The sequence below is a fragment of the Mustela nigripes genome, chromosome 10 (genome assembly GCF_022355385.1).
Source record: "Mustela nigripes isolate SB6536 chromosome 10, MUSNIG.SB6536, whole genome shotgun sequence".
NCBI lineage: Eukaryota > Metazoa > Chordata > Mammalia > Carnivora > Mustelidae > Mustela > Mustela nigripes.
This window is the reverse complement of record NC_081566.1, coordinates 32,955,523-33,027,611: the sequence shown is the minus strand read 5'-3', so window position 1 is coordinate 33,027,611 and position 72,089 is coordinate 32,955,523. Positions and strand designations below refer to the sequence as shown.

Below are 72,089 nucleotides of genomic sequence, written 5' to 3'. Positions count from 1 at the left end.
GCCAGCAAGCAGCGAATCCTCTCCAGCAGTGGACTGGGAATCCAGACTGCTAGGTCTCTCTGTCAGTCTGTGTCAGAGGGAGAAAACACCTAGAGAGATTTAAAAACATTCAAGAGAAGAAAAAGCAAATGCACAGCATGAGAGAGCTCTGTCCAGCCAGCACTTTTGCTACTAATAAATCTGCTTTAAAAATGTATGAGGAAACAGAAAAACACTGGACAAATCACTTCGGTGGAAACCCATTTCTCCCATGCTCAGCCCTCTCCCTGCATCCGTTCTTCCCTCTCCCAGAGCTGCCAGCCAGGGAAGGCCAGAGTGCACACTCAACTCACCCCAAGTCCCAGCCCAGGGTTGCTGCAGGGCCCTGATGGCTCCCAGGTAGGAGGCCAGCTGGCGGTACCCATGGCTGCAGGAGACCACTGGGTTTCTGGTTTTGTGCCTACCATTGCAAGCATGCTTCCACCAAAAAAATCACAGACCTAGCCATCTCCCTATTGGGGCCCCCAGGGGTGGCTAAGGCCAACCAGATGCAGGTGTCTCATTTTCCCTGTTTCCGAGGATGGCCGTGGGTCTCTGAAGGTGAGCTCAGTCACACTGCTGGGAAATGACTGCTTCCCAATCAGGAACAGAGCCTGCTATGTACTTTCTGTGACTGGACGTGCAGAAGTCAAGTGAATCTGTTTTAAACATTTCCCTACAATTCCTTTCAGGGGTTCCTCACTTAGCTGTGCAATTATAAGCAATTTTGCTTACAAAATACAGGGGCTGTGAAACACGTTCTTGCTGCACACCTCTAAATGCAGAGCCCTGGTACTAATCTCCCAGGACCGGACAGACTCTTATGTGTCTGCTGTGCCCATTTCCCTTTGGGGTCACTTGGATAATACATTGGACCCACATGGTACTTGCACCACTTCAAAAAATCCAAGCGAGCTTCCACAGCAGGTCAGAATCCAAGCCTCTCCCCCACCACTCTCATCCCACAGGGAATAGGACGGCCACCTTCTCCAGGAGGTTCCAGCTGATTGCTTTGGAAGTTTGCTTGTCAGTGACCACACTCTGCCCTGGCCTGATCCCAAGGGCACAAAGACATAGAAACCTGGAGGGAAATGTGTGACCCCAAAGAGAGTAATTATGTCGTCGCAATAGATAAACAATCACTGGGACAATTAGTGCTTGCCCCTTTGGAACGTGCATCTCACTTTAGGACAGCCTTGCTCTCTGACCTTGTCAATACATTGATATGTTATAAATTAGTGGTTTTACTGGGGGTGAGACGCAAGCTAGCTTGAAGCTAACTGACGTGACTAAAATACACCATCCCTCACCACCCAAGGAAATGATTTGCATGTATCTGATGCAAAACGATGCTAGAATCCCAAACCTCTCCAGGGTCCCCAGCAGCACTAGGGAGCCTTGACCCAGTAATGGGTGGAGCAGTGTTCCTGTAGGTGATGCTGAGCTAGGAAAGGAAGGAGATAAGGCAAGCCATTATCTGGGAACTTGAGATGATGGGGGCAGAGGAGAACATCCAAATAGGAAAGCAAAGAAGGAGTAAGAGACAGAAAGGGTAGATGACATGGTATAGAGGAGGGCCATTCACTGCAGGAGGTGATCTCTCTGTGTGGCGCAGTTTTGTCCATTTAATTAATTCAGTACAAAAAGATTACAGGGAAGGCTCTCCAGAAATCCCCAGATATTTACTCAAAGAGGAATAGAACAGAAGATTCTCATCTCAAATTGCATATAGTTCTGTAGGGGATCAATTATAGATAAGGGAGACCAATACTATGAGTTGGACGTTGCTAAGTTTAATTTGGAGGTGTACATTGTTTCAACATACAAGATTTCAAGATTTCAATGTACAAGGTTTCAAGACAGATTCTGGGCCAGGAGTGGGAAATTGCACAGAGGAGCTAGAACCTGAGCATCATCTAAGCTACACGAATGCCCTCTTTCCTGGCACTAAGGAATTTCTCGTTTCCAGGGATTCCTGGTAAGAAGATAACCATCATAACCCCAGACACATCCACAGCCGTGCAGCTCATTCATTAACATGAGGTCTTCAACATTTCTTTTGGGCTGCTTCCCCACTGTCCTAAGCATTTCAAACATCTCCATTCCCTGTAAGAGCCCCAGTTTATGATCAGGGCTTCAACAAGATGTTCTGGGAACCTGTCAGAAGGCAGATGAGTAGGGCCTCACCTGAACTCACTGCATCAGGACCATAGTGAGTAAACCTGAATTACTGTATTTATAACAGGATCCCAGAATGAATCCAACAAATAGTCATCTCTACAAATCAAGGGCCAATGTTAATGCAGGAAGCATCTCTCCTCGACCCCTGCCATTACATTGAGAACACTAAAATTTCCTGATTAAAATATAGAAATGTGGTGACATCTCCCTTCCCAAAGCCAACACATCATGATGACAGGCCGTGTTTCACTTAGTATTTTTCATTTTTCTGAGGCTTCAGCCCTTCTTGGAGAACAACTTTGGAGCAGGAGTTAGAACTCAGGATTTGTTTGTCCAGCTTGGCTGCAAAGCTACCTCTGACCTGGGTTGGACCTCGGTTCATCAGGTCACCCAATTAGTCTGTACTGGCCGCATAAGCCCAGGGCTGACAGGTCTCAGGTGAAAGGTTCTTAAGAGGAAGTGTGAAAACATTCCTTCCCTCTGCAAGGAATTCTCCATCCCCAGGATGTTATTTCTACCCAAGCAACACAAATTAACTAGCTGCCACTAATGACCTCCAGACCAGCACAAACTCATTTCCCCTTGAAATTAACCTTCTATTCTGAATCTAAACAATGTCTAATTAGCCCCAAGCACTGGTGAGCTTACTGGAAGAGAAAGACTGTAGGAAATTAAAGCAAGGGTCTAGCATTACTGGGGGGGGGGGGGGGGGGGAACAGAGAAAGGGAAAGGAAAGGAAAAGAAGAAATAGCAAAAAAAACCATCCCCAATTATCCTCCTTCTAACCTCCACCTCTGGTTCCTTATCTCGCATCTTCATCTGTCTTCCTTTCTATAAACCTGTAAAGGAGTCTGCTTTTCAGACAAATATTTTTGCCATCTCATTTGACACTGAGAAAGCAGGAAAAATATTGCCCATCACGATAAATATCAGTATAATATTCCAATTTTCCAGCATTTGACAGCAATCAAGGGAAGAGTAATGTGTTTCCCCTGTGACTAAATCATTTAGAGACCAAGGTATTCTGTCTCATTCTCATTAGGAAAAAAAATATTCCAATAATCTCATTATCCCAGTGTGAATAACAGTAAAAAAGCACCAAGACTAATGACTTCTTCCTCGCTTGCCTCTGCAGATACCAGCCAGGCTGTGCATTTAGGGGACATGCCATGGTAATGGGGTCTTCTTTAGCAGTGATCTGGCAGCATCTCCTGTCGTGGAAGTCTGGTCTCACAAGCCCTGCTTGGTCTGCAGCCAGGCTTCCACACATCCCGGACTCCAAAGACTCTTTATGTACTTAAAAAAAAGGGGAAAAAAAAAAAAATAAAGAACTCCAATGGAAAAAGAATGTGTCATGGCATGTTAAACTTTATGGAAATTCTTCTGGAGAATAACATAATTTCACGGTGCATTACTCTGAAATGACCTAGTACTTGAACAATTAATTTTTAAGGGGTAGCATTGACTTCCCCTTGCTGTATTTAACCCGTATCTGAAAGTGTCAACAATGCCAAGGGTTGGACAATGAGTTGGGAGAAGAGCCCAAGCCTGAAAATAATTCCCCATCTACCGTGTCTGCTTTCTATCAGACATAATGCTCCCCTCTTTGGTTCAAAATGAGAAGGAGAAAAGAGCAGTTGCTCTAATTAGGACCACTTCATACGCAGCACAACCTGCCAAGAAAACGGCGCAGTCGAGGAGACATAACCTCTACTTCTACCTTAGCCACAAAGGTAATGTGTAACCTTGAACAAACTACTTCTTCTCTGTGGGCCTCGGTGGGGAAAGGGGAAAGCTTGCTTTGTACGCCTCTAGAAGGAATTCTATACAGTAAGTGAATAGATTTATAATGTGTCCTCTGACTTTCTTGGACTAAAAGCTCAGAAACTCTCCTATTTGTTGTTGTTGTCATCTTTTCTATTCCCTATTTTTTGTTCTATCTACTTGCTTTCCCTGCCTCCCTTTCTACACCCACTTCCCCTCCACAAACACACAGATAAGCAGAGAATTGGTATGCAAGAGCATCTTCTTAAGCCTCACATGAGACTATTTAAATTCATAGAAAAAAGCCAAGGTATGGTAGACTTGGAAAGAATCTTATAAAATCTCCATGAGTTCCCTCACTCTGGGAAATAAAAAGATTCAGAGAGGAGAGACTTCTTTCCCCACCAAAGTCACATAGTTGCTTATTGGTGAAGTCACCAGTTCTTAGTCCAACACTCTGCCCTCCTGACCAAGTGAGGGACACAGTTATTGTTTCTGCTCTACCAAGCCCAGAGTTCACGAAGGAAATGCTGGACTTATAGATACATACATCAGAACAAAGGATTTTAGGGTTGAAAAAACCTTCAGGTGTCATTGAGGTTGACCCTCTAGATGGGTGACCAGACATCTAGGTTTGCCTGGGACTGAGACATGGGGTTTAAAACCAGGAGAGTCCCAGGCATACTAGAATCACCTGTTCACCCTAAATAAACCCCAAATGATGCTTACTTTTATTCTCCAACCCTCAGCATCCTGACATCTCTAGCACAAGGGCACTGATGACATTGTCGTTTAGCCAATTGAATGCTGGAACTCAACGGATAACTACACACCTGTATTCTGCCCTTTGGGGTCTCACAGATCGAGAGGATGGATCTGTAGGCAGCTGCCCATGGCCATCTTCATACACATCCTCTCTCCAGGAATTTGAGAAGATATTAAGATTAAGCTAGATGGACACAGCAAAGCATTCTAAACTTTTTTTCTCTCTCTCTCTCTGCCAGGCTTTATTTGATTGAAACAATCTCACCTTTCTTTTTGGCTACTCATAGGAAACATTATTAAGTGACTATAGAACAAGGTTTTTCACTTTGCTTTGCTTCTTACTTATCTGAAATTATAATGTCCCTGATCCCATTCTGAAGCAATATTCCTTTCTGGGGCTGGCCTCAAGGTGATCAGATAGCACAAGGAGATGGATTTCTGAGGCGTTAGAACAACAGAATCCATGGCTTTTATAAAATCTTTCTGGCACCCAGATGACTTTTCTGACTATATATATCTGATAGGGCAACAAATCCCCCCCACCCCCTTGAGAATGATTTTCTCTAGTGCTCTGATCGGATGGGCGACTGCTGCAAACTCATCACTTACTATTCTCTTTGTAATTGTCTTGACCAGCTGTTAGTTCTGTTCAAGGCATTGGCGATTACCTTCTTCCCATAGGACAATGGCCATTGGGTGACTTTCCAGAGCATAAACACAAATAGCTGAGTCCACAAAAAAAATAAATTAAAAAAAAGCAAGAAAACAAAATTTTCTCTACCCTAATCTTCAACTGTTCCCTGCATGCTTCTCACTATTACAGGGAGATATCTTTCAACTGCCCTTCAGCTGTCTCCACTCTCTGATTAAGTATTTTCTTTCTCCTAAATGTCATGTGCTCCCTGTCACCACCACCACCCCAAAAAAATGTTTAATTAAAATTAAATTTAATTAAAATTAAAAAAAAAAGATTCTCTCAGTTTGTGTTTCTGCAGTTTGTCCAAAAGAAAGCAATTTAATTATCTGATTAAATAAATTCATGCTAAGGTAAGAATAGGAGATGTAACCTTCATAAAGGTTTTGTCTTAAAGGAGAAGCTCATTAACCATAAAATAAGTTTCCTCATGGATATCCATAGGTATGGGGAGCCGAGGGGCCTTTCCTGGGCCTTGCCTTCTCTGGCTAACTGCTCGCCTTTCTTTCTTATCCCACTGAAAGCTTCTTATTTACATACTGAGTTCGAATCGAAGCAAGCAACCCATTTGGCTGAGTCTTTCAAAACAAAAATCATTGTTATATACAACCTATTTATTCGTAGAATAATCTTCAGTTTGTAGCTGTTCGACATTTCTTCATAATTAAATTTTAGGTTACGTGTTTTTTGCAGGAACTCCACAGCAGTGATGCTGTGTGCTTCCCGATGACACATCTCAGAAGCATACAATGTTTACGTGTCCTATTACTGGTGATATTAACTTACATCTCTTGATTAAAATGGAGTCTGCTAGAAAAAAGTCTCTACTGTAAATTACTAAGTATTGTGTACTTACTAGTTAATAATTAACTTGTGGGAAAATGCTTTGACAGTACATAAATACCTTGTTCCTACTCAAACTTTTACCCATGAATTTTAATATCTACTGATGATTCTTGCTTAAATAATTTCATATTAGGATAGCACTGAAATGTTGATTTTTCTAATGCCTATAGTACTTCCACATTTATTAGTTGTCATGCTACCATAAGATAGAGCTTCCCCTTCTCTTCCATTAATTCATTAATTTATATTAATATGGAAACATAGATTTTTATTTTATCCAATGGATCATAACCTATTGCTATCACTGTTTATTTTGATATTCATATTCCAGATTTGGCTAGCAGGAGTTCACACAAGCATGGTCTTATATGCTTCTGTTATATCTTCCAACATTCTCTGAGTATTTTCTTGCTTTTTGATGCATGAAAAGTGACATACTTACCTTGAACTTTTCTTGACCCAGTCCAAGAAACAATGATTTTTTCAGGAAGTTCTGTTTTTTTTAGTGGATATTAGTATTTAGAAAGCAAAATCTAGGTGTGTTTATTGTTCCTTGAATATCATTGATTCTAGGTCCTCTCAATGGGCAAACCTAGAAAATTTATGTATATATCCACAAACATCTTTATTTATTTCTATTTCCATATCTCTATGTTTATCAATAGACAGATGATAGATACATAGATAGTAGATAGATAGATAGATAGATAGATAGATAGATGTAAAACCATGAGCTCACACCAATACCTCCAACCCTAAACCAACACCAGAGGGTTTAGTATGGCCTTCCCTCTTTCTATGTTTGTAACTGTAATAGTCAGAATCTCATTTTCACTATTCTTAAATTATTTGCTTATTTGCTAAATCTCCCTGCCTTTAATCAATATCAGGTTCTCTCTCTGACCTCAGCCACAGCCACAAAAACTGCCTTGATCCTTCTAGACCATACCCCATGAAACGAAATTCTTATCCCTGGTCCCACAGGATCCACCAGACAACTGGTCAATTCTTCATACTCAGCCTACATTGCTAAACTTTTTATGTTGACAGCCAATGGTCCATTAGAGAAGTTTAAAGAAAATATAAAGATCATTTATATTTATTCACAGTTTTACCCTTTGTGTTGCTCTGCATACTTTCCTGAAATACCAGACTTCTCTCTGGTATAAGAATATCCTCTCTCATTTTTGCAGTTCAGGTCTTCTGAAGAGGAATTATTTCTGCTCTTTTCTGCCTGAAAGAAAACACATATAATCTTATGGTATATGGAATTTGAGGTTGACAAATTTTTTCTGTCTTGTTTTTTCTTTCAGTACTTTAAAAAGGTACTCATTGTCTTTCTGATAAGAAGTCAACCATTAGTCTTATTATTATCCCACATCTCAGGTGTCTTATTTTATCTAGTTGCTTTTAAGACTTAATTTTTATATTTAGCATTTATCAATTTGATTATGATTTATTTAAGTGCTATTTTCTTTGTGTTTATCCTTCTTGGGGTTTGCTGAGCTTTTAGAAATTGTGAATTGATGTCTTTCATCAACTTTGAAAGCTTCCAAGCTATTTTCTATTCAAATATTTCTTCTACCCTATTCTCTCTCCCTCCTCTCCTTCTGAGATTCTGATTACATATGTTCTTGAGCTTTGGGATTGTTTCACAGGTCTCAGACACTCTGTTTGGTTTTTTCCTATTGTCTTTTTCTCTTTGATTTTTAGTTTGGATAAGTTCGTTAACCAATATACCAATCCTTGGACACCTTCTCCCACTGTACCTAGATTGCTAATGGAGCCATTGAATCAATTCTTTATCTCCAATATAAACTCCTCATGTCTGATACTTCTATGTAGGTCTTTTTTATACTTTTCATTTTTCTGTCAAAATATTGAATATATTTATAGTGATTCATTTTAAGCCCTTATCTGGGCTACCTGTGGGTCTCCTTTTGACTTTTCCTATAAGACCTCACATTTACTTGCCTCTTCTCTTGTTTTATAATTTTTATTGCTCACAGGACATCCTGTATAAAAGAGCAATAGATACTAAAGTAAATAATATTAATCCCCAGAAAAAGCCTTCTTTCTTCCTGTGCCATAGTGCCAGTTGGTGGACACAGCAATGCACTGACCTGGATCTGGACCTTTTCATAACTTTAGTTAACAACTCACCTTACTGGTTGTTTGAAATATTGTGAAGGTAGGATCAGATCTTTTGGAATCTATCTACCAGCAATGATGTGGAGATCTCCCCAGGTACTTCCTTTTCAAATTGTGGGATATTCCATTCCTTTATTGCCTGGATGTCAGATTTGTGGGTCTCTGGAGAGTTTTCTTTGCTGTCCAGTTCAGATGTTGGCTCTCTGTGCCTTGGAAGAGCTATGTGTTCTGCAGGCCCATCCCTGGCCTTTATTGAGACACTAACCTGTACTTGGTAAAGGCCCAGTGAAACTTAAAGACTTCTCTGCCACTCCCTCTACTTATGACCTGTTGGTCCCTGCCTTACCCTTAGAAAAGACCCCTCTTACCCCAGGGTAAATCTCTCTCAGTTCTTCTGTCCTACCACCTCCCCGCCCCCAGCCTTTGGCTCACTGCCCTGGTGTGCTATGGGGCTGTGGAGAAGGTCCATGGGAAAGAGTCTGTGGGTATATGAAGAATCAATCTGTAACTGGAACTCTTCAAAATTCTGGCCGGTCATGCGGGTTCATATGCAGTCGTGAAATGTTCATTAAAAGTCCAGCTTCTCATTACCTTTTCTATGGGGGTTTACGTTTTTTGCCATTACATCTCCAGCATTTAAAGCATCTGTAAGACCCTTTCTTCTTAGAAAGAGCTCATTGCCTTCTGGATTTAGTTCATTTAGGATTCTTTAAACCCTCAGATCTCAGATGGATTTATTTAAAAAGTAAAATTTTACAGTTTATCCAGATTGTCTTCATCGTTTGGATGAAAACAACTATCTTGTGCATCAGCCTTATTTTTGATAGCTTCCTCCTCCAATCTCTGGTTTCTACCACTCTAATCTTATTGACTTCTCTGGCTTTTTATTCTCTTTCTTTGTCTAAATCCTCTGTGAATCAGGCCTTAAAAAAAAAACAACTTGTAAGATCTATTCAAACTGCAAACTTATTTTGGTATTTTGCTATTTATTTATGCTTTTTCATTGGGAGATGTCTTTCCCAGGTCTCTGGATTTATTAAAAAAAAAAAAAAAAAAAAGATAGTCACTCTTGGAAAGCAAAACAAAAGAATGATTTAACTCATAGAGTCTCAATTTGGAATTTAGGCATTTCAAGTAAGTTAATTGGCATTTCAATCTTCATTCAAAGGTACATCCATCCCTTTCCCCAGCCGCACACATCCCAAATAACACAGGACTGGAAGCAGATTGACTATTTTCAAGAAAAAATGTGAGGTTCACTTTCTCTCTCTTTCTTTGTCACCTCCTCCTAATTGCTCTTTTTAAACTTCCCGAAGTTTAATTGGGGATCGTATGAAAGAAGAAGGGAAGAGGAATGAGAAGGCTCTGCCCTGACTGGTACTGTCTTAAGGAGGTTCTGTCGTCTCCAGACTTGACAGGAATGTTAATCTGACTCCCTCTCATGAGCAAATTAGTTGGTGTTTGCAGGCTCCCCTCACCAAAATCTCCAACGAGAACTCTCTCTGACATAAGGTCTCCTGGTCAAGATAATTTTTTAAATGACATCATATGAACATCTTATCATGAGGTCCAGAGGATCATGTACCTTGGACACACCATTAGAAGAAAATGCAAGCATTTCTCACTGTGCTGCTACCACGGGCCAGTCCAGCTGGCCCCTCCCTCGTGTTATAATTCCTAAGTCATGTGCTGGATGCCAAGAGATTGACCCCTTGGACTCCAAATTCGAGATTTGCATACCACGTTCTCCAAAAGCTTGTCTTTGAGGCTCTTCCCAACAGGCCTGAGTGAGAAACAATAGGAATCCCAGAATGGACTTTCCTCTAAGAAGTCCTCATTATAAAATTCTTCTGTCAATCTCTACAGATTCTTTCATATTCTCCTTGTTGACATGTGAGTGAACAAAGTGTTCTCAGACACCTACTTTTAAATTTCTGTCTGGTGATCTAATACTTGAATGTGTTGTTTCCAAACCTATTTTTACTTGTCTCAGTGAAAATGTCCAGTGTAACCTCTTGTTTCATCTTCCTTTCCTCACCCACTGGATCTCGATATTCCTCAGGTTTCTATCCTTGACTCAATCATTCCTTCACTCAATACTCCAGTCTTCTCTGAGTAGTTTCCTACGTCATGGTAACAGTTATGGATGTGCAAATTATTTCCAAATCCTTATGTCCAGTTCCATCCCCTCACCTGAGTCTCTGCATCCTAATTCCAACTGCTTACTGTACACTAACACTGTGGAGGCTCAATGGGAACTTGCCATTTAATAAGACCCATAGCAAATTTACCATCTCTTTGTTCTAACTTGCACACGGATGCCTTTAGTTCTGCTCACCAGTCTCCTTGGAGTGTCCTTGCTTCCCCCACATATTCCATTTCTTTCTATGCACTAATAAAGCTACTAAGCTTCTATCTTAGATGTCTACTTCTCATTTCCCACATCCAGAAAAATTGATGGCTTCTCTTCTGGATGCCTTAGATTTTCCTCCCCTCTTTTAATGGCATGGCCTTCTATATATTCACACGTGTACCTCTCTCTGTTTTCATACCTTGGAATTCCTCAAAGGCAAGGACCATACCACACTCATCTCTATATTCCCTATTGTCCAGGGCAGGCCTAGTACAAAGTGGGCTTTCACCAAATGTTTGCTTTTGTTTTTGTTTTTGTTTTTTAATGTATTTACTTATGAGAGAGAGAGAGAGAGAGCGTGTGTGCATGAGGACAAGCAGGAGGAGCAGCAGGCAGAGAGAAAAGCAGGCTCCCTGATGAGCAAGGAGCCCGATGCGGGACTTGATCCTACAACGCTGAGATCATGACCTGAGCCAAAGGTAGATGCTCAACTGACTAAGCCACCCAGGTGTCCCCAAATGTTTGTTTTATGTTAATTTTGTCATCCATACTTTATATTATTTGATTCTTACAACATATCAGAACAAAACAGTATCCCCAAATTCCAGATAAGAAAATTATGGTTCAAACCTGTTAAGTCACTGGAAGCAGGTTCTCACAGATAGGGAAGAGGTAGAGTCAGCACTTTAAACTACATATTTTACTCACAGCCAAGTATTCTTCTTTTCTAGGGTGTTTGTTTTCATTCCAACCTTATAGTGTCTGGCTTTTCAAGCATCACTAAGATTTTTCAATACTTAAGCTTCTACAATACATTTTTAAATAAAAGATTGATGAGGACTCTATCTCTATTCTTCTGCTCCCTCCCAATTCCTTCCAAAGGATAGGCCTAAAATACAGCAATCAATTCATTTGACTAATTGATATATCATATGCTTTCTATTTTGCTTCCTCACGATATCTATATAAGCTGTTGATAACACTAGTAGGATGCTGCCTCTATGCTTCTCTGCCTCTTTTGTTTACACAAGCAAGCCATCTACAACTTGGCCTGCAGTTAAAAGGGCTTTACAAAGCCATGTGTCTCCCCAAGAGCCTGTGGTGGGAGATGCTCCAGGCTGTTTTTTTCCCAGCCCTGGACTATGATTCATGGGTAGGTATTATAAAAAGAGATAGTGCTTTGTCCTACTGAATTTTTTGATTCTGACAAAGATTTTTTTCAGCTTTGCCAGCTTATATCATTGGCACATGTCTTAGCAGAACCTGAGGCAATGCTTGCATACAGGAAATGTATTCTGGAAAGTGAGGCAGATCAAACAAGGGAGGGATAAGAGTCAGTATGAGAGTATGTCATCAAGCTGGTCACTACTGTGGGAATCCTCTTCATTAGGACCCTGTGAGGAGCTAGTATAGAAAACACTTCAGAAACATCCACCTCAGAGAAAGAAGTGGGGAGATTTATCGCAAGCTCCCATTTCCAGCTAGTCAAAGATTGTTCCACGGAATATTAACTTTCACTCACTTTTGAGGTGTGTGTGGTGCCAATTGCTTTCTGCACCAACCCTACCATGGTGTCACATGTTCCTGAGGTAGAAGGGAAGCAAGGAGATATTTGGTGGCACCTGTGTGGAGCTGGCTGCCCTAGCAACCAACGGCCAGGGTAAAGGGAGGGCTGCAGGAATGTGAGATGGGGCACACAAAGTGTCCTGTATAAGACATGTCTAAACTGGACATCCCAGCTCCAATGACAGGCTGTACCAGAATTTCCTTTAGAAGAAAGTGGAAAGCAGGGAAGGGAGTCAGGATGCAAGTCAGGGAGTGTGAGAGCTTCTCAGAAGCCATACCATAAGGCCAGTGCCATTGACAGTCAGAGTCAAAGGGCTCTAAGAGCTGTCACAGAACTGCCAACAAAGCAGAGAGATGGCCAGGGAGCTGTGCCTTGGATTCAGCAGGTCACTTCCTCCAGGATTCTCTAAGTTCTGCTTTGTCTTCTGCTGCTGGCCTATGTGCCCGATAGGCCAGGGTCTAGACAGACATCCACACAATCCTCAAAGAAGTCAAGTGCTCCAGGGATCAGTCCCACCCGGTCACCCACTAGCTCTTCTCAGCAAAGTCAGCCCAGGAAGGCAATATTGTCCTCTATGATCTCTGCCTCCAGCTGACATTCTAGTTTAAATTCTTATCTCCCATCTGCACAGGAGACCAGTGCCTCCCGCTCCTCTCTGTCATTCCTGCCCATCACTGTGGTGTCCTCCAGTGGTCCCTTGGGTTTATCACAAGCAACACTCCAGGACTTGGCTTGTCTCTCTCCCCAACCCCTTTTATAACCTTCCTTGTGTGTTGTTTGAACAGATGATATAACAAACAATGCCCCTACCAACTGCCAGCCCCCACAAAATGTTAATGCCTTACATCCTGGAACCTGTGAATACATCCTATTACATGGCAAAGGGGACTTGGTAGATGTAATTGTTACAAACCTTGAAACAGGGAAACTATCCTGGATTATTCAGTCAGGGCCAGTCTAAGCTAAAGAAATCTCTGAAGTGAGTAAGAGATATAGCAAAGGGAAGCAAGAAAGATGAGACAGGCATGGCAGTCAGGAGATTGAACTATGCAAAGGACTTGACCCACCGTTGCAGGCTTTGATGATGATGGGGGCCACAAGCCAAGGAAGACAAACAGTCTCTAAAAGCTAAATCCAACAACCAGCAAAGAAATGAGAACTTCAGTCCTACAACCATTTGGAATTGGATTCTGCCAACAACCCAAGTGGGCCTGGAAGCAAATTCTTCCTTCCTTACAGCCTCCAATAAGGAATTCAGCCCTGCAGACATCTTGATTTTAGGCCCTGCAAGAACCATTCTGACTCCTGAGCTAAAGATAATTAATTTATGTTATACGAATCTGCTAATTTGTCATAAATCATTACATTGGCAATAGACAACTAGCACCAAGACTTCAAAAGTAACTGCCTTGTTTGTCCTTGGTAAGCTGATTGATTTTAAGGTGGTTTACATTGGCTATCTTACCCTTCACGGGAGAAGTTGCATTTTCAAACTTGGAAGCAGTATAAAAAAAAAAAAAAATAGAAGATTCTGAGACATGGATGGCCATCCCAAAGCAGGTATGTTCTCCACTATCAAACTTAAAATCTTGAGATTAACATTGTCAACACAAAGATAAAGAGCAAAAAAATCTTTTAAGGATTCCCCAGCCTGTAAAATTAACATTGTCTCAATGGACAATCTACCCTCCAACCCCTTGCTTGGGACCCTGAGAAGTATGTCAGAGGGATGTTCCAGGCATCTACACACCCTGCACCCTGACATCCTCCTGTCGCAAAGGTCTAGACTGGACAGGACTGTACTTCTTACTTCTTGACCTCCCGGTTCTCCCTTGTTCCTGCTTTCCGTCTTCTCTTCTCTCCATAATTCTCTTAGACCTTGCAAGGCATTTCCCTAATAGATGACAGGGACGGTTCAAAACTCCTTTCTGTCAGAAAAGTGGAAAAAGGAAGCTAGGGAGCAATGAGACATTCTAGAACAATCTACGTTTCCCATTGAAGGATTCCCAATACAGAAAAGGAGGCAAAGGAAGGGAATTACTCTGTGCTTCCTCTTTGGGTCATTTGGCTCATGACCCCACTAAATCTCCTCTCTGAGATTATGAAGGAGAGAGAAGAGAGGGGAAGAAACAATGAATGTGGCCAAGACCAGCAAAGCAAAAACAAGAATAATGGCAACTGGGCTCCAATTATGTGTCCCTTAATGGATATGGTAAAAAAGTCCTCCACAAATAATTATAATATCTGCTTAAGTTGACTATTTCTCTGTTATTATGGAATCTCATTTTCATTGGTGAAAATGCCCCTTTGTCAAAAGCTTTTTATAATAGTCTTCCCTAGTAAAAACCCCCATTCTGCTGGCACTCCCTACACAGTGCTTTAGGTAGCTGTAGTCACTTCTCTATTTGACGTTTCACTTTCCACCCATATCTTCAAATTGAGTAGTCTTTATCATTTTGCATGGTTTTAGCTTATGTGTTTTATCCAAGTTTTTTTCATATGACAGCCTGGTCCTAAGTCTGGATGCCATTTGCATCTGGGTTTCATTTACCACTTCTGATCCATATTCTAGTCTATATCCTACTCTGATACATCACATTTCTACATCAGTTCAAACGCATATCAACTCTCTCTTCTGATTTCAACATAAACTACCCCATACTGTCCCCTTGGTCCTTCATGCAGAATGTGAAAATTTGATACCATTTTCTCTTGCTAGAGAGGTTTGCTTTATAAAAGGTAAAATACAGATTTAGCAACAAACTGATGCTAAAATTAGGGGGCAAAAGATTATGGAGAAATGGAAAAAGTACCTCCCTCTAAATATGTATTAATTATAAAGGAAAGATTGCAGCTTTTGGGGGAGAAACCATGCAGATGACTCCTTAATCAAGTGTTCAAGATCAGCACAACCAGTTGTGAGATGCCAGCACCACATAGCCCTGATACAGTGTACTGAAGAGGCCATATCACATCCATAGTATTTTTACCAAAAACGTATGATCTCAATCAGTCATGAAAAAACATCAGACAAATCCAAACTGAAAAACATTGTGCAAAATACCTGACCAGAAGTCTTCAAAAATATCCTGGTCGAGAAAGACAAGGAAAAACAGGAACTGTCATAAACTAGAGGAGACTAAAGAGACAGAAACTAAATGGAACAAAACATTCTGGATTGGGTCCTCGGACAGAAGGAAGAAATCAGTGCAGACACTGGTGAAATCAGGATAAAATATGTAGTTTAGCTAATACTATTGTACCAACACTAACTTCATACTTTTGATCACTGGAATATGATCACATGACATATTAACAATAGGGGAATCTGGGCTAAAGGTGGAAGGAAATTCTCTGTACTATTGTCAGTTCTATAGGTCTAAACCTAACTCTGTTATGAGTTACCCATATGATCTGCAAAAATTAAACTCTTTGACTCCTGGTTTATCATCTTTGAAAAGAAAACTTTTAGATAAAATGATCCCCAAGGGTTCAAACTGAAACAAAGAGAGAAGGAACATAAGCAAACAAAAACAAGAAAATGATCAATGTCTGAAATCTGTAAGACAAATCTTTCACATGTAATATTTGTCTTCCAAACAATCATGCATGACGTGAGTAAAATTTCAGCAACATAATGAGTAAAATGGCTAGCACACATAGTAAACCTTCAAAAAATGTCATCGTTTGTGACTCAGCAAAGAGATATAGTGTGGCAAGCAGAAAGGCTTTATCTTGGATCCAGACCTTCTCGACTCCTAATGTGGTTCAAAGAGGAGTAATAAATTAGGAGATGTCTGAAAAATTAAAAAAAGAATTAGCATCTCACAAGAGACAATTCAGGTCTGAGAACAGGTAGAGAACTGGAACGTCAATAATGACCCAAGAATAGAAAGATAAAAAAAAAGAAAGGAAAAGAAAAGAATAGAAAAATCCTTAGTGGAGTAAAATCTGAGGGTAGAAGAATGATTTAGGTATGTGAAGGAGTCGTTTGAAATCCTATGCCTACAGGACCATCTGTCTAGCTGGACTAGCTATCCGAGGCCAGAGTCACAAGACTTCTCCCGCTAACCTCTGCCAGGATCAGAACCAGCCAAACGGATCAGACTGCCGGGGCTGTAGGCATGCCCCTTCCCTGTATATCTCTGAATAAACCAGTAGAGACAAAGCAGGCTCCCATTTTACTGCAAAAAATTCTGAGACTAAATGGTTTTGAAAATGAGCTTTTTGGATTGGTAGAAAAGATATATTGAAACATCTTTGAGCAAAAGTTCAAAAGAATAATCAAGGACAACTTGAAAACATAGAGGAGACATCTGCTTCTAGTAATGACACTAGGTTATTTGGACTAATATCCAGGGGAAAACAAATAAAATGCTGGATATATTTTTCTTTAGTAATTTCTTTGAAGTATCAAAGGGCTGAGAAAGTGACATCATCAAGATGGCAGAGTAGATGACCCCAGCTTCCGTGTCCCAATAGAATTGAAATTTAGATAGCTATCCTTGATTAAAAACATCCCAGGGAGAACTCAGGAGTCCAGTTAAAAAACTTCATCAATACAAAAAGGGTCGAAAGAATATTTTGCCTATATCAGTCCATCTCCCAGGCCATTACTGCTCAGCACCAAGAGGGAACTCCTCAGGTCAAAAGAGTTTCCCTCACCAGTAAAGGGAAACTGGGGTGAGCATCCACCTACCCCAACTTTTCAGGGCACTTCACAAAGGACCTACTTCCATTCCACCCCACCCAAAGACGGAGAAAGGCTGAAACATCTAGAGACATCTAGGAAGAAGACAGAAGGGCAGTTAAGTAGTGGGAGACAATGCAGTTCCCAGTCGCCTGCTCTGCACAAGAGTCTGTTGGCCTTCACTGTTGAGGACGTTAACAATTCTTGTCGAGACTGCAGGTACCCCCAGGTTTCACTGAGGACAGATCATGGGCCCCAGCTGTGCGGAGGACCCAGCAGCTTTTGCTCATGAAACCAATGGCCAGCACAGTCGTCCTGGTATCCCCACAGACTTACAGACTTCACTAATGAGGTTTTCTCCCCACATGTTGTCATGTTTCCTAAAACTTGCTGCCCAAATCTTTCCTCTCCAAGGAGCTCAGGATTCCCACAAGAGCAGTCAGCCCAGTCATCTGTGGCTATAAGCATGCAAGGCACCAGCCTAGACACTGGCCCCTGATTCCACTGCCATTTGCATGCTCCTGGCTAGCCCCGGCAGCCCCAGGAGGGCACACAGCAATCCAAGGCCCCCATAGTTGCTCCTGGGCCCAGACAGATCCAACCCTGGCTCTTGTCACTTGCCAGCACTCCTAGGCTCACTTGCACCCACAGCTATGCACCTGCACTGCCATCCTGACTCCCCATCACCAGGTTCCATCACCACATTTGCCTTTGGCGAGAAACTAAAACAACATGAGTTCATGCTGACAGCCAGGACCCCCACAGCTGGCCTGGTTCTCTACTGCCAGGTTTGGCCCTCAACACCATGTGTCTCTACAGCTGGGCCTTGCTATTTCACAAGCACCTGCAGCTAGGCCCCTGTGATGGAACACATGCACACCACCCACTCTGCCCATCACTGCTAGTCTGCATTGGTCCCCAGCCGCTGGATCTGGACATGCTGCTGAGGACACCAAAAACTCTCACAGCCACTGGAGAACCCTTGCAACTCTTGCCAAGAACCACACAGTTATTGTCGTTGTGAACCCCAGTGGCCTAAACTGATGAGAGTCTGCATCCCTCCCACCTGGAGTCACATTATGCCCCTGCCCTTAATACCCTGCACCCCTAACTTGGGGTCACAACATGCTCCAGTGTGTCCCTGCCCATCCATAGTTGTAGGTCCTTCCTCACTAAAATCAGTCCATAAAGTCTAGAAGAGAGGACTGCTTCTTCAAATGCAGAGATACCTTTGCAAGGCTACAGGGATCAAGAAAAATTGGGGCCATATAACAGCACTGAAGGAAAACAGTAAACTTCCAGCACTGACCCCAAAGAAATGGAGACACACAAATGGTATGAATTCAAAATAGCTGTTCTAAATAAAAGTATCAAAGAGCTGAAAGGAGTTATTACTGGGCTTAAAATAGAGAAAAAGTTGAGAACTCAGAGGAGTAAGTTGGAATTCCATGCTGCTTTTCCCCTGGGGATTTGACAATCAAAGGGAAATGGCTATAAAACTGGGCTAAAATTTTGATGGCTTTCCTAGGTAAAAAGGGCAAACTGAAAACCAAGGTGGGCAGTACTATAAAACAATGTCCCTTTGGCACATGCTTGTGGGCAGGCACTTGTGCGTGCACATATGCATGTGCACACATACATAACACACACACACAACCAGTATATTAAAGTCCTACCCTCTTAGGAGAGAGGCTCCTTGGAAACAAATCTCCCACATCCTGACAAAAGGTGAGGGGAGGGAAAGATAAAATGATGACCTGGGGGAGAACAACAAACCCAGCTTTTAACTAGCTGTAAACCAAGTTTTGACAATCTGGTAGCAATTGCTCAAATTGTCATGGTCAGAGTGGTCAAAAAATGTCTATTATCTTCAGATACCTAGAAACAGAAATGCAAGTTAACTCTGGAGGAAGATATCTTCATCCAGGGTCTATGAGAACCTAAACAAATAATTTTTAAGAGCCATGGGTGGCACAGCTGTGCTAGTCATAAGCTTTTCTTATGAATGATGTAAGGAAAAAAGGTAGTAGGAGAACCAACAGAAAACAAGAAATAGAAACAGATCCTTAAAAAGTTCAGATACAAAAATCATTGGAATTTATTTGAAAACCACTCTAATTACTACTTAAAGAAAAAGAAATGGAGGCGTTCAGAACAAGCATCCCTAAAATGTGTTATTTTTTGAATGTGGACTGTTTTGAGCTAAATGCAGTCAAGACCCATCAGACTCAAGAAAAACTGATTCCTCTCCCTTAAACTACCTAAAATAATTTACATAGGCCACATGGCTCAGAAAGAGAGCTATTACCAAGAGATGGTTTGTTGTTGTTGTTGTTGTTGTTGTTTTATCTGAATGACCTATCTGTATGGTAGGACAAAAGTCTAATTACCAAACATCTGCTTTTCTTATCATCCTGTGAATCACTCTTTCCCCACTGAAGTCCCAGGCCTCTAATTCTTTCCTTAACTCAAGATGGCATATAAGCCTCAATTTCCCAGCTTGTCCTTGCATCTCATTGTGTTTGAGAGGCCCCTGTATATAATTAAATTCATTTTTCTCTTGTTAAAATCTCGAACGTTAATATAATTATTAGATCAACCAAAGAACCTAGAAGGGTAAAAGAAAAAAATTTTCATCCCCACAACAAAAGTTAAAGTATCTGCCTTTTAAAATGACAGCATTAATAAAATATCTAGGAATAAATTTAGCTAAAGAGGTGAAAGACTTGTATTCTGAGAACTGTAAACCATTGCTTAAAAAAAAAAAAAAAAAAAAAAAAAACTGAAGATACAAGTAAATGGAAAGATATACCATACTCATGGATTGGAAAAACTGATATTGTTAAAATGTCCAAACTATATAAATTAATCTACAGATTCAGTGCAATCTTTATCAAAATACCAATGGCATTTTTCACAGAACTAAAAGAATCCTAAAATTTGTATGGAACCACAAAAGACTCTGAATAGCCAAAGCAGCAGCCAAAGACAGGAGAACAAAGCTGGTGGTATCATGCTCACTGATTTCAAACTATACTATGAAACTATAATAATTAAAAGAGTATGGTACTGGCATAAAAATGGACACATAAATCAATGGTATAGGTATAGAGAACCCAGAATAAATCCACTCACATATGGTCAACTAGTCTATGACAAAAAAGGCATGAATATACATTAGGAAAAGACAAAGTCTTCAATAAATGGTGCTGGGAAAACCAGCTACATGTAAAAGAATAAAACTGGACCACTATCTTACACCATATAATAAAAGTAAATTCAAAATGAATTAAACACTTGAATGTAAGACTGGAAACCATAAAGCTCCTCATAAAAGCAAGCATCAGCAATAACCACCCTGACATTAGTCTTAGCAATATTTTTTCTGGACTTATTTCCTCAGGTAAGGGCAACAAAAGCTAAAATAAACAAATGGGATTATATCAGACTAAAAAGGTTTTACATAGTGAAGGAAACCATCAATAAAATAAAAAGGCAACCTATTGAATCAGAGAATATATTTGCAAATCATTTATCCAATAAAGAGGTGATACCCAAAATATAAAGAATGGATACAATTCAAAAATAAAATTAATAAATAAAACAGAGGCACCTGGGTGGCTCAGTCAGTTAAGCCTCTGCCCTCAGCTCAGGTCATAATCCCAGGATCCTGGGGTCCATCCCTGCACTGTGGGACTCCCTGCTCAGCAGGGAGTCTGCTTCTTCCTTTGCCTCTCCCCTCCCACCCTCTGGCACCCCGTGCTTTCTGTCTTCTCTCTCTCAAATAAGTGAATAAAATCTTTATAAATCAAATAAATAAATAATAAATAAGCAAACAAACAAAGAATCCAATTTAAAAATGGGCTGCTGATTAAAATAGACATTTTTCCAAAGAAGACATATAGATGGCCAACAGGCACACGGAAAATATGCTCGAAATCACTCATCATCAGGGAAAAGCAAATCAAAACCACAATGAGATACCACCTCACACCTGTCAGATTAGCTAGTATCAGAAAGACAAAAAAAATGACAAGTGTTGGCAAGAACGTGGAGAAAGGAAACACTTCTGTTCTGTTGGTAGTAACGTAAATTGGTGCAGCCTCCATGGAAAATAGCATGGAATTTCCTCAAAGAATTAAAAAATTAAAGACCACCTGATACAGTAATTTCACTTCTGGGTATTTATCTACAAAAAATGAAACCACCAATTCAAGGACATTTATGTACCCCTGTGTTTATTGCAGCATTATTTACAAAAGTCAAGATCTGGAAGCAACCCAAGTTTTATCCATAGATGAATAGGATAAAGATGTAGTATATACAAACATTAGAATATTTCTCAGCCATAAAATGATTGAAATCTTATCAGTTTTAATAACATAGATGAACCTAGGAGGTATTATGCAAAGTGAAATAAGTCAGACAGAGCAAGACAAATACCCTATGATTTCACTTACATGTGGAATCTGAAAAAGAAAACATGCAAACAAAACAAAACAGAAATACCAATAGGTTACCCACAGTTAATAAAATAAATATTTCAGGAGATATACTGCATTGGAAATATTGTTAATAATGTTGCAATAACTCTGTATAGTGACTGTTGGTAACTAGACTTATTGTAGGGATCATTTCATAATGTACAAAAATATCAAATCACTATGATAGACACCTGGAACTAATAGGACACTGTATGTCAATTATACTTCAATTTAAGAAAATGACAGCATTTGAGGGAAAGTGTTTCAAACTCAGCATGTAAGAAGCTTCGAAGTCATGATTCCCATCATCACACACATACACACACACACACACACAGAGCTAAAGGGAGAGTCAACGACTCTCTTAAATCCATCAGAGAATTGAGGTCACAGAAGCAAACTGATGCCCCTAGAATTGGAGAGACTGAGAGGCAGATACAAAGAATCACAACTTAAAGGAACAAAAAACCGCTATAGAAACCAGTACTGGGGTAGCAGAACCGAAACTGTAATTGAAGAATTGCTAGGTGCTCAGAGCAGATGAGTCCGAGAGTTAAAAAGCCCATGGGCCTCAGTATTTGAGGGGGCACAGTGCACCAACACTTTTGTGAGTTTTACCTCCACAAACTGTACCAAGTTCTCACAGTGGGTATAGAGAAAAACCCCCTCATGCTACCAGAGAAAAAGGGGAAAAGAAACCATTTTAAAATATACCAGAGTATTATGTTCTTAACAAGACCTCCCTTTAAGAAAAACTATTTTAACAGAGCCTCAGCTACTAGATTTTTAAAAAATAATCATATACTGAGACATAGACCAAAAGGACAATTATAAAAAACTACAGAATACATTCTCTGACAACAATGCAATTGAGCTAAAAATCAATAAAAAGATACCTTGATAAATCTCTGTCAGGAAACATACTTTTAAATAGGTCAAAGAATAAGGCATAATGGAAATTTTAAAATATTTTGAACTGAAAAATCACAAAATAATGTAAGTACTGTGACCTGGAATGAAGCTAATAGAATACATAGAAATTTATGGCCATAATTATTCATATTAGAAAAATAGAAAGATTGAAAATCAATGAGCTAAGCATCCTTCAAAAGAAATTAGAATGAAAACATCAAAATAAACCCAAATAGCATAAAGGGAAAATACCAATATAACTTAAGAGCTAAAATTTAATTTCAAATAAATATAAAAGAAGAATGAAGCTCTTGATGTACTCTTTTGGAATGACATCCAAGTCATTATGTTAAGGAAGAATTAAAAATAAGTGTTGCATGCAGTCTGCTACCATTTGTGTGAAAGGGATATATTTGTATTTTGAGAATTTTCAGTGTTAATGTCTAAGTTTTAAATAATATAAAGGTACATTTTAAAAATTAAGTAAATAATCAACTGATTATTTTGGTTGGAACTCCCAAAAGAAAAGGAACTAGAAGGAAGGCAGACTGATCAATACCTTATTTGAATATAAGGAAGATGCCATTGCCTGTTTATTTGCTGATCTTAAATGACTGGTGCAAAGCTAGTGGTGATGGAAGGGAAGATGATAGGGGTAGAAGTAGTAGCAGGAGTGGTACCAGGGTGGTGGGGAAGGTGGTGGTGGAGGTGATCATCAGGGCATTGAGTATGAAAGTGGAAATGAAAGAGATGATGGAGGTGATCATCAGGGCATTGAGTATGAAAGTGGAAATGAAAGAGATGATGGAGGTGATCATCGGGGCATTGAGCATGAAGAAGGAAATGGAGGAGATGGTGGAGGTGAAGGTGATAGTGAAGTTGGAGCTGGAGGTAGTGATAGTGTTTTGGCACAGGTTGTGAGGGCAAAGCTTTTTGAGCTGTTCCAACAAGACATAGGGGTTCTATTTGATAAAATTCCTGGACTAGCCTCATTTATCAAGCCAAGCCAAAAAATAGGAGAGAATTCTACCACATCACTCCTGTTGAGATCACCTTCTTCTTCTTCCTTTGTGCTTTCTTTTGGGGAGTAAAATTCAGTCCTCTCATTAGTTCCCTACTGATGCAGAATTGATTGTCAAAGGGCTGAAGTATGATGATCCCATGGAAGCTAGCCAGATGGAGAAGAGGTGAGCTATCACTTGTGAATGCTATTTGGACCACTGAGTCAGAGAGCAGACACCAGAAGGACAGTTTCAGTTTATGCCTTGAGTAGCATCTGCTATGTATTTGTACAAGGTCATGTACCTGATGGCAGAAGGAAACTTGTGAATGAGTCTTTAGAAGTGAAGGCCAAGTCCCTGGGCGATTCTGCACGGAGGACATGTGACCAAATTGCTGTGGAGGGAAATAATTAGTAACCTCAGGAGAAAAGCCAAAAAGCTTTCATAGGCCACAGAGGTTTTACTATTCCTTTTCCCCATCAGAGGTCCAATGGCTCTAGGTCAGAGGTGAGGTGACTGAGTGAACTCTCTTTCCCAGAGAAGAGATTACCTCCTGAAGAGAAACATTATCCCTGTATCACCAGCCGGCAGCTTCAATTTCCCTCTAATCACGCCCCTTAATTGGCCCAAGCAGAGGGAGCTGATTGCTCAGACTTTAAAAATGCTGGATGAAAAGCAGAATCCTTAGAATAACATTTTATCCACATTCAACCAATCATTCTTCCCTCTATACCTCCCACAATCCCACTTAGACAACAACACAGGAGCTGTCTGATTATCTCACTGGGTTCTACTGCAGGCTCAAAAATTCCTCAAAATCAAATTGTCTTAATTTACTCTTACTTAGAAATGCAGACGTTGCCTTCTTCGTGATGGTGTTTAGGGGAGAAATAGAGCCATAAGCCCTGAAGAAACAACTGGAGGGAGGGAGGGAGGGAGGGAGGAAAGAAAGGAAGAAGGAAAGGAGGGAAAAGACACAGAGAGTTGATGTCCCAAAAGTCTGGGACTTACTGCCTTAGGAAAATACAATGGTCTCCATTTATGTATGCTTTCGCTTTTGAGGTTCTAGGTACCCCAGGTCTAAAAGCAGATGATTCCCCTTCTGACACAGTGTCAGAAAGTCAGTGGTGGACTAACAATAGTGTATCACAATGCCTATATCATTCCCCTCACTTCCTCTCATCACTAGGGATTTTATGGTCTCACATCATCATAAGAAGGGTAAGTGCAGTATATTTTGAGAGACCACATTCACAGAAATTTTATTACAGTATATTGTTAGCATTGTTCTATTTTATTATTAATTATTGTTGTTCATCTCTTACTGGACCTAATTTATAAATTAACGTGGTGCCTGGGTGGTTCAGTGGGTTAAGCCTTTGCCTTTGGCTCAGGTCATGATCCCAGGGTCCTAGGATCCAACCTTGCATGGGGTTCCTCACTTAGCAGAGAACCCGCTTCTACCCTCTCCTGCCTGCTGCTCTGCCTACTTGTGCTCTCTATCTCTGTGTCAAATAAATAAATAAAATCTTAAGAAAAGTTTTTATTTATTTAATAATTGTGTTTAATAATTAAATTAAAAAATAAATTTGAGCTTCATATGCATGTATAAACAGCAAAACACATAGTGTATATAGGGGTGGGGACGATGAGACGTTCCAGGCATCCCCTAAGGGGCTTGGAGTGTATCCCCTGTGGATAAGGGGAGATTCTGTGTTAGTCAAGAGAAACTTTTCTGCCCCTTACTAATTTGGGGGTAAAATGAGAGCTCTGTGAAAAAACAAAACTGAAGAGGTCCTACGGGGACTAAGTTCTCTCAAAGTGAAGGTGAGTGACATTTACCACTCCAAGAGCATTGTGTTATTATTAGCAGCATTATTATTATTCCAACGTATTCCAGATCCCTTCTTTAACATCACAAAATTCTCTGAAAGTGACTTCTGTCGTCTTCGATCCTTTCAGAACCTTTTCAGCTGTCTTTGCATTATAATACACAAGCTATAACAATACTATAATTTTCCCCCATTGAAATGTGCCTTCTCCCCACCCCTCAAAACAGACTAGTGTGATTATTGAGTAGGTCTGGGTACTTTGCGTTTCATCTTTTCTGACTGTCACCAGACAGCCCTTTTTCATTCTTATGATAACTAAAACATTTGAACAATCACCATCCTACAGAGGAGCTGATCTTGGACCAATTGTGCTTTGTACCACTCCATCCCCTTTGGGAGCAAGATCCTTTTTAAAATAATGACTTCTCCAGCAGTTTATTACCAGCCTGGAGTCATTTTCACACCTCAGAAGTGAAGGCTTAATGAGCAGAGAAATTAAAGAGTAAAACTCTGCCAGTGTCTTCTTAAATGGTGGCATTTTTGGCAGCTCAAGAGAAGATGTGCTTCCAAAGAGAAGCCACATCGTGTTCATCTTGTTCTCCAAGTGACCTTTAGGTAATGAATCTCACCATTTCCTCCTCCCCATCCCGCAGCTCCACCCCCTTCTTTTCCATCCGGGAGGAGATGGCTCACGGGAAGGTCAGGGTCGGACATTGGAGGGATATTGACACAATGAGTTCATTGGGCATGATGCTGAGAACAGCGATGGCTCAAGGAAATCTTCTCGACTGAGTAGAGACCACATTCTCCCAGGCCCTCCCCACCACAGCAAGTCCCCATCACAAGCTGTAAATTCTTAGGTATCTTCTAGAAACGTGCTCTAATATCACTTGTTCTCAATAACGCTGTCCGAACTCTCCCAGTTAGTCGCTCCCTCTTCAGTGCTCTTCAGGATCCTTGTGCCAATTTTTTACACACATTATTATGATTAGAGTGGTGACAGCTGTCTATTCACAGGTCAGTCTTTCCCTCTAGCCCTTGAGGTCTATAAGGACGGTGGCCAAGCGGTGTTCGTTAATACATCCCTAAAGTCCACTGCAACGCTTAACAAAGTAAGAACTTAGTAAATATTTGGTGAATGCGTATGATTGAAAGATTCCAATGATGCTTTTCAAATGAAAGATAGTAGCAGGGATCATCGTCTTCGATTCAAAAGAGATTCAATAAAGACCAGGGGGGTAGACATAAAGGTCGACCATGCTCTGTGCCTCAGTGTTGCGTTTAGGTTAAAGAAGAGAGAGGATTCTCTAGTCCACATCCAGCCCCTTGCTTAAACATTCTGCCTCAGCACTGCAATGCCTCATGCACATCTATGAGCTTTCCCACCTGGCCTGCAGGGATCAAAGATCTCATGTCTTAATGGCCTTTCCCTCATAACATCTGTAATCTTCAGAGATCCGGTGTGTGGGAGTCAGACCCAATCGCCCAGGGTATGCAAGTCAAAGTAATGAAGTAGTAGAAATCAATCCATATCAGTGGCTGCCCAACTAGTACCTGCTTGCCTAATTGCTTATTTGGCTTGGTTGGATTTGAGGCTCTGATTAAAATTTGGATTGTTTTTCTCTTTCTGCTAATGTTGGGACAGTGCTGGGACTTGATTTCCAATGCTGCCATTTCTTTTTTGTCGGTGACAGGGAAAGCCATTGCGGAAACAAGTGCAAAGGGAATGGTTAGGAGGTGGGGAGGGATATTGACTAAGGAAGGGAAACACAAGGAGAGGAGAGTCCTATCCCGGGGAGGCCTCGGAGTTTGAGATACCCTCAAGATGATCAGCCGCCCATGCTACTGATAGACACAGAAAGCCCTTCCGTCCCATCCCCGGTTCCACATGTGTTTTGTTTTGTGGGGCTTATTGTCATCAAAGGCAGGAGAGTCACCCCTCCTCTGCAGTAGATATGAGAAATGAGGCTGCTTGCGTTAGAAAAGCCAATGGAATTAAGCTGGTGTTTACGGTTTCATAAAGGAATACTGGACAAATTACCCAGCTAGACCATATTGGGTAGAATTGTTAGTTAAAAGTGACAACCAGGCCTGTAATTTACACTGCACTTTGGAAATTGAAGCTGGGAGGCTCGGAGCTCTCAATCGTGCATTGTAAAGCTTCTTTTGTACTTCTGGTTCATTTTGTGCTGGGAATCATTTAGCCATTGACTTTAACGGCTAATACAGTTCCATCAAATACCAAGTATAAATCAAAATTACTGGATCATTCAAAATCTGTCCTCAGAGTTGTTTATATATATTTTTTCCACCATTACTTCTGTATAGTTACAAGAGAAGCTGCTAAATTATGATATATTGTGCATGCCTTAGTTGCCATCTTGCTAGAGCCTCCTGCAAATAAGATGTAATCCATGACAAATTATTTTTCTAGTTATACAAAACATAAATAATGATAATAAAAAGGGAATCAAATGTGTTGAAAGATGAGGAAGAGAGCGAGGAGAGATGTTTCAAATAAATAGCTCTTCTCTGGGTCTTGGCTGCCCAACACAGGTGGGAAAGACAAAGGAGGAATTTTAAAACTAATTTACTGCACAAGAGCCTAAATTCCCATCTGTCTACTCCAGCCTACTAGCAAGTGATGGAAGACTCTCATTGGTCAGATCCATAACTTTTTGTTTGAAGCTGCATCTACTAACTCTTGGCCCTATATATAGAATCTCCACCCACCATTTGTAAAATGATTCCACCTGAAGAAATATTTGGTGTGTACAAGTCATCATGATTGATGAAGATATCCATGAAAGGGGGTCGACCTGGTGATTCCAGGTCCTCTAATATTCATACTATGTCAAGAGACCTCAGATGATAGAGATCACTGGAGTATTCAATCAGAGCAAATCTGCCCTCTTGCCCAAATCTTTGTTTTATGACTTTTTAAACTGTAGTTCAAAGGTTGGATGAATACATAAATTAGCATTAGCTTTATTCACAGTGGAGTAAGAAGTATTATGGCAGGAGGAAATTTCTAATATCCTAACATTGTCTCTCTGCCTTTCCCTACCTTTACTTCTTGAAATTTCCACCAGATGTGTCTGAAGAATAATGAAATTCAACTATAAATGTTAACATTGTCTTATTAATTGAAGACCTTACTCCCCTCTCTTACTTAAATCTCTCTTTGTGCCATAGACATATTTTGCAGATCTGTGTGATATCGGGAGGCATAAAGAAAGCAACACATCAAAAAAAATCCCATCTCATGCCATCCTGGTCATTAATCTTACATTAACACAGCAAACTAAAAGATTTGGGAGAGGACATTTATCAAATTATACTTTCCCTGTCTGGTATTACAATACAAGAGTAAAGCTGATAGGTGAGACGCTAACTGAACTCTCCAACAGCAGCACCAACAAGGACTGTTAGAATGGTAATAACAAGACATATTTTTTTCCCCGCAGATTCCAGAACTCAGGAATGTCTGTTTTTTGAAAGAGGCTTCAGAAACCGTTATGAGTCTTGGATTGGCACTGCTCTACGCCCAGGCATCGACAATCAGCTGCCATCAGAGGATGTTGCCTTTCCAGTGCCCCAGATCAAATCAGCAAAGCAGTTTAGAAATCTAAAGAGAGAGACGAGCCTTTGCAATTAAAAGTGTTCTGCCCATTTATAGAATCAAGTTTTCCAGGAACACTGCTTAGTATAAACCACGTTTCATGAACATTTCAACGTAATATAACGAACACAAGCATTTCAATGAAGCAGATCACAGAGCAATTTGTACTAGCAGATGGCTCACCCTGGGATCAGAGCAATTATCTCCTGACTCTACACACAGGGGTAGCCAAAGATTCAACAGTTGACTATTGAAAGCAACTTAGCAGTACAAGTGAATTTCTGAGATATTAAAACAAACGGGGTTTGCACCCTCCTGTTTCCACAAGCAAGTGCTGGAGAATGTTCTGAAGAATAAAAGATGATTTCTTATTTGTGTATACATGGTCACCCCCACTGAGTTGTCTCAGGATATTGGACCCAGAAGATATGAGGGATCAGACGAGAGTTCCCCATTCTGGCACTCCTGAAGACTGTAGGCTTCTTATAAGTATTGTCTAGGAAAATGACTGTTCTTCCCTCTTCCACCCCTCCACTATGTCATCCTGAGCCTATGGGCAGGTCAAATTGCCCTACTGAAAGCAAATCAACAATTACCAAAACAAAGTTTGCACTTCACATTGTAAGTGGCTAGGAGATGAATTTGTGTAGCATCTTTTGATATGTGACTATAGAGTATCTAGCCAGTGTAACCAAACCATCTTAAAAAAAAAAATGTTTACTAGGGAAAAAATGGCGAGCTACAGAAAATAGATATATAACCTATGTCTAGATCAAAATATTAGTTCAAGTCACCTGAGTTATGAATATCTCCATTGAGTGGCAGTGCAAACACCCCTAATTTTTTTTTTATATCTGCTTGACTTTGGCAAAAGTAATTATAATATAAATATAAAAATAAACATGTTATGTATGGGCTAGGGAACTTTTGTTCACCTAGGTAAAACAAAAGCTAGAAATAGAAATAAAAACAGTTGGTGCGGGGCTTCTGGGTGGCTCAGTGGGTTAAAGCCTCTCTGCCTTCGGCTCAGGTCATGACCCCAGGGTCTTGGGATCCAGCCGGGCATGGAGCTCTATGCTCAGCAGGGAGCCTTCCTCCTCTCTCTCTGCCTGCTTCTCTGCCTACTTGTGATCTCTGTCTGTCAAATAAATAAATAAAATATTAAAAAAAAAAAAACGGTTGGTAGAGGGTTAGATGTGGGGGAAAGTCATAAATCTGGCCACTATACAAATTTGAGAGCTACAGGGAGACATCCACCTGGGGAAGACCTGAAACAAAGAGATAGTCACAGAATTTATGACTTGGAAAAAAACAAAATTAACTTAAGAAGATATTTAACAATGGAAAACCAAAGCCAGGGGCTCTCCCAATGTTGAAGGCTGGCTGGATTACATGTAATTCCTGCATAATCCAGCCAGAAACCAGACATGCTAGCTGTCTCCAACCTCATGGAAATGGACAGGGGTAACCTCTGGTTTGGAGCAGAGTTAAAAGCCAAGGAAGAGTTAGGGGACAAAATGCAGAGGCTACCCTATAATCCTAAACATTGCCTTCAGCAGAGTCTTTTAAGATTCAATGACCCTTGACATCTATAAATTACTCCCAGGTATGATCTTCAGGCCTAAGATGAGTACAGTGGCTTCATATGCCCCATGAAGGACTGAGTAGGGCCCTAAGCATATTCTCTCTGTAGGAGGAAAGCATCAGAGAGATATGAAAGGGAAAATCTGTACACAGACAAAGTGGGAACTCCCTGGGCCTTAGAAACTGAGCCGATTTTATTAAATTAGATCTGGGCTAGTTTGCTGAAGCAGGGTTTTATTCTTTGTCTCCTACTCAGAACCACCTCAGACCCTCCAAGATCTTCATATCCATTCTAGTTCTGATGAGAAAAATACAAACAGTTAAGAAAAAATTTTTTAATTTTTTTTTAATTATTTTAAGGGGCACCTGCGTGGCTCATTGGGTTAAGCCTCTGCCTTTGGTCCAGGTCATGATCTCAGGGTCCTGGGATCAAGCCCCACATTGGTCTCTCTGCTCAGCAAGGAGCCTGCTTCCTCCTCTCTCTCTGCCTGCCTCTCTGCCTACTTGTGATTGCTCTCTCTCTCTGTCAAATAAATAAAATCTTTAAAAAAAATTATTTAAAAACACTTAGACATCCAGTGCCAACCCTTGTTCTAATTACTTTGAATATATTTACATTATATTCTAAGAGGTAGGTCCTTTTTTTTTTTTTTTAAGATTTTATTTATTTATTTGAGAGAGAGAGCACAAGGGTGAGGTGCAGAGGGAGAGGGAGAGAAAGAATCTCAAGCAGACTTGCATTGAGTGCAGAGGCCAATGTGGGGCTCAATCTCAGGACCCTGAGGTCATAACCTGAGCTGAAACAAAAAGTCTGGCGCTTAACCGACTGAGCCACACAGGCACCCTCGTGTGATAGGTCTTATTCATTCAGTTTTTCGTTGAAGGAAACTGAGGACGTTATTTTATTCTGTGGGTTCCCAGACTAAACTACTGATTATCCATATATTAAATATATGTTTTTGTTATTTGAGCTAAGGACCCATCTATCACTATTAGATCACACACAGAGGACTTTTACCTTGAATGATTAATTTTTATTTAAGCTATAACAATTTCAACCAAGATTATAAGGACAAGAAATCACATATTGAGGTGTACATAATGGGATGGAGATGAAGAAAGGAAAGAGGAGAGAAGAAAGTGACCCAAGCAATTATATCACCAAGTGATATAATATCAGATCATATTTAACTGATAATGTGGGTTTGTGGCCAAGAGTAGAAATTTTCTGACTCTATCTGTTTAATGACAATAATATAACACCCCTCATCAGCAACAACAAAGCATATTTATAGTAAAAGGGCTTGCTGTGTGCCATTCATTGTTCTAAGTACTCAATGTAAATCATTTAATATATTAACTCATTCACTAGAATTAATACAGCACTTTCTCAAAATTATCATTTCTCTTTTCTTTTATCTAGTTAGTCACAGCTGTGAAGAATTTCCCATACAATCAAATATCTGTAATTTATTTTTTTGAACAAACATATTAATGGTTGTAGAGATCTGAAATACAAGTTTCGAACATTTTTTTGCATTGTAATTATAGGTTTTACTTTTTCAGCCACCAGAGGAAAAAAGACTGTTTTGCTCTTTTTTTTTCCTGTTGAGCAACAGATATATGAGCCAATTTCTAATACAAGACTAGAAATCTTGAACTTCAAGCTGCCCTGTTTTTTACTTTTTTATTATTATTTTTTCTGGTTTTACATTTAAATCAATTATGTAGAGAAAGCTCTGTACTTGTTCCTTTTTTTTAAGATTTTATTTCTTTATTTTGAGAGATACGGAGGGAAGGAGGGAGGGAACAGGGGCAGGCGAGAGGGACAGAGAGGGAAAAGCAGAATCCCACTGAGCAGGGACCCCAATGCTGGGCTCAATCCCGGGACCTAGGATTATGACCTAAGCCAAAGGCTGTTGCTTAACCACCTGAGCCACTAAAGCATCCCCTCTGTACCTGTTCTCAAAGGACTCAGGTAGCCCTGGTATAAGCTGAGGAAATCCCATCTTACTTAATGATTTCAAAAGCATCAGGCAATAGGTTTTCTTGCCAACTCACTAACCCTCTTCTTCACAATGACATTGGTAGAAAGTACAACAAATGCATAACACCTGCTTCGTGAACTTCAGCATCCCCACCGTTTCTTGGCTCCACTATCAATGTTTCTGCTCAAAGACCAATTTTCATCTGTAAGCATTGTACAACTCTGAGGTTTGAAGTCTTAAATACACTACTCAGTTATTGATTTTCGAATTATAGGATTTTACACAATAGGTGGTAGATAGTTAGTCAGCATTGCCTTATTTTCCATGAGCATAACTTGCAGGTTATAGGACTTTCCCTTAATTAACTATCTCGCAAACCCTGACATTTTCCTCCCATGACCCAAGGTCAATCAATCAGGGAAAGAGAGAGGATGGTAATTAAAAGGAGACTGTTAGTAAATCAGCAGTGTGAAAAAGTTTTCAGTGAAGTGCATGGATCTCTGAGAAATAGCACTGCCAAAACCTTGCTTTCAAACATGCTTCTCTAATATTTACTATTATCTTCATTAATAGAGTTCCCAGAAGTCCTGGTAGGCTCTTTAGTACCATGGACAGGGACACACGCAGGCGGCAAACTCCTCATGCATATGGCAATATCTAATGTTGAGAGTTTTGAATGACAATTACATGCATTCATCTTAATTTGGGGGGGCCATCTGGTTTGTATGAGCTTCTGGGATTTCAAAACTCAATGAAGATCGATATTACCCAAGAGGCTGAAGCCTTCAGGCAGACCAAGGACAACTGTGCTTGTCCTGTAGGAAAAATTACTTTTTTAATCATGATGTCACCAGATTTGCTGGTGGGGAATGATAGAGCTCAGGCTGGTATCGTTGAGTCTTACATCATAAGTGGATTTGTTTTGTCTCCTTCAGTAAATTGTTCGGTGCATGATGAGGAGATATTTAGGACTGCCGTGCTGTAAACTAGAAGTAGAAATAAAGGGGCAGGAGCTGAAATGTGCCAAGTGGGCAAGTTAGAAAATAAAATGAAGAATCTTAGTCATGAAAGAACTTAGATATGCAGCTCTCAAAAGGAAATTCATATTTAGAGATGGAAAAGATATAAATATAGATATGGGTATATTGAGAAAATTATTATCTTTATGTCAAATAGAAAAACTTAATGGATACAGGATGAGTCAAGGAAACAGTGAAGAGTACACGTTCCACTTTAAGATTTTATCTCTTTATGTCTATCTATAAAATTTTGCCTCTAATCATCTTCTAATTCTGAGAAATGGATCACAATTTTATGCTTGTTGGATAGAGATAAGTGAGGTATTGTGACTTGAAGATATTTATGTGGAAATCACTGTTACTTGTCATCATAAAGTTTTAGATTTTTTTTTTTTATTCCAAATCCAAAGAACATTCATTCCAATGTTCCTTCCTGGTTCCACCAAGCAAAGCAATTTAGCTGCTTTGCTCACTGCTGAATTTCTAGCACGTGAACGAGTATCTGGCAGATATTCAATATATATTTGTCAAATGAATGAACATTTCTGCTTTTTAAATTTATATTTATTTTTGGAGGATGCATCTTCACTCCTTCTTCTAAGCTTTCTCTGTGTTTCTGGCTTGAAACAAAGTAAACTGTGTGGGTTTCTTATAACTTTTCTTGGATCCAGTCTATAAGAGATCAAGAGTATGTAACTTGAACCTGATGGACGCTCAGTGAATATTCTTTCAATGGAGTTAGTAGTTTAGCCTCAATCCTCTGCAATACCCAGATACCCCAGAAAATTCCAGGCTCATGCCCTCTCCTTGCTTCATAGCTCTCTTCTAGAAGGATCCAAGGTTCTGCCACCCACTCTTTTGCAAAATAATAATGACAATAATTGCTAACAATTACTATTGATTGAGCACTGAGCTGTTTGAATTGTATTACCAAGTTTCATCTTTGTACTAAAGACTGTTATTATCCCCATTTTACAACTGAGAAAACTGAGCCTAAGCAAAGACAAATAAAATTTGCCCCAGATCACACAGCTTATAAATACCAAACCAACAATTTACAGGGCTTGAAACCATCTCTATCTTATGGAACACAGGCAAAAAAAAAAAAAAGAAAGAAAGAAAAAAGAAATCAATATCTAACAGAAAAAATGAAATCTTTCTCCTTATATTAACAAGTTAGCATTTTATATTGTTAAGATTTTAAGCAAACGTCTTTAGATTTACTCCATTTCTAAACACATAGGTATATAAGACACTTTTAAACACATTTAGTCAATTTGACTTATTCTCAATTTGGCATGACGTCATCATGCCAAAAAAGATCTAACTCGTATATTTCTCAACTAAATGGTATTATTTGTTCTTTGTATCATTCATAGTTTTATTTATTTACACACATGCATTTCACATGAGCCAAATAATAATTTTGCCCACTGTCACATGATATTTGGAGGTTGATTTCCAATGTAAGAAAGGACTAAGGGGGAAAAAATCTTTAAGGCCTTCTGAAATGAGGTCTTTATTTACAAGCTTATGTGGCTGCATAGCTGTTACAGACAGAATTGTATTCAGTGTATTTGAAGGCTTACATGTGCTTTTCAGTCTGGCCTTTGATCCTTCTTCTAAAATGCATGCACTTATTCTCAGTTTACTTTGGGATTTCAATTCTGCCTTGCAGATACGGTCCTGATAGTCTGAGTCATTGGTCCTGTTCTCCATAAAATATAGGAGATGGATAGCTTTAGCACTTCCCTTCAGCTCCTGTAAATCTAATAAATGGTTTCATCCATATTGCCTCTTTTGGAATCCTTCACTTTGCCTGGGCTGTCTTTTGTTACAAATAAGAAAGGGGAATGCTTGCCAACCTAGGTATTGATGAGGTTGAAACAGCTACTCTCATAATTCTACATCTATACAAGTTTATTCTCATTGTTCCACCAGCCATGAGTGACATTCCCTAAGCAGAAGAACAATGTGTCCAAAGCAATAAAACGTCAGATATCGTCAGGTCATTTGGTGCCCAAATGAGGGGAGGCCAGGCAACTCTTAGGTGACCCCGAAGGCTAGAAACGAGCTCCTGGCAATTCCTGCCATCAACTGTTCTTTCCAGACACTCAGATGAGGATCTTAGACAAACTTTCTGAACTTGTCCAATTTCTTTGTTGAAAAACAGGAGAACTGTTTCATCAGAATGAACTTCCTCCGAATAATCAAATGTCTAAAATTAGGAGACACAATATGTTTCAACAGAAGAAAGAAATCACAAGAACCAGACCCTGAGCAAGAAATATTTTTCTTTGCTTTATCCCAGATCTCACTTATCTTATATTTTGGTGCAGCATATGCTTTGTAAAGCTAATTTCTTCCCCCACCCTCTACACCAGGACTCTGCAGATGCACAGATGATTTTTCAACCCATGAGACCGAGTTGGATTATTTTAGATCTAAAGTCGTTTTTTGTTTTGTTTTGTTTTTTTCTTTTAAGGCAGGTGAGAAAAACGTAAAAAGAAAAGAAAAGGAAGTTACTAGTTGTCCTGCTCCAATTGGACTATAATTGTAATGAGATATTTTACAAATTGAATCGTGTTAGAAAAAGCTATCTTGTCATGAGTCTGATAAAACTCTCAATACTGGTATGATTGCTTTCCTGATACCCTTTTTGATCATGTTCTGGGATTTCCAAAGCTTTCAAAGGGATTTTGTGTGTCTCTTGAGTTTACAAAAAATAAAATAAAATGAGACTTAAGAGGGTCTACCGGGCACACCACAAGAGAGGCCAACATCTTTGTGTTCCCCTGTATTATCAGATCACACACATCCTTTAAGGAAGCCTGGTACACTCACATTTGCCACTTGGTTTCTCACTGACAACAGTAGGGCAGGCCCAGCTGCTCCCAGCAGCTGTTCGGTATAAAACTGCCCAAGCCGAAATGCCTTCCAGCGGATGGCAGTCCCCAGAAACACGAGAGGACAATTGCCACGTCTGGGAATGGAGGCCAGCTCCAAAGGGAGGAAAACCCAACACAGAGAAGCGAGACCTCCCTCCCCCATCCTGTCTTCTGCCTCTTGTAGAGGGAAAAATAACTCTGTAAACCTGTTCATTCCCAGCCTGCCCTCCGAGGGCTTCACCTTTATAATGAGCTAGAGGAGTGGAGGAGATTCCTTTCCCTCCAAATGAATTATCATTATAATAGGCATCTGGGCTGCCTATCAAAGATCCCAGAATCAGGGTAGCAGGCAAGTGGCTAGGGTAAGAAAGAGGAAGGGGAGAAATTTACATGCAGAGATAAGCATGGACAGTCATTAAGAGAACAGGCCTTCACTTCAAAACGACATGAACCCAGCACAGGTCTCCTGCCTGTTAAATATGTACAGTGTGTGCTTATTTGATGATGAAAATCAGAAGATGGCTATTTGAATGAAAATGAATTTTAATAAGCTTTGGAGGCAGAAGAAGCAGAAACTCTCCATTTTCCCCTCTATCGCCAGGCACCTTCTTGACCATCATTACCACAAAGGAAAGAATGCTGGCATGCTAATCATCGCGCCGAGAACGCTGCTCGCCTCCTCAGTCTTTGTGGGTGTTCATTAACCTTGTGGGCTCCTCAGCCAGCAGAGTACAGCTGTTCCAGGGACATTTCCATATCCCTGAAGAATAGCGGGATGGCGGGTTAGCCTCAGGGATCCTGCCTATAGAAAAAAGGGGGAGAAATCTCCCTTAGGAGTGAAAGCAAAGGACTATTAGTGGTTAGCACTTACATGGCACGATTGAAAAATTTGCAAAATTTTGCACTTACTTTGCACTTTTATAAAATTAAGTATAATATGGCTATTTATTACTCGTTTTTTATTCTGACAGAGAGACAAAAGAATTGTCCTAGTATTATAAATCCTAATCCCTACCTCTGCACCGAAATGAACACTAAAACAAATACCCTTGGGTCATTTATCCTTATTGGTATTTAAGCATAGTCTGGGAGCATAGAAATATTCTGGTGACTTTAAGAGGTTATGAAATCTATCCCCTTACTCCAAGCAAAACCACATAAAAACCATCCTGGTAACGACAACAGAATAAATAAAAATACTTTCAAAGAAGTTTCGTTTGAAAACAGCAAAGTTTGTTTGGGAGATGTCCCGGTAACTATTCTTTCCGGACCTTCTCCACACTAAATCATAAGGTTATTGCTTGTTCCCCACCCCTCTGTGGGCAAAAGTCCCAAGTCTATCAGGTCACTGACCCTAAATTAGTCCAAGCTCATCACGCCCGACCTTAAAGCCACCATCATCTCACTTAAACCTTTTGGCAAAAACCCTAAAACAGATTTTACCTCCCCAATGTCCTCTCTAAAATCAGTAAGGTCCTTCTGGCTTATTTTATACTAAACCTGATAAACTGCATTTTTAGGATGGAAAAAAGAAAATATTCCTATTGCCTGGTAATGGACTATCTAATAACTTTGATATCTAGAAGTAAGCATCTCATCAGCAAGAGCTATGGCTTTTCTACAGTCTAGCCACGATGATGTTAGAGATAGTACCATTGACGCTGCTCTCCACCCAAGCAGAGGAAGACAAGAGGATGGTAGATCTTCCAGCAAGCCCTCCCCTCTCTGAATCCTTGCTCCATATAAAGCAAGTATTGTATGATGAAGTTCTAGAACCTAGGTGAGGTTTGGTGGGCTGAGGTCCGGAGCCGATGACCAAGAAAGAATTCTTGAGACATCTTTGGTGCAAAATGGTGGTTTATTAAAGCACGGGGACAGGGCCCGTGGGCAGGCAGAGATGCGGCCGCCCCGGGTTGTGAGGAGTGGTTGGTTATATACACAGGAGTTGGGTAGGTGAGGACAAAGGGGTGTTCAGAAGGGCTATTGGGGCAAAGAATACTATCAGGATATTGAAGGCTTAGTTGCTATCAAGTAAAGACAATTGGAAGTCTGGTGGAATGTTACATTCCTGCTATCAAGCATCCTTGTTAATGAGATTTAGGTTTAGAAGAAATTTAACTTTATTTACTTTTCCTTCTACCTCCACCTCCTTTGGTTTTTTATGGAGGGGAGGGTGACATTAGGCTTGAGAAACTGAGTTCTGTGTCTTTGGAAATTGGGCTATTGATAAGGTAACTTCTTTGTTGTAATCTCAAGGACATTTGCAAACCAAGGGAGACTCCTGTCTTGCAGGATTGTGATCTCAGCAAGTTAACTATTTATCATTTTATGGCAGTCAGGGGTGCTTGAGGAATGCTACACATATGGAGGGGAGCGGATGAAGGGGGGGTGCAAGGCGCCAGCTCTTGCTTTGTCCTCAGCCAGCCTCCTGCTCCCTCATCATTGTATTCTTAAAAACATTTGCAAATAATGTTTATTGGCAGGTGCGTCTCATAGGGAAAAACTGTACTCCAAAATGGCTGACCAAACCAGCCAGGGAATTCCTGTCCCTGTCTCAAAGCCCTTCTGGATTCTTCTTTCCTACCCTGTTTCCTACGCATGCCCAAAGTACCAAGTATGTGGAACTAGAAGGGTATAAATCCCCCTCCCTGCTTGTGCTCGGGCTCAGAGCTTTGGAGAACAACCTCCTCTGATCCCACTGGTGTTAAATAAACCTCCCATCCCCCTAATCTCCGAGTGCCACTTGGTTCTTCCGCCAGGATCCAGTCCATGTTCCGCAACACGTCAACCATATAGTTCATAGTTGAGGATTTGTTTTATGAGGATTAAGATTTAATCCCTGAGATTCTATCATGTCGTCTTTAACATCTTTTTTTTTTTAATTTTATTTTAAACTAAAGCTCAGTATTGAATGAAGCAGGAGAGAACAAGCCCAAAAAGATTCCCATAAAAAAATGAAACCCTCACACTCCAAGAAAACTGAAATTAAACTCTACATTCTTTTTTTTTGCTAGAAAGGTGCTTTTAACAATTATCACGATGTGTTTCATGAAGAACACCTTCATTTTCTCTTGAGCTACTCTTAGCAGCCACAGGCCTGGGGTCCTGGCGTGGGTGGGGTAGGATAGGAAGAAACGGAGGCTGGGAGGGAAAAGGTCTCAAGCCATTTCTTCCCCATTATCACCCGGTTAAGCTGCTCCAACTCTGACAGCCTAACAAGGTGCTAATGGGCCATACGTTCTAGCCCAGTTCACAGCAGGTTGTTTCAAATGGGTTGAGAAGGTTGATTTGCATTCGAAATCTTCTCTCTCTCACTTGCTTTTTTTGTCTGGCCCCTTGATTTCTACTCCCCAGACACTCTTTCGGAGGTTGACTCAGAATGGAACAAAATCACATCAGTTCAGAATTTGAATTGCCTGACTTTGGATTTTAAATGTGCCCCATTATTTCATCAAGTTGGGGTGGGGAGGGGGAGAGGTGAAGGGAAAGAAAAGAGAGCACAGAGATTTTAAAATGAAAGGGAGAGATGATGACAGATGGATGCAAATGTTCCTTTTAAGTGGAGAGGAGCAGCTGATGTTGAGGCATGAAATTAAATTAGTACATCTGTGGCTGGATGCGTGTCATTCAGCTTCCTGTTTCCCACTCCGGAGGAGTTTGGTTACCTCATGACTAACCGGCTTCCTTTCACAGCGCCATGAATGCTTCCCCGCACACGAGATGGACGCCCTCTCCTGAAAGGGGGCTGCTTGCCAAAAACCCACCACACAGGGCTGGCCCTCCATCCTCATGGTGTCCTACCGACCCTAGAAGGAGGAGTTGGCTCAGTTGAAACTCCAGTTCCTCAAGTCAAAGGGAGACGCAGGGAAATGAAATCAAAGTCAGCAGATTTTCCAAGGAGGCAGTGTTTATGAGTGGCCTGCGGTGTGCTGGGCAAGGGAACAATCTGCTTTTGAAAACCCAGCCAGCTGCGTGCGGGAAGTGCTCAGGATTCGTAAATGTTTACAGCCCTTTCTACGGAGAAACAGGACAGGGCTGTTTCTTCCAGACCAGCTCCGGGGGTGCTCCCCATCAATAATGGCGCTCAAGCGTCCAGGTCCCCTCTGTCTGCAGAGCCGTGGTGAAGCTTCAGGGCCGCTGCCAGGAAGGTTTATGGCTCAGCTCAGCTCCTAGCTCTCCAGCTCTCTCCCTTCAGCTTGCATCTCAATTTCCAGTCTCTCACCCAAAAGCTAAAGATCTAAGCCAGTCGTTCCTCACCTGCACTGCTGAGGTCACACACCTAACTGACGTTGTATCCAAAGGAGCAGGGGAGCCATGTTACTTAGAATCGGGTACATGAACCTGGTTAAAAAAAAAAGAAAAAAAATTTTTAAACCAAAAGTTAATTCCTGCGTATTGGCAGCAGATTCAGGAATCACCCTTGACCACTGACCATGGCGGTCTTCTCATAATGGTCCACTTGAATCTATTAAAAAACAAGAAAAACAACTTAAAAATATTATTATGATAGTGGTTCCTTATCCAATCAAAAGAGCCCCCACACTCTCTGTTCACCTGCCAAACTGTTCAGTGGATTTAAAAATTAAGTTAAAAGCCTTCACTATCTTACTGTTCTTTCAGAAATGACAGGATTCAGGGAAAGGGAAAAAAAAAAAAAAACACCCTGCCCCCAAATATAGTGCCTTTGTGTCTGGAACATTTTAGGCTGAAGGAATTTAAGAAAGGGTTCTTGCAGGGAGGAATTCCTGACCTTCCCTTGAAGCTGGTCTTAAGACCCTTGTGGGAAGCACCTTCCCTATGCCTGAAAGAGGCATCCTAGCTCCAAGACTGAGTGATTCCAAGAAGAGTCCAAATAAATGAGCGTTGTAGAGCATCTCCTTGTTTGCTACACTTAGCTCATATCCCTGTTTGCCAGAGGGAAGATGGGTGGGGGGTGGGCGAGATAGGGGAAGGGCATGAAGAGTATACTTTGACTGATAATGAGCCCTGAGGAATTTTTGAATGAATGAATGACAAAAAACAAACAAACAAAAAAAAACACTAAAATTTCATTGCCTTTGATCTTTTTTTCTTTTTAAAGATTTTGTTTTTAAGTAATCTGTACACTCAGTGTGGGTCTTGAACTCACAACCCTGAGATCAGGAGTTGCATGTTCTATGGACTGAGTCAACCAGGCTCCCCTCAATCTTTATTTCCTTATGAAAGCTCTTTTATCTTGTAAAACTTATATTAAATAAATGGGTATGCTTCTCTCTAGTTAGTCTTTTTTTTTTTTAACAGAGCTCCAGCTGAGAACTTCAAAGGCTAAGAAGAAAATATTTGTTTACTCCTCTACAGCAAGCAAAAAAGAAATAAGGAAAAAGCTATGCCCCTTCTATGGTCAGGGAGCAAGAATATCCTGACCGCTTCAAGAACCTTCTAGCTGGACTAAGAATCAAATTGACCTGAGACAGATTAACAGGGGAAAAAATCAAATTTAATAGTGGACGTACAGGGAATCCACCCAGACATGGAAATTCTAGAGACAGATGAAATGAGAGATAGTTGTCATCCTGAACTAAGAAGAAGGGAGTAGGGGTCTGGGACTTCAAAGGAAAAGAGTGCTATCTTCAGGGAGAATGAGAAAGGGTAAGTGAGAAATGTTTGCTGCGCTACACTGAAACAACGGGACAAAAAGAGGACTCTGCTAGGTTCCTCCCTGTCCACCATGCACAGTTCATACCAAAACGTAGTTATCCGTGGTGATAACTCTCTTTCTGGAGCAGGTCCTCTATCTAAATTCTTTGGGGGCAGTTGTGTGGGAAGTAAAGAGCTTTTCCTGAATCTGCTGGGTTTTGATTGCCTTTTTAAGTCCACGTCATCTTCATACTAAAGTGTCCCACCTTGGGGTGCCCCGCTCTTGGCCCCCAACACTACACACACTCCAGCATTTTGCACAAAAGACTTTCTCCAAATGGTGTCCACCTATCAAGGTGCATGAAATTGAAAGACGGCTTGGGTGTTGCATTCATGTCATCTGCTTAGGTTAGCACACACCAAGTGGTCTTGCTTCAGGCAATTTTCAAGTTGACTTCTCAGATTTCTTACATTACAAACGCACACACCACAAAGAAGAGAAACGTGTAACACACCAGGGGGAGAGAAAGAAGAGAGGGAGGGTCCCCTGTAAATCCATGAGTGCGAGCTACTCTTCCTGTAGTCTTTGACCTTACATTGACTTCGATTAAGCCTTACAGCCCAGGCAAACTCCCTGTAGTATTCCCCACAAGAGCACAGCCTTGCGGCTTGGCTCCCCAGAGGTGATTAGCCAGCCAGTCCATAGTTAGCTCCTGTTGTTATTCCTTTCCTAGCCAACTCCGTCATTCCCTGAAGCACTTCTGATGTGGTTCTTGGAACTGTCTTCAGTGTGTTAGCACTGAACTGCCCCTAGCAAAGTGCTTGGCCCATCTGTGCCAGGAAGATGTTTGCATTGTTGCCCATCAATCTTTATCTCTCCAAAGAAATTGGAGAAGAAAGCATGTCTTATTCCACCGTTGCCAGTGTGCCACACCAAGAATCCTTTGGGGTTGTTCTTATTAAAGGAAAATCAAGCCTGAGTTAGAAAACTCCTATTGCGTTGGTTCAGCAGCCAAACCCAGATGGGTGTAAGATGGTGATGGTTATGAAGTGTATCTTGAGTTCTTTCTCCTCCCACCCCCACCCAGAGCAGAGCATCCCCAGGTCCTAGCACTGTCCCTGCAGAGGCCCACAAGCAACTTTTACCTTTTTTTACTGTCTCTGACCCTAAGACTTTTTTTTTTCCTTGCTTCCTCCCCCATCAAAATTGAACTTGGTCTATTCAATATCTGTTTTTCTGACTTATGCTAATGTAATTCACAATATTGCATTGTCCCAACTGATGTGTCAAAGAATTCGAGTCCAAAAGGATGACTCAGATAATTTGGAAGTCCCTGTAGGCCATTCCTGAGGTATTTTTTTGCAAGAGCAACTAGACAGGCTCATCTCCTCTCAGCACAGAAAGGGATGCCAACTCTCCTGTTCAATAGGGATTAAAAAACTATTTGCTGATTTCATTTTATGAATATGGGATAAACCCTTTCATGCTGATTCTCACTATCTAAGGTTGAACCGTACCTAAGGAGACCATGATTCATGTGAAACTGAAACAACTCCAGAGCAAGCAACTGGCCACGTTTTTAGATCGCTCTCAGACTTGACTGTGCATGGGAGTCACCTCTGACGCTTGCCAAAATACAGTTGTGTTGTCTACATCTGGGGAGGGGGTCTGAGCTCCTGCCCTGAGGTAATGCCTCTGGTACTCTCTGGGCCTGCACCTTAATTAGTAACTTTCTATAGGGTGAAGGAGGAACTGGAATTAGAGGAAGAGATGGGGCGATGGAGGTAGGAGGGGCACTGACTCAAACATAGAGTGTGGGAGGCTATGGAGATTCTCAGCAGAAAGGCCGGTTCCATTGGTTTCTTCTTGCATTCATCTACCCTTCATTCCACGTATATTTGTAATTCACCTATTTATTCAACAGAGATCCACCATACTCTTCTGCCATGGACGGTGTAAGTCATTAAGGAAGAAAACAGTGGTCAAGGTTAACATTATTCTCACAAGCACAGAGCTGAGAAAATACAGAAAATAGCTACACGGGGGAGAATAAGTGTTGTATTGACATCTAACAACCAGAAGTATATAAAACAGCCATCAAATTAAATACACTCCAAAAAAAACTCCTGATTTCTAAATTCAAGTTGGTTTTTTTCACCTCTCAAACCAGTCTTTGTGATCACAAGATAGGATTTCATCATTAGTGTTTGCAGAAGACCTGCTACGTGGGGTATATTTGCTTCTCCAGAGTCTCACCTCACAACCTCCCATAGTTCAGAAGTATAGAAGAGGTCCCTCCACGGAAGCAGAGTTTGTTTTAAAATCCATTCCTGAATGACTGGATTAATTCATTTAAAAATTGCTGGTCGCATGCCTACCATACACCAGACTGGGTTCAGTACTTGGGCCTGGAGATGACATTATATAGTTACAGTGCTCAAACACTGTACCTTCATACCTCCAAACAAGTGGAGGTATCTTAACTTGAACTCAATCTAGCTGTTGAAGTCAGGTCATTTTCCTATTTTTTTTTTAAAGAGTTTATTTATTTATTTGACAGAGATCACAAGTAGGCAGAGAGGCAGGCAGAGAGAGAGGAGGAAGCAGGCTCCCCACTGAGCAGAGAGCCCAACCCGGGGCTTGATCCCAGGACCCTGGGATCATGACCTGAGCCAAAGGCGAGGCTTTAACCCACTGAGGCACCCAGGCACCCAGGTCATTTTCCTATTTAACAACAGGGTCAAACTAATGGCTTCAATAACCTTACAAAGCATTTCTTATCCAATTGAGCTTGGAGCCCATGATTTGGGGAGACCTGAGGCATAACATAAGGATTATACAACATGACCAAATGGGATTTATTCCAGAAATGCAAAGTAAGTTCAAGTTATGAAAATCAATCAATATAATACACTATATTGGTAGAATTAAGGCGGGGAGAATCCTGATCATCACAATAATTGCAGAAAAGGCATTTGACAAAATCCAACACCCTTTCATGATAAAAACACTCAACCATCTTAGAAGAGAATTTCCTCAACCTGATAATGTGCCTCTAAGAAAACCTCACAAGTAATATCACAATGTCAATAGACTGAATGCTTTCTCTCTAAGATCAGAAACAAAACAAGGTTGTCTGCTCTTATGATGTCTGTTTGACATTGTACTGGAGGTTCTAACCAAAAGAAATTAGGTTATAAAAAGGAATAAAAGTTACTTAGACTGTATATAGAAAATATTTAAAAATACACACATATAACTAGTTCTTATAAACAACTTCAGCAAGGTTACAGGACACAAGATCAATATACAAAAATCATACAATCTACCCACTTACAATGAACTATCCAGAAATGAAATTAAGATGATTATTTTTATACTACCGTTAAAAAGAATAAAATACTTAGGAATAAATTTTATAAAAGAAATGCTTGTTTCGGGATGGCTGAGTGGCTTAGTCAGATAAGCATCTGCCTTTGGCTCAGGTCATGATCTCAGGGTCCTGAGATCAAGTCCCTCATCAGTCTCCCTGCTCAGCAGGAAGCCTGCCTCTTGCTTGGCCGGCTTCTCCTTCTACCGGCTGCTCCCCCTACTTATGTTCTATCTCTCTGACAAATAAATAAATCTTAAAAAAAAAAAGAAAAGAAATGCAAGTTTCATTCAATGGAAACTACAAAACATTATTAAAGAAAACATTATTTCAAATTACCTATGTAATTTGAAAGATAGTCAATGTTCATGGATTGAAGACTTAATATTGCAAACACAGTAATCCTCCCCTAGTTGATCTACAAATTCAGTGTAATCCCTACCAAAATCCTGCCTGGATTTTTCGAAGAAATGGACAAACAGGTCCCAGAATTTTTCAAGAGACTCAGAATAAGCAGAACAGTCTTGGAAAAGAGAAAGAAAGGTGGGGGACTCACACTTTCTGGTTTTAAAACTACAGAACAAAGCAAAGTTAAAATAACCAAGACAAATATGGTATTGGTATAAATGTCACATATAGATCAATGGACTAAAATTGGCAGTTCAGAAACAAAACCTTAAATTTATGGTAAACAGACTTTTGACAAGGTTGCTCAGATGATTGAGTAAGAAAAAAATATTCTTTTTAACAAATGATGCCGAGACAACTGGATATTCACATGCAAAAGTTAGACTACCTTTACATGAATGAAGTAAGAACTTAACCTCATACCACAGAGAAGAATTAATTTAAAATGGATCAAAAACCCAAAGTTAAGAGCTAATTATAAATAAATTATAAAACTCTTAAAGAAAAACATAGGCATAATCTTTCATAACCTTAGATTAAGCAGTGGTTTCTGAAATAAGACACCAAAATATCAACAACACAATTTTAAAAATAGGTATATTGGATGGTGTTAAAATTTCAAACGTTTGTATTTCAAAAACAATCAAGAAAATGAAAAGACATCCCACAAATTGAAAGGAAGTATTTCCAAATCATGTATCTAGGATTTGTATCCAGAAAATAGAGAGAAACCATACCACTCAACAGCAAAAGGTAAATAATCCAATATTAAAACTGGCAAAGGATCTAAATGGGCATTTCTCCACAGATACACAAATGACCAATATGCATTTAAAAATGCTCCACACCATGTGGTGCGGCTGGGTGGCTCAGTGGGTTATGCATCAGACTTTTTTTTTTTTTTAAAGATTTTTATTTATTTGACAGAGAGAGACACAGCGAGAGAAGGAACACAAGCAGTGGGAGAGGGAGAGGGAGAAGCAGGCTCCGTCAGGAGCAGGGAGCCCGATGTGGGGCTTGATCCCTGAACCCTGGGATCATGACCTGAACCGAAGGCAGACCCTTAACGACTGAGCCATCCACGCGCCCCAAGGGTCAGACTTTTGATTTTGGCTCAGGTCATGGTCTCAGTCAGGGTCCTGAGGAGGAGCTTCACATAGGGCTCGGCACTGGGTGTGGAACCTGCTTAGGAATCTCTCACTCCCTCTCCCTCTGCCTCGACCCTGCCCCTGCTCACACATGTGCGGACTCTCTCTCTTAAAACCAAAACAAAAAACAAAACAAAAACAACATGTCCAACGCCATGATTCACTGGGAAAATAGAATCAAGACTACAAAGGGAGGGAGTGACATCAGCAAAACAGCAGCAGCGTAGAACTTCTAAAGCTTATTCTTCTCCCAGAAACATCCATATGAACACCTATCTGCACAGGAAAACACCTTCACAAGATTCACAGTTTCTGTGAAGCACAGGAGTAAAGAAGTAAAGGACACTTGGAGGGAGAAGGAAAGAGAAATTTACATGACCCCCACCCCTTCTCCCAAGCCCAGGTAGCCCATTGCAGGGCAACACCTGCTGCATGAAAGCAGGGTGAAGTGAGTGCCTGACTTCATGCAGAACCCCCGAGTCAGCTTGCCCCAGGCTGACTCCCCCAGCCCTGGATGTTCCCTAGGGGCTCGCATAGCTTCAGCCCCCCCCCCCCCCGCTCACCCTGGAACCTGAGGAAGGGAGAATGGGAAGTGACTGCTGATGGGTACAGCTTTCTTTTTGGAGTGATGAACATGTCCTGGAATCAGTGGTGATCGCTGTAAAACTTACTGAATCATGTATCTTAAAGGGGTACATTTATGGCGTGTGAATTTTGTCTTTGTCTTTTAAAAAAGTAGCACAGGGGTGCCTGGGTGGCTCAGTGGGTTAAAGCCTCTGCCTTCAGCTCAGGTCATGATCTCAGGGTCCTGGGATCCAGCCCCGCGTTGGGCTCTCTGCTCAGCGGGGAGCCTGTTTCCCCTCTCTGCCTGCTGCTCTGCCTACTTGTGATCTCTCTCTCTCTCTGTCAAATAAATAAATAAAATCTTGAAAAAAAAAGCACAAAAATCATTTTTTAAGATAAGCAAATTGCTATAAGATGAAGAAATTCTGGGGATCTAACGGACAGTTAACAGTACTGTATTATAGACTACTTGAAAGTTGTTAAGAGAGCAGATCTTAAATGTTCTTACTACAAAACAAAACATGGTAATTATGCGAGGTGGTGAAAGTGTTAACTAAACTTACTGCAGTTAATAATTTTTCAGTATATACGTGTATCAAATCCTCACCTTGTACGCTTAAAATTACACAATGTTACATGTAAATTACATCTCAATAAAACTGGAAGACAGGTAGATAGATAGAAACATAGATAGATGATAGATAGATAATTGATAGATAGATATAAAGATAAATAGATTTTTAAAAGTAGCTCCATCTTGACAGGTTAGCCTTAACCAGACCCAGAGATAAAGAAGAAAGTGCAGATGGACCTGCGCTGGTAATTCTACTATCCCAAATGCACTCAAGAGCATAAAGCTGAACCGGGTGCTAATCCTTCGATGCTCCTCTGTGGGGCTTCTCATAATAGGCTTGCGGTGGGAGAGGTTTGGGGAGCTGCCATTACAAACAAAAGTCAACAGCCCTGGGCTCTCTGGTCCCCAGTCTCACAATCCCACCCATACCCTTTGATAGGCAGTAAAATTCAGTCAGTTTGACCATTATTTAAAAAAAAAAAAAAAGAACCTTTTATTTAAAAAAAATTAAAAACACCTTTTCTGCTTTCGTTTCTCATTAAAATGCCACTTTTGAGTCATTTGGAAAGGGTCAGGCTGGATGTTGGCTTTAAAACCTTTGACAGCTACTATAATTGCCTAGAGGTCCAATAACAGTGATGGCTCTCACAAGTTTAATTTTGAAGTTTCTGCCAAGCCATTAGCATGTAGCTGGGCTACAGAAATCACAGGAAATTAGAGGTGAGGAGAAAAACTAATCTCATCTACCTCTGGACTGTCACCTCTTCCCTGGGCCGGGACAAGTTCTCTTCTAAGCGGCTATTTTCTGGTGTAGTGAGAGGAGTCCTGGGATCTGATTTGGAGTTCTGCTACTAACTAACCACATGGTCGCAGGCAAGTTATTAAACATTACAGTATTTTCTTTCTTTCTTCTTCTTTTTTTTTTTTAAAATATGAAATGCTTCATGAATTTATGTGTTAAACTGGGGCTGGGCTAGTGTTCCCTGTATCATTCCAGTTTTCATATGTGTGCTGCAGAAGTGAGCACTACACACTTTGGTATCTTTAAAAATGGGTACATTGTTGCCTCTTCCGCTCTGTCTTTGTCCAAGTGCCCTCTGACCAAGATTCTTCCATAAATCATGTCTATGGAGCAAGGCAGGCAGAGAGACATCTGGGCAGGAGCGATCTGAATGGGAGCTCCTTTAGTTGAAGGATTCGGCTGGGCAAGCTTCCTGCAGGGAGGCAGAAAGGCATTAAAATAAAACATTGTATCACATGGAACTGGTCCCTTTCAGGAGGGATAAGAGAACACATCTAGAAGACATGTTTAAAGGATGCTCTAATTGTGGCTCAACCATCATGGTGGCAATTTCAACTCTTCCGTAGTCATTTCATCACATCTAGTCCTTTCTTTTGATCCTTAAGAACAATCAATCCAGGAGTTATTATGCTCTCTATTCTACAGATGAGAATACTGAGCCCTCAAAGTTTACATAACTTCCTCAAATTTCACTTGACTGGTCAGTGGCGGAGATGGGCTTTGAACCACAGTTTTCTGACTGTAACACCCATAGTCTTTCTGCCTGGCCAGCAGTTCCTGGGTGTGATGATCACTAAGACAGCCTCAGGTATTATGAGGGTCCACAGATACAGGACCACTGCTACCTCCTATTATCCACCCAGTCTACCCTTAAGGGACTTTTTTGAAATTTCATCTTTAACAAAGAAGGGCAAGTCTGCAGCGCTGGTGTCCAGAATATTCTCACATAACAGTAGGAAACCAAACTTTCTTGTCAGCTCTTAAAGAATGGAAAACTATGTACAAAACCTTACAGAAATTAAAAGGATACATGTGTTCCTTGGCTATTCCTTTTCAGAACATCCTCTGGATTGAGCCCAGGAGGCAACATAGAATAGTGGGCAAGTACACAAGTTTGGGATCAGTATCAGTCTTTGCTAGCTATTTGACCTTAAGCAACTTATTTAACTTTGTTACACCTTTGTTTATTCAACTACACAATGAAAGTAATGTCTCCTTCAAAGAATCCTTACAAAGATTAAACCAGTTTACAATGTAACAAGTGCTAGGCAGGCTAAGTATGAAATAAATTCCATTTTGTATTGCTCTAGCCCACTCTCTTTAGAGGAGAAGGAAAAGGGGTGAAAGGAGCCAAAATCCCCCATCCCTACTAAGGATGCCAGTCAGGAACAGCTCTTCCGTGTGATGATCTAGCAATTAAACGTTGCTTCTGCAGACCCAGCTGTTTCCATGAATTTGCTTCCCAAATCAACCTAGAAATGGCAAGACAAGTTCATGCTACTTCAAAATTAAAGACCCGAATGCGAATGAAAATCCAATTCCATCACTATTTAATGATCACCTACTGTGTGTCAGTCGCTGAAAGATAAAGAGATAATAGGCGGGACACAGCCGCTGCCTTTGAAGAACTCATGGATCCATGGAGTGCTTGATAAGACCATAAATAACAGTAAACAGTGACCATACGAGAAACCTTGTAAGAGAGAGGAAAACTGCCCTGGGCGTTCCAGAGGGGGAGAAGTTACCTCCATTTTGATAAAGATTTCATGGAGGAGGAAAATTCACATGACTTTGACAGATAGGTAGGATTTTTTTTTTTTTTAAAGATTTTTTCTTTATTTATCTGACAGAGATCACAAGTAGGCAGAGAGGCAGGCAGAGAGAGAGGAGGAAGCAGGCTACCTACAGAGCAGAAAGCCCGATGCGGGACTCGATCCCAGGACCCTGGGATCATGACCTGAGCCGAAGGCAGAGGCTTAACCCACTGAGCCACCCAGGTGCCCCAGATAGGTAGGATTTTAGCAAGTGAACAGAGTGGGAGAAGATGTCAAGAGAACATTCCAGGTGGAGGGGACAGCAACAGGCAAGACGTGGAAGTGGAGCACTGATGTCTGGACTGGGAAGCATCAAGGAGCCACCTGGCCTGACACTAAAGCAAGAGATACACACGCATAAGTAGTGGGAGGAAGGGCAGGGGACGTGGTGGCCCCATGGCCAAAGCTCTCGGTTCTCGGTGTGGAGGAAGGCCAGAGCTTCACTTGGTTTTAATATAAAGAGTCGATGAAGCATTTTGAACAGAAGGCAAGATGATTAGAGTTTGATCAGAGTCACCTGTCTCGGGAGGTGATGAGGATTAATTGAGTCAAATCAGTAAAGCTCCTAACAAGAGTCAACAGGTACAAAATTAACTCCAGTTCTCGTCTCCCTTCTCGAAGCACCCAGAAAATCTATTGTTTCTGAATCAAGTACCTGTAGCCGAGGGGAAAAAAAAAAAAAAAACGGGCCTAGAGTCTCGTCAGGACTCTCTGCTGGCTGTGAGTTTCCTCTTCCTTCCCAGAATCCAGCTAAAGAAGGGTAGCCCTGTGACCCAGATCTAGAAAATCCCTGGAGAAAGGCTAAAAGATAAGCTGTTATGACCTCTAGCTATTTCCTGCAGCCTGAGAAAAGCAGGATTGCACACTTTCTGCAGCCGAACTCACACTCCCTGCTAAACGCCTGCCTGCAGGAAAGCTGGCCCCGCTCTCATCTTTGTTAATATCTCTTTAGAGGCTCATTTGGACTGACCAGCCAGTGTCACTTGGCATTCAGGAAGTGTGCCTCCCCTCCCCCTCTCCACAGCACTGAGCTCAGAAGGATGATTTGGGGGTTTTGTAGGCTTTCATTTTTCCCTCTCTCCCCTTCTCCTGCTGGCTGGGAGTCTTTTCTTCCTGATAAGAACCTTCTAGCAGCTTCATCAGAGCCATTGTTAAGAGAAGGCGACTCTTCTCACAATGGATACCTGATGACTTCTCCTTTCTGCAGACAAATCAGTCCTTGAAAAAGGTCTCATTATTGCTCTGGTGTCATTATTCCAAACTCAGTGGCTCAGGGCCCCTCCCTCCATCCCCACGGGGGTGGGGGGATAGGGGGGTATTGGCCAGGGAAGGGCAGAAGGAAAGAAAAATCCAGTTTCTTGCCATTCACTTTTTTAAAAGGTGCTGTGAAAATCTTCTTTCCCCACTAATGGGATTTGAAGGAGACCCAACTTCGTTTTTTTTTTTTTTTTTAAGATTTTATTTATTTATTTGACAGAGAGAGATCACAAGTAGGCAGAGAGGCAGGCAGAGAGAGAGAGAGAGGAGGAAGCAGGCTCCCTGCCAAGCAGAAGAGCCCGATGTGGGGCTCGATCCCAGGACCCTGAGATCATGACCTGAGCCGAAGGCAGCGGCTTAACCCACTGAGCCACCCAGGCGCCCAAAGGAGACCCAACTTCTGCACTTGGTACCCTCCCTCACACATTATGGAAAAGTCCTTTGCAGACTCAGAGGTTAACTGCGTTTTTCTGGGGTGTCTCCTCTGCTGCTAACTCAGGATATTTCATCTCCTCAGAGATCAAAATGCACTGACCTCTACCCTTCAAGCATTTCACAGTGGCCTAAAATCGAAAAACCATTCTTTCTTTTCCCTGTCCTATGGAGGTTCCCTCTCCTTCTGCTGGCAGGCCTACAGGCTAACGTCTGTCTGCACACTCAGAAAATCAGGAATTAAGATAAGAGACCATCATGGTTAAGGCCCTGGGACAGGCACAGTAAGGGATAAATTACATCTCAGCCTGCTGGGTCTTACACCCTATGTCCCAGGGATCAAGGACAGGCACTTTCATTATAAAGGCCCATGAACTTCTCACCTACCTGATCTGCCTGTGATGCCCTCCAGGCAACAGACACTCATACCAGGCATTAATTTAACTAAAGCTACTTATCAGAGAGTATTTAAGTCTAGATATCCTGACCCCATTTTCCCCAAGTTTCAAGACTAAACCCTAATGAATAAGTTTCAGTAGAGGCAACCTTTGGCCGCCTCTTGGAAAAACGGAAATAAAGTAAAGCATTTCAGGCAGAACTAGAGAAGTGAACATACAGATACTCACTGATAAGGGGGCAAATGTATTGGTCAGCAAAAAAAGTTAAGCTCGGGGTCTCCAACCATAGATGAGGGAAGAACAAAAAGAGAGAGAGGGAGAGATTTCGTGTTATAACTGAATCACTTAATGGAAAAGAACAAATACTCCCAATTTTGCTAATATCGACCTTGAAAGTAAGGATTCAAAAGGACGACTGGGTGATTTTGAACCGAGTTAAAGGCACTGACTTCAGTAAGTGAACACAGGACGGCAGCATGGTTTTGCTCATGGAAGCACATCCCTCCCCCTGCCTCCCTACACCCCTGTCACTCTCAGCAAGTGAACAGAGACAACTCTCAGCTACCTGTGACAAAGTAAGGGGCCCTATATCTTCTTGAGACTATACGGCCTCTTCTGTAGGAAGCGGAGCTTTGCCCTTACAATCTCTCCTTCTCAACTGTTGTGTTCAGTGAGTGGCATCTCTTCTCATACTGAGAGGCTCCTTCACTTGGTTCCTTATTCTGAGCTACATTTTGATAAGCTGGGGTCACTGAGTAAGTGACACTTTACTTTAGTCCTGTTGAAGATTAATATCCAAGTGCTTAAGGGGCTTTCCCTTAAGCAAATGACCCATTTCACAGGGGTTTCCCGTAGATTCACAAAGAAGTTCTACAGATTCACTAGATATAAGTAAAACAAGGACAAGGCTTAAGGCCACCACCTACTCTTCTAGCCCCTCACATAGGTTGAAATGAAAAACTAACAATCAGGAAAGAAGATGTCTCGGTGGTTTAGGAAGGTAGCTAATTTTCTACCCTGTTAAGACAATCCACTTCAAGGCCCTACTTCCTGGATCATATTCTCTAGGGAATGGTTGAGGAGGAGTGGGAGTTTCCAGTCCAAGTTTATGGGCGTTCAAGGCTTCCTTTAAGAAGGCTGTTGAGGGATGCCTGGGTGGCTCAGTTGGTTAAGCAGCTGCCTTCGGCTCAGGTCATGATCCCAGCGTCCTGGGATCGAGTCCCACATCGGGCTCCTTGCTCAGCAGGGAGCCTGCTTCTCCCTCTGCCTCTGCCTGCCATCTGCCATTCTGTCTGCCTGTGCTCGCTCTCTACCCCACTCTCTCTCTGATAAATAAATAAAAAAAAAAAAAATCAAAAAAAAAAAAAAAAGAAGGCTGTTGATTCTTCTTTTCTGTGATACCATTATGGCGCAGAATGACAATACTGCCAAGAACTTCATGTCTTTTCCCCACTTGCAGCACCACCAACTGCTACTAAGTCCTGGGCACATGCAGGGTGGTTCTCATTAAGACATCTGCTGTGCCCTTTAGTGGCATCTGTGGTCTTGAGCAGATCTTTGTTGGAAAAAGGTGAGGCACTGTACTGAGAGTCTATTCGCAAACATTTTCCTTATTGGACTCCCAGATGCAGAGAACATTCTCCGAGATCACTGCAGACTGGAGCCCTGCATGCTCTCTCTTTCAATGTATATACCCAAGAATTCAGGGCAGCTCCTAAAAACCTTGTATTCCCTTCATTTGTTTTCCACTGAAGACCAAGAGTACACATGCAATAGAAATTCTAGAACTCATCAGGGACACATAGGTCTCCAGGATAAAGAGGTAAAATAACATCTAACTGCATGGGTGGCAGAAACTGGTCATGGCTCACAGCTTGGTTTCTTCTCCTGGCCCATCTTCAGTTGGGTTTGGCCAGTGACTGAGTTCTAAGCTCCCGGAATGCACAAAGAAACGGTGGATACAGGACACCCCAAACTCCCATGTTTGCTCTTCCACTCTGTTTTCTGTTTCCCACTTCCAAGCCACATGGAGAAGCATGGCGGAAGTAAAACAGGAGCACCACCCACTGAAGAACACGTACATTGAATGGTGACGGAGTGAGAAGTGAACCCTAACTGCGGTAAAGCCACCGAGCTTTCGGGCTGGTGTACTACAGCAGTGAGGATTACTCGGCCTAACTAGCGCAGTGATCCTTGCTCGGTTTTCAACACAGCATGCTGGTAAGAGAAACAGTGATACATATAATCAAAATAAAGAAATAAATAAAATAAATAGAGAAGATAATTGAAAGGGAAAAAAAAAAATCACAAATTCTTCTCATGTAAAAAAACGAACAAACAAACAAAAAAGCCAAAAAACTTGTCCTTGCTTAATGGTCCAAAACCCAAGCGGACCATCCCAGACATGGCTGCTAAGCACATGGTATGATCATAATGGTGATCATTACAAAACCAGTACAGACAGTCCCCAACTTACGATGATGGTTCAGCTTACCATGTTTCCACTTCATGATGGTACAATAATGATATGCATTCAGTAGACACTACAATTCAAATTTTGAATTTTGATCTTTGCCCTGGGCTATCAATACGCGGTACTAGGCTCTCTCGTGATGCTGAACAGGGACAGCTCCCAGCCAGCCCTGTGATCACAAGGGTGAACAACCGGTACTTTTACAGCCATTCTGTACACAAACAACCATTCTGTCTTTTCCTTCCAGTACAGTGTTCAATAGTTACAGAAGATATTACATAAGTAATTACATAATAGTTACATAAGATATTCAACATGTTATAAAATAGGCTTCCTGTTTCATGATGACACCCGACAACACCAGACTAGGCTAAGCTGAGCTATGCTGTCCAGTAAGTCTGGTATGTTAAGTGCATTTTCTACTCATGATACTCTCAATTTATGATAGGTTTTATTGGAACGTAACCTCATCAAAAGCGGCAAAAGATCTGTGTGTGTTTTTCTGGGGAAAAAAAAGTCTCCTCTGTGATAAAATTACACGTGCAAGGAGGTAACAAATCTTCCATGAATCAAACTTACAGAAGAAAAGTTGAATAACATATCACACTCATACACTAGCATAAGCCATAGAGAAATTATTAGAAACACTGCACAATATTCTGTATTTCAAAAGAAGTATCTGAATTGTATCAACGGATAAACATTACTGAGCTGTCAGAATTTCTCTTCAACAATCTTGTCAGTAGGATCTGACCTTTGTCCAATGGTGACAATAAGGAAAATCTGCTTGACCATCTGGCAGGGACACGCTGGTGGGCCGGCCTGCCCTCGGTGGGTACAGGCTGGAGGACATCTGAGTTGTCTTTAAACCCTGAGAGTTTGTGTCTTAGGAAAGGAGCCAAATCTCCAAATTCCTTCAGATTTACATAATTACCAAATCTTCGGTTTTACAAATGCTATTTTGGGGGCTTCCTGGAATGATTTCGTGACTTATTTTGTGAACATCCCCATCTAAATACGTCAAGTGAAAACAACAACAGCACACGTGTGCCATGAAATGAGATTCTTCTTAGCTATTTCCTTGATGCTCTTCTGGAAAATCTCATTCTACTGACTGTGTATTACCTGGGCTCTTAGAAACTCAGGAAGGGAAGGAGGATGGGAGACATGTGGATTCTTTCATCCTGAAAGAGCTATCAGCATTTCAAAAGCGGGAAGGTCTTTCTACAACTTCCTGATATATCTGGGAGGGGAAAATGCATTCCAAATAAAGTAAATGGTTAAGAACTAGTGTTAATTGAAGATCAATCAGAAGTTAACCTACATTACATCTGAAATTATGGTGCTAATTGATGGAAAGCTTGGATTCAATTTAAAAGCAGATGGTTCACATGCAAATTTTCACAACTCAAGTAATATAAAAGATTTAGGTAGCCTGCCATATTTGTTTACCCTTTCAATATCCAGGAATGGACACCCTTCAAAGACATACTTGTGAACAAAGGAAACATCCTCTCTCATTCTGTTGGCTTAATTTCAATGGGTGTGTATGTTGGGGGATGAAGGTAAGGTAGGGGCAGCGTTTGGGCAGGGAGGAGATATATACAGATTATCAAACATAAATTGCCAGCAAGCTTTCTGTTTAGCGGCTGTAGCACACCAAATCTCTGTTCCCAGCGAGGAGAAATTTGCAGACTGGTCGCATTCGTCACCAGGAAAAGCCCTGGATTTTATGCTGCTGTTGTGTTTGGTGGCTTGTTTTAATTAGGGACCGGGAAATTGATCAGCTTTAGCCTACCAAGCACGGACTCAGGCTTAGGTTCTTATTTCCTTTTGCTGCCGTTTCCAGGATTAATTTCTACAATTCTTCAGCTGCATCAGCACTTTGACCCTGAGTTCACAGGAATCCAAAACAGCTGGTTAAGCTGGTCAATGCAAACAAGCACATTAATAAAATAAAGTCAGGAAAATCACTGTTTCTGTCAAAAAGTTGATCTAAATGTGATACAAAGGGCTTCAAGTGTACCCGCTTTGAGGAAAGCGAACAGCTGTGAAGAGAATTCACTCTGAAGGCATCTTATCTAAGGCAAAATTTAAGATAAGACAAATGGTTTTAAAATGTCCCTATCTCAAAACCCTAAAGAGCCTTTGGCACCATTTCCACATGTGTCCTTTTAACAGTGAATGAATTTAGCATTCTGTAAACACTTGCCTGTATTACTGCTCTCCACCCCAACACAAAGACACACCAACATGACGAAGCTGCTAGTTTTAGATGCAAAGATCGCACTCTTTCCTTAACAGATACATTCATTGTTTAATGGAACCCATTATTTCGGAAGCCAAGAAGTCCTTTAGTTCCTAAAGATGGTATCAAGTGTGATGCTGACTGCATTTCAGAAAACACTTGCATGCACGTGGCCTGGAATTGAAAGCAAGAAAAAAGAGAAGGAAAAGAAGGCTCTAAAAGGGAAAGGTCTGACCCAAGGGAGGAAGGAATGCTCTATACTGATTGGCCGATAAGAAATAAAACCCACACCACCTATAAAGTGCGGCCAGACGCGAAGTGGATGGTTGCGAGGTCTCTCTGACTGTTGAAACATGTGAATGAACCTGCAACAAGTCACCGGTGCTCAGTCAGAGAGAGCAGCCAGTGGCTGAGGACGAAGGGGCAGGACTGCGTTGGCAGCTCCAGCCAGACACATGGGACATCCGCCAAGCCCCTCTCCCTCTCTGGGCCTATTTCCTCACCTATGGAAAAAGGATATTCATCAGGATCCGAGTTGCCCAACACGAGTTGTCAGATCTCCAGCCACACAGGTGAGCATGGAAGGTAAAAACAAAACAAAAATATCAAATGAAATGAAACGAGTCTATGTTCAAAGAACTTGAGGCAACACGGGGTCCAACCAGGTCAAACAGGTGTCTTTACGGCAGACCCTCTCAGCCTTGCTGGCACTCGTCAGTACACCACACTGTGATCTTCTGGGCACATAGTAATGTTCTAGCTCTTAATTACGTACCGCCCACGCACGTCCTCCAGCGGGCAAGAGCTGTCTCCTGCACGGTCTTCATTTACAGGAGCTCAGCTTCCGCGCCCATACTCAGAACCGTCTTGTCCTTCTGTTTCTCTGATCTTGCACTGGCCTTCCTCATCGATCACTTGCAAGTTCACCTGACTCTCACAGAGAGGATCTCTTCCTATGCCCAGATGACAGCTGAGAAAGATGAGGTTCAGCGTGGGTAAGTGACGAGCCAAGCAGCGAATCCTGGGCAGAGTTAAGACTTAAACCCAAGACCTTTGACCAGAATCCATTCCTCCAGTATCTGTGGGAGCCACTGAGCGTTGAACTTGCCTTGATTGCCTGTGTGCTCACCGTTCCCAACACAGGGCTAGGCACACGGATGTTCACTTGCTGAGGGACTCTTCTCCTTTCTCTCTCTCTCTCTCTCAATGCAGCTTTTACGGGTAGCTCGTGTGAACTTCCTTTCAGCCTCATATATTGATTTTTTAGGAAATCCACAAAGTCCCCAGATAAGAGAGAATACACAGGAAGACAAACATCAGACACAAAATAGCTAAAGGACATTTGCTTTTAGAATAGTCTAGAGTGGCTTCATTTGGCCAGATAAATGTTTTCACTTTAATGGGAAGCAAAGACTCAAGCTACACACAGACACCCAAGTCTTCAAATAATCACCCGTTCACCTCTAGAAAGTCAAAGGCCAAATAGGGAGCCAGAGCCAGCTCACAACCACAAGGATCTGCGATCTGGGCATTAGGGGGCGTCGGCCACCACTCACATTACATAGGATTTAGAGACCCTCAGCCACAAGGCGCCCCGTCCCTGAGGGCCATTTCCAGGACAGCAAGTATGTGAGCTCCCACGTGCATCTCAGAGAGCCAACCCCAACCTGGACATTTCCCCCAGTGACCTATCTTTTCCTAACACTCTGATGGAGAGACAGCAGCAATTCACGGTGCCCTAGAGATCAGCAAGTGAGTAAAATAAATAAATAAATAAATAAATAAACACGAAGCACCACACTCAGATCAGTTCGGGTTTGACTTCACTGTAGCCCGTTTGCTCAGGCGGCTCACAGGAGAGGAGCAAGGTGCGGGCTCCTGAGGCAGCTCTGTTTGGTATTTCATTAAAAAAAAAAAGATGGGACACCTGGGTGGCTCAGTTGGTTGGACGACTGCCTTCGGCTCAGGTCATGATCCCGGAGTCCTGGGATCGAGTTCCGCATCGGGCTTCCAGCTCCATGGGGAGTCTGCTTCTCTCTCTGATCTTCTCCTCGCTCATGCTCTCTCTCACTGTCTCTCTCTCAAATGAGTAAATAAAATCTTAAAAAAAAAAATGATGATAATGTTCTTCACTCCCTTAAAAAAAAAAAAAAAATGGACCTGCCAGTTCCTGAAAGCCAGTCTCTTGTACAGCCTTGTGCTCTCCTACCTTCCCTCCTCCGAGCCTCGAGCTCAATTACGCCAGCAACCCTCCTCTGCCCTCCCCAACCCATTTCTTATTCCTTCTTCCTCCTGGGTGCCCTAGAGGTGCTGTGGGGCCCCACTTTCCACCCTGGCTGGGCTGGAGAAACACTTCAGAAGCCTTTGTAGATGAATCTCCAGAGCTCTGTGCAAAGCCCCAGAAGCAGAAAGCGAAGGCAAAGGCAGGCGCTGGTGGTGGGGCAGAGGTGAGAGAGGGAAGTGGTCTCAGAACTTGTTTTTTAGTTTTGTTGGTTTGTTAATGATTTTAAGATGACCCATCAAAACCTGCCAGAGTCTGTAAATCATTGCTATAAAAGAAAGTTCTGGCTTGGGATGAGCAATTGAATTAGGTGACCTTCAAAGTTCTTTTCTACACTAAGATTCTGATATTTGGTGGTTGGGATAAGACACCTAAAGACGGGTGAAACAGGTTTTGGGGCTCGGTTCCACGACTTACTATGTGATTGTCACCAAACTGCTTAACCTCTCTGATCCTCTAATTCTCCATCTGTAAAATGGGGACAGTATCTCTACTGACCTGAGATGATGAGGAGGACATTCACCTGGCATTGTGCATGTCGAGGGCCGGATACATAGCTAACTACGCAATGCATGGCAGTTCTGATCAGTGACTTCAAATTCATTAATAAACCACTTAAATGCTTCATTTAAAGTTTTTGGTTTCGTATTTCAATTTAAGCCAGTGCTGTACCAAATTTTTTTGTTGTTGTTTCCTTCCAGGGATCACCCAGACTCTTTTTTGGACGCTCTCCTAAGTTATGCTTGCTGGGTGCACTGCAGGAAGGGAAGGCAGGGCTTGGCAGGCGGTGGCCAGCCGTCCAGGGTGTCCCGAAGTCGAACAACTTGCTGGAATAAACCCAGAGATGGCTGACGTGGGTCTCCTGCCTTCCAAAGCTCCCTGGGCTGCAGAGGCCCACGGTAATTCAGCGGTCTCTCCTGGAGCGGGGAGTTCAAAGGGAGGAGAGGCTATGGGCGGTCTCCCGGGCTGCTCCAGCCCCGGCTTCAGCCTTTTGTGTGTTTACTCATCAGAGCCTAGAAAGGAACAGTGGAAGCAATCTGGTGTTATGATTATAATTGTTTATGCTTCTTAATATTATCATCATCATCCGGATCGTTTCTGTTGTTATTCTTACTTAATGTCTCAAAGACCCACAGGGCTCTCGAGGTTTACACTGTGGAGATGCTGGTTAAAGCTGTGGCTGTGCCCGAGGTCAGGCTCCTGGGTTGGCGGAGGCAGCAGAGACCGTGGGTCTCTCTCCCTCCCGCACGGTCAGCTTCCACCGACAGCCCTTCATCCATCTGCCAGCCCTTCCCAGAGACAATCTGTAAGTCATTTCCTGGGGACTTCAGGGAATTGCACATTTACCCTCCTGCCACTAGATGGCAGGCAACTCGATGCTCCTTTTTTCCAAGTAAGGTATTAACGGCAGTCATAAAGGATCCCCTTCTGTCTCCAAGCATTTATTCCCTATAATAAAATCAGTAAATCTCGAACTCCTTTCTGATTTCAAGCCCAACTTGCTCCATGTCTGCGAGGACCCCGAGCCTGTCTGCTGTAATACTCTGCCCTTCAGGGATTCATAATCACAACCCTGATAATAGCAAACCGGTGTGCCTATGGTTTTTATAGTTTACAAAGCACTGTAGGTTTCGCAAGGCTCTTTTGCACGCAGCATCTTATTTGACAAGTGAAAGTACACAGTGAGCCCGGCAATAATGCGAGTTCATTATACTGATCAACAATACACAGGCAGTGTCCCGCAGACCCATTTGAATGCACTTTATAAGGAAACAGTTGCTGCGCAAGTTCTTGGAATGAATGGCAGGATTTTAAGGTACTCGGCAAGTGACAGGCATCACTTCAGCTAGGTGTCTCTGGGACCTGAAGCTGCTCCACCATGGCGAGGTCGGCAGCCAAAAGACCATGTTTACCAGGCTAGGGACCTTGGGTAGGTGCAGTGTTTCCCAGTTTGGCCTGATAATGCCATGCGATGGGTTTTTTTTTTTTTTTTCTCTGTCTCCACACAGAAAGGAACCAGCTACAGCTTGTCATTTGCATACAGCCAGCGTGAGTTAAGTCCCCCTTGCTCTTCAGGAATAAATTAGTTCATTCAAGAAGAGAACAAATCCTGTGTGTGTGTATGTCTGGGGGGGGGGTGTTATTCGGAGGGGTTGAGAGTGGGTAAGAGAACGGAAGTCTACTCATATGAGATTATTTTCATCTGCTCAGTTTTATAACTTGGCCTGGAAAGGTCTGATTCCTTTTATTAACAGATGAAGGTTTTCCTCCCAGTCTGAAGTTCAGAGTCTCCCCGACTCTGCACAGGTAGGTAATGACACACTGAAGAACTCATTGTTTTCTGGTGCAAATGACAAATGCCACACATTTGTTTCAGGAAATCCGCATACAAGGTAAAAAAAACATTTTGGCTGGGGGAGTGAGTTTGTCCATCGATGTAATATTCCTAGCAGCGCCGCTATTTAGCTGTGGATTAAAAAATCCTGATATTCCATTAATTAAATACAGTAGATGACTCTAATGGCTTCCACATTCGAAATGCTGCTATTTACATATTGCATGTATTTTATTATAGGGCTGGAGGGAAATGAATTTTGCATAGTTCCCAGATGGAGGTGGAGGTTACAGAACGTAGCTGTTTAACCTTCACCAGGTCGCTTCCTCTCCTCGCAGCCGCAGAGTGGACCCTGTTCAATCGCCCTGGGTCTCCCACTGTCCCGAGCCTCCCGGCATTGGCCTCCCGTACCTTTGGCAACGTGACTTGCTATTTCTGAATGCCAGTTGCATAGCAGGTGCAAATCCTGTGATGGAATTTGCACAATGGACGGAGCAAAATCTCACCAGTTTCATTTCATCTGTGCCCCGAGCACACTTTATAAAGCAATAAAGACTGAATGTCTAAGGGCTTAAAAGAAATGTGCTGTGTTATCATCATCAATTTATGAAACTCCCACAAGGAAGCAGACATGATACAAAACATACAAATTGTACAGTTGCCGTCTCCGGAAGTAGAAACGGCGAAGAACAAAACGATGAAATTGGGTATTACTTTCTCTCTCACCTCTTCTCTCCTCCTTTCCTCTTTTTCTTTCCCTTTTCTCTTTTGCCTTTGAGTTGGAAGGTTCCGTCTGGCACTCAGAGCTTGGAGAAGGCTCTGAAGGTAACAGCTGGGGAGATGGTGAGGTGGGGTGTGGGCTGGTTCTAAACACTGAGTGGGAGCTATGGCGGCAAGGGACAGTCTTGTGTGTGTGTGTGTGTGTGTGTGTGTGTGCACGCGCGCGTGCTTTAAAGGAAAGAGTGAGTTAAATGGGGATAAGACCGAAGGAAAGGGGACAGAGGACCTCACTGTGTCTCACTCTGTTGCTGTGTTCCCTCTGTTGGTCTCTTCTGTTCTATTCTATACTCCTCTATAATTGCATCTTCTAGGAATTACTGGCCGCATGGACTTTTTCAGTACCTACTTCCCTGCTTGTGGGGAGGACCGCAAGCTTCATCGTCCCTAAACAGACACCCTCTGGATTTCGATGTGGCAGGCATTATAGAAATGGGGCTGACTGGGGCAAGTCTTATGCAGAGCACCATTCTCTAACCCCTGTACCGAGAAGCACATTCTAAGAAGTTTGGACAAAGGGCTATGGGAACAAATAAGTCTGCCTGTCTGGGACAGCTTTAGAGGAGAGGGGACATCCTTCTTATAAGAGGCTGAAGGAGATGAGAGCATTTTGCGAGATCCTGGCAGAGAGGACAGGTGCCTGATACAATAGCAGAGACTTTTACCGTCCATAAAACCTGATGGAGAACACTGGAAGCTGAACTCATGAAGTGGTTTGGGGTCTTACTTTAAATAGACCACAATGAGCCAAATCCTTTTGCTCTTAGGCACCAATAATCCAACTGAAGATGGGGTTGGGGAGAGAGGAGAGGTTTCTGGGTTTTGTTTGCAAAGGAAATGACTATGGAGGTACTAAAATATTGTGGGGAACTTAAGAACAAGGATGTAGCTAAACCCCAGAAACAACAGGAAGCAGGGACTTGGACATGGTCAAAAATCCAGCTACCTCCCCATGGCAAGTTTCCAGTGCTCTCTCTCTCTCTCTCTTATTCCATACTTGAGGAGTATATAATTTGCTTGAAGGTCTCTTTTGTTTTTTTCATCCACAAGATGAGAAACATGGTAGCAAGAATGCCTGGCTTTCCGTCTTACCATCCAGGAACCCCAAAAAAGATGAACTTCTGTTTTTTTCAATTTCCGTGTCAGTCTTCTCAGGGAAGAATTTGGATGGACCCAGCTCATATCAGGTACCCGCTATGGAACAGTCTGGTAAGGCACTGTTTGAACCGGCTGGGAGAAAAGAGTGGCACCAGGCAGACAGTCCCATTGGCTCCCAATCCGCTGTGACTCCATCTTCAAACAGCAGAAATAGTGTCAGTTTCAAAAGAAAAGAGATAGTGTCAGTTTCAAGCAGGCACAGCCTGGTCTGACCCGGTCTGCTCCCAGAGAGATAGACCACAACTCTGTTGGAATTCATTATGGCATCTCATAACTTCATTGCCAGGAAGTGCTTCCTTTTACCTGACTCTCTGTACTCTAAATTGCCCTGAGAGAACAAAAAATATTCACCTCATGACCACAGACCCCAAAACAGCTGCTAAGTGTTCTTATCATGTGTCCCCTGTAATCAAGAGACAGCCAATAATAAGCCTCCTGCTAGGTTACAGGGTTTTTGCGGAGAATGAGATCCAATCTATGCTCACAAGGAGTTTTGAAGTCTGGTGTCTAGGAAGACAACAAAGAAAAATCAACCCCCAACCAATGAGCTTGAGAGCATTTGGGTGGAACCCAAAGCATTGGGTGGAACCATTGGGAAGACCTCACACACCTGCTTCTCCACCTCAAATCCCAGGGGGCTTATGAGCTAGTTTGGGGGAACCGTGGTCAGCCTGAATGGAGGGCACCTCTCCACACACAGGTGCTTAGTCCTGTCTAAGTCTGTGGGGCCCCGATAAGAGGAGAGCCCAGGGCTGCTGGTGAAGCAGGGTCCCCAGACCTCCTGGATGTTCTTTGCCCAAAAAAGGATGGTACCTTAAATCTGCATGGCCCACAACTGACCCTTAGCACTTCCTGAAAGGGTGGGCAGCCTCAACACCAGGACACTGTAGGAAGGGAAAGAGGTAGACAATTCCTGGGCATTAGGGGACCAGATTTAGAATGGCCGTGATAGGCCAAATCCACTGAAAACCAGAGCTAAGAAAGAAAATCCTTGAGCATGTGAATGGGACTGTGGTGCCCTTGGGTGGCACACGCATGAGGCTATGTGGCCTGGTGACTCTGCCATCCCTAGGGACAACGCGGTTCTGGGGACACATATCCCAGCACCCCAAACCTCGACTCTAACCCTGACCTCTGAGATGAGTAGAAAGCAAAATCCTCTCTTACAAAAGGGTGAGAGATGGGGGCGGGACTTGGCACCACTTTCCAGCCAAAATGGGAATCTGAGAGCTTTGTTCTGGCCCAGGCCAGCCCCTGGCTCGGGCAGGGCTGGGGGGCGGCCGCGGCGGGCCTCGCTCAAAGTGAGCTCGGCGCGCCCTCTCGTGGCCGCTGCGCTCCCCGCGCGTCTCGGGAAGCAGCTGGCCACCCCATACAAATGGACTCCGCGTAGTTAAGCTGTCAGGTCTAATGTATTTATTTGACTCTCTGCTGTTAAAATGATTTCTCTACAGCACTGCGGTTATTTACGACTATTGTCAGTACAAGGCGATGAGAAGGCAGCAGCAGAACAAAACAACAACAGCTGAAGGCAAGGTTCTGTCTGGGAGGGCTGGGGGCTTGGTCGCAGGCTTTCCTGCGGCTGAAGAGGCTGTTTGTTTCCTTAATCTGCAGCGGGGGCTTCTGAGAGCACTCATCCATAATGCAGAGCACACTGTCCTCAGCCCTCAGCCCTCAGCCCTCAGCCCAGCGGGCAGAGCAACCGGTGGAGGCTGCGCTGGCCCCTGGAGGGCAACCCCAGCCCTCTTCTGCTGGAAGTATCTTCATAGAGACCCAATGAATGGGTCCAGACCATTTCAGATGTCCAGGGTCCAGACCAGCTCTTCCAGACCAGATAAGGGCAGGCCCTTTGACGCCTGGATGGCATGTGGTTGCTCTACAGTCTTCTACTGTCTCCTTTACTTCTACTTTCTCACCTACTTTCTCAAGATGTGGTACCCAAATTGGAAGCATCCACACCACCTGGGAACCTGTTAGGAATGCAAATTCTCAAGTCCCACCCCTGAACAAGAGAGTGAAAATCTGGAGAGAGAGAAGGAGCCCTCTGTGTCTTAATAAGCCCTCCAGGAGGTTCAGGTGCATGTTGAAGGTTGAGAACCACTGGCCTGTTCATTTAACCCTGGAGGTAAACCTTGCAATGTGTTTAGGGAGGTCAGTGGCCCAGTGCTTCTATAACCCACTCCCCCCTCCCTGGCTCTCCTCCTTCTTGGAAAGGTTCCTGGAGTCCAGCGTGTAAGCGCATGGGCTGTGAGGCAGGACATGGTAGTGATTACTGACACGGGACCTGCAGTCTTTGCTCAGAACCACCTTTGTGACCTTAGAGAAATTAATCTTTATGAAATAAACATACTAACGATAGCCTTATACGGTTTTTATAAGGACTGAAAGAGTTAATACGGTTAAGCTCTTGGAAGAGTGGCTGGCATACAGTAAGTGTTCATAAATGCTAACGATTATTATGTTCTGTACTGTTGGTTTTCACGTCCATCTGCTCCTATGCCAGCCATCACTCACTTGTGGTCTGTGGATAGATCACTTGTTGTCAGAAGACCTGTGTTTATATATGGACTTTGCTGCTTATAAGCTACAGCCCTTGAAGCAAACCACTTACGTTCTCTGTGCCTCAAATTTCTCATCTAAAAATCAATACCTACCTCAAGTTTTCACATAAATTATCCCACTTACTCCTTTGCTCTAGAAAGAACAGGTCTGTCTCTATGCCCATTATACGAATAAAACAAGCAAGATTCAGAGAGGTCAAGTCATGTGCCCAAGGTCACACAGGGAGTGGGAGATGGACTCAAGACAGGAATCTGTTTCCTCTGACTCCAGTCTAATGAATTTGTATGAGATCATGCATGTGAGAGGGCCATACATATGATAGTTATTACTGTTATTTTGGAAGAACAATCAGAAGAAAAGCATCCTACTTTTCTGAATATGAATGCAGGAAATTAAAATAACAAACCATAAAGTCTTTCTGGGGGGGAAAAAAAGAAAAGAAAAGAAAAAGAAATCAGCACCGAAAAAGCAATAAAGCAAAACAAAACAGAAACTGGAGCACAACATTCGGGGATCAAGATCGAGGGTAAATCGCAGAATGAAATGGAGAGCGATACCAACATTTTCCCCTTTCTCGGGAGATGTGTCTGTGTTCATGAAAGGTGTGGGATTGACAGCGGGAGCTGGCGGTCTATTTATCCGGGGACAGGCACGGCTGTCTGTTTAGCATTTATATAGTGCTTGTCTCCTCCACACCATCTAGTGCGAATGAGGAGCTTGGTGGAAGGGTCATCGCGGGGGTGTGAAGGGGTAGAGAGAAGTAGCTGGGGGCAGGAACAAGGGGCATCCTATGAGGACTGGAGGGTCTCTGGAACCCCCTCAGTACACCCCGAGTGAGGATGAGACCCAGGCTTCAAAGGCACCCGCTGGTTTGCCTGCGCAGCTCTTAGCAGGGGATCACGCAGATGGAGCCCAGGAGGGAAGAGCTCTAAAGATGCTTCTACTGGGAGGAAAGCTGTCTCCCCTCCACCCCGGGGAGGGGGGGATGAAAAGAAACCCCCTACAGCCTTCTCCCTGGTGGACCACCTTAAACATTGCTTCTACCCCCAAACCTTTTTCCCAGGAAACTTCCACCAGACCCCTTCTCTCCCTGAATCCATCGTGTTTCTCTTCCTGGCTTCCAGCCCTGCTCCTCCCTTCCAGTCTCACTCCCTGGGCCCCCGGATGGCTGCCCCCACTTCAGTTGTACTGGGATGTGGCGGCCAGACTGGGACACCTACAAATGAGGACCTAGCCCCCAATTCTGGTCCAGTTCCTAAGAACCAGCCTCTTCACTAGCCACGCCTGGGGTGCCCCTGCAGAATGGGGCAGGGTGCCTTGACCACGGAAATTGGTGAAACACCTGTAATGTGTCTCCAGGAGCTGTTCTTTCTTAACTTTTCCAGTGGTCTAAGGAATCTCTCTGCCCTGAGGGGCTTTTTCCACAGACAGAAGGCAAAGAAGGAGTAAAGAGTCAGCATCAGAAGCAGGAATTTGCATCCAGACACATGGGGTTATTGTCTTGGGATGTGATGTTTAAAAATTTCTTAAGGTCCCTTTTCCTCTAGCATGAATGCGGCCCGGGAGATCCACCTCAAGGCCTCACTGGTCCAAGACGGCCACGCCCTGAGATTCTGATCTAGGGGCCGAGGGTTATCTCCCAGAAGGGCCAGGAAATGCTGAGAAAAAGAAGGCAGAGAGAGGTAGGAGAGGAAAGCTTTGGCTAGAAAGGGGTACATGTATTTGCCCTCATTGTTCTGCCCACTTACCTGCAAGGGCTCTGTCCCTGGAGGACTCTTCCCAGGCTGCCCCGTGGTCACAGCCACTTCCGCACAGCCCTGGTGAGGCGGCGTGGGGAGGCACAAAGTCTCCTGCAGCTGAGCTACCCAGGCCTTCCGGACTTTCACTGATCAAGGCGGGACCCCGAAGCATCTGTCTCCTCAGCATCACCACATGGTGGAGAAGGAAGCAGGAAGCGGAGCTGAAATCCAGAAAGCCCGCCACGGGCATCACTGTGTCAAGGGGAGAGTGGGGTGTAATATGGTGATGTGGATGTGTAATAAGAGACCCCTGTTTGGTCTTCCTCCTGGTGTCGGGCTCCCAGCTCCTAGAACTATTGGAATTTACCCTGATGAGGTGTCTTTGGGCAAGCCCCTGGGTTCCCTAAGGAGGGGGGTGCTTGCCCCCTGTGAGGAGAAGGTGGGAACCTTTCCAAGTCCTGGGAGGGGAGAGGGTCCCCGAGGTTGAATCAGTCACCAATAAGCAAAGATTGAACCAACTGTGACTAGGTAGTGAAGCCTCCACAAAAACCCGAAGGGAAAGGATTCCAAGACCTTCTGAGTTGGTGACCGCATGGAGATACGGGGGAGACTGAGCAATTGTCCCCCAATTTTGAGCATTACCTTCAGGGAGTGTTTAAATTAACAAAATGAAGCGTGCTGAAACCACGGAAGATTCAACAGTCATCTCTGCCACCGCTCAGAGGCGGGACTTGGAAAGAAGAGCAGGTAAGACCGACCACGCTGGCAGAGTCTCTGAGTCAGAGATAAGGAATCCCTATTCATCAGCGGCTCTACCTTCCCGACAGACCCCGTGCGCGTGCGTTCCACTTCACCCTCCTGCTGTGCGGACCTACTCCCCCCCACGGGGGGCGGGGGGAGCCTTCCATCTGTCCCTCTCCATCAGCCCACCCACAGTATCCTAATCCAGGAGCATCTTCTCCAGGAGGTGCCTCCAGGTTCTCCAGCCTTCCTCGCCGGCCCCTTCCAGCTTCCCTTCCTTCACCTGTGTGCCCATTTGTGAAGCTCAGACCAGATGCTCTCATGCATCAGACACTTGGGGACACAAACGTGCCTAAGGCCCAAGGTGTTTGCTGATGAGGAGAAACGTCCCCAAAGTCTCATAGCATCTCAAGACTTACGTAATGAGAGTTTATGTCCATAGGGTTGCTTGTGCTTTGCACAAAGTTAATCCTTAATAAACACCGGTTCAATCAAAGAAGGACAACTTGATCTTGGATTCCTTCCCGGTTTGGTCCCCCAGGCCTGCTGCGCAGAGCTGCCCAGGCACATTTCCTCCAGGGTGGGGCTTGCAAAGCCTGGTGGTCCAGTGGGCGCTACCAAGTACTTCTGTCAGCGTCCCAGGGTCACACCAGATGCTATTGTATGGGGAGCCACCACAGCATCAAATCACAGGTTCGATGGATTGGAACCTCTGCCTTTCAATTGGGGATTTATTTTTTCCCCCTTTGGTTTCTTCTTCACTCAGAGGAACGATAAAGAGAAAGACAGAGTTCACATGATTCCTCTCTGGTCTTTGCAGGTAAGTCCACCTGTGCATCACTAAGACCTATCGAGTCATCCTTTGGGGAAACAGACATCTCTTCATTTCTCTTCTTCTTCCTTATCCTGTTGCCACCAAATAGAACCAGACTTCATCGCCCCCTGCCCCAAGCATCCTCAGGGCTCCCCAGCCTCCTGTTCAGGTAAGACTCGCCCCACCTGATGTGCACTCTCCCTTCCAGTTCACTGACGTCGCTAATCTCTTGTTTCCTGATAGAGCAGGGCCCTACCCTGCGTAAACATGTCATAAGTAGTGACTGGGCAATTCATCACATTTTACCCTTTGTGTAATATGTCAGGTCTTGAGTTGCCCCACTTGGAATTCAAGCACCTGTGAACTCAGCCACCTATGGCCTCATGGCTTTGGAGCGAACCCTTGTAATCCAAGGCCTGGGACACCCCATTGCATCTGGCAGAGGCCGGGATGTTTCGGAGCTTGGGCTGGGTGAGTGTCTCATCCGGGCACCCTCCACGTTTGCCCCACCCCACCCTGTCTTTATCCATCTGATTCCACCCGTGCTTTCATTGACCTGCAAAGGCTCTTACTCAGTGTCCATGCTGCGAAGTCCAGTCCACTTCTAAGGAGCTCTCTGGTTCCCGATGGTCTGCGACGCTCTCCATCGCCTCCGCAGGCTTGTGTCTCTCGCTGTTTCACTTGTTTCAGGTCGTGTTACCCCTGCTACGGTGAAGGTTCTCTGAAGCTGGGACGATTCCAGTCTCTTTTAAAATCCTCTTTTTAAACACGTTCCCCCATGGCACTGTCCTTAGGCATCACAGGACAGCCACACTGACAACCCCCCCTCCCTTAATGGCACAGCTTCAAGTACACAGCAGGCGCTCAACAAATAGGGGTACATTCTTGACTTCTCTCTCTTGTTAATTCCTGAGGCTAGCTCCTAGCAAATTTTACAAGTACCTCACTCCTCTAAGGATTCCCCTTCAGTTTCTAGCAGGGAAGACCTAGGGAAGGATGAGGAAGGGGCAGGGGAGCAGGCTGGGGAGCCCCAGTCTTCCAGCTGACACAGGTAGGAAAGTCCTGGCATTGTCACATGGACATGCGTGGCAGGAAGGGCATGTCCAAGAGACATGCTGTCGCTGTAAGCAGCTGGCAGCCAGGACCGACTCAGGGCACATGGGCCAGCCAGTGGTGGGAAAGAGGGGGCTGAGTGTGAAAGGAAATGACCTCACCCTCGGACCCCATCATTAAGTGGGGCAACAAAGCCTCCCCCCTGTGAGAGTGACCTAAGAATATCCCTGCCAAAAGGCTTAAACTCCATTGACAGTTGGTATATGGATGTTTTTTGCAATTCTAGAGAGTTAGAGTTCATATAAAAATCACATTCTCTTCACATGCTTCCAGGTCAAAGGCAGGCATAAATGCCCCATAACACGTCTCCCCTCTAGGGAGTTTTCTTTATCAGAGATCATGTTTGATCTGTCAAAGAAAAGAATCGGGGGGCACCTGGGTGGCTCAGTAGGTTAAGCCTCTGCCTTCGGCTTAGGTCATGATCCCAGGGTCCTGGGATCGAGCCCCGCATCGGGCTCTCTGCGCTGCAGGGAGCCTGCTTCCTCCTCTCTCTCTGCCTGCCTCTCTGCCTACTTGTGATCTCTGTCAGATAAATAAAGAAAAAATCCTTTAAAAAAAAAGAAAAAGAAAAGAAAAGAATCGTAACAGTGGGAGTTCAGGCTTCAGCCAGGCAGACTGAGGAGGAAGCGAGTCCTTCCTTCTATGGCTCTGAACTTTGAGGCACCTTCTTCCTGCCCTGCAGCAAGATTGTCTACAGCAACACCTAGAGCTCTGGTCTGCCCCTCACTGGATGTCTTTTCGTTGCTTTTCTTCCCCCTAAAGATCTATTCATTTATTTAAGAGAGGGGGCGGGGCAGGGGCAGAGGGGAAGGAGAGAGTCTTAAGCAGGCTCCATGCTGAGGGCACAGCCTGATGTGGAGCCCGGTTTCGCAAGCCCTGAGATCACCGCCTGAGCCGAAACCAAGAGTCAGACGCTTAGTCGACTGTGCCACCCCTGGTGCCCCACACTGGAAGTTTTTATTCCTCTTCTGTGTGCATTCATAGATTACTACATGCAAAGCTGGGCGATTCACAGACTCCCCAGCTAGAGGGGAACTCTCGATAAGGAAAGACATAGTTGTAGTGGAGACACAGGAGTAACAGGTATCACAGCTACTGCATTTGCAAA

General features: G+C 42.8%; 1 long non-coding RNA gene and 1 pseudogene across 2 annotated transcripts; both read right to left on the bottom strand.

Annotated features, from left to right (window-relative positions):
- Nucleotides 1-36,927: 36,927 nt before the first annotated feature.
- On the bottom strand, nt 36,928-58,055 carry LOC132026127 (uncharacterized). Of its 2 annotated transcripts, none has more exons than XR_009406782.1 (3): nt 57,968-58,055; nt 40,617-40,700; nt 36,928-37,188 (listed from the first exon to the last, which is right to left on the bottom strand). It is a non-coding gene; the product is annotated as an uncharacterized LOC132026127 (long non-coding RNA). The 2 variants fall into 2 exon arrangements; XR_009406783.1 differs by having other exon boundaries at nt 36,928-37,161.
- LOC132026336 (U6 spliceosomal RNA) lies at nt 48,967-49,067 on the bottom strand (annotated as a pseudogene).
- Nucleotides 58,056-72,089: the final 14,034 nt, after the last annotated feature.